The sequence below is a fragment of the Wolffia australiana genome, chromosome 11 (genome assembly GCF_029677425.1).
Source record: "Wolffia australiana isolate 7733 chromosome 11, ASM2967742v1".
Classification (NCBI taxonomy): Eukaryota; Viridiplantae; Streptophyta; class Magnoliopsida; order Alismatales; family Araceae; genus Wolffia; species Wolffia australiana.
Window position 1 is genome coordinate 12,874,310 of NC_135845.1, and position 72,089 is coordinate 12,946,398.

At 38.9% G+C, this 72,089-nt stretch overlaps 3 protein-coding genes and 1 long non-coding RNA gene across 4 annotated transcripts; 2 read left to right on the plus strand and 2 right to left on the minus strand.

Moving 5' to 3' along the window:
* Positions 1–20,896: 20,896 nt before the first annotated feature.
* On the minus strand, positions 20,897–43,540 carry EMB2737 (embryo defective 2737). The gene is made up of 12 exons (XM_078582659.1): positions 43,266–43,540; positions 43,089–43,153; positions 42,599–42,697; positions 37,460–37,592; positions 36,743–36,802; positions 35,668–35,727; positions 30,284–30,406; positions 29,418–29,489; positions 26,450–26,587; positions 22,369–22,524; positions 22,085–22,186; positions 20,897–21,091 (listed from the first exon to the last, which is right to left on the minus strand). The coding sequence occupies exons 1-12, from the start codon at positions 43,488–43,490 to the stop codon at positions 21,059–21,061; spliced, it is 1,266 nt and encodes a 421-aa protein (XP_078438785.1). The 5' UTR covers positions 43,491–43,540; the 3' UTR covers positions 20,897–21,058.
* A 4,335-nt stretch (positions 43,541–47,875) lies between these two features.
* On the plus strand, positions 47,876–48,667 carry LOC144709621 (VQ motif-containing protein 4-like). The gene has a single exon (XM_078583205.1). The coding sequence runs from the start codon at positions 48,096–48,098 to the stop codon at positions 48,591–48,593; it is 498 nt and encodes a 165-aa protein (XP_078439331.1). The 5' UTR covers positions 47,876–48,095; the 3' UTR covers positions 48,594–48,667.
* Positions 48,668–49,470: 803 nt separating this feature from the next.
* Positions 49,471–54,971, plus strand: LOC144709881 (mannan endo-1,4-beta-mannosidase 5-like). Its single transcript, XM_078583533.1, has 5 exons — positions 49,471–49,951; positions 50,650–50,847; positions 50,924–51,046; positions 51,543–51,760; positions 54,478–54,971. The coding sequence occupies exons 1-5, from the start codon at positions 49,568–49,570 to the stop codon at positions 54,881–54,883; spliced, it is 1,329 nt and encodes a 442-aa protein (XP_078439659.1). The 5' UTR covers positions 49,471–49,567; the 3' UTR covers positions 54,884–54,971.
* Positions 54,972–57,739: 2,768 nt separating this feature from the next.
* LOC144709508 (uncharacterized) lies at positions 57,740–58,490 on the minus strand. Its single transcript, XR_013583046.1, has 4 exons — positions 58,363–58,490; positions 58,244–58,291; positions 58,078–58,175; positions 57,740–57,991 (listed from the first exon to the last, which is right to left on the minus strand). It is a non-coding gene; the product is annotated as an uncharacterized LOC144709508 (long non-coding RNA).
* Between the last annotated feature and the right edge of the window lie 13,599 nt (positions 58,491–72,089).

Sequence of the window (72,089 nt, forward strand, 5' to 3'; positions counted from 1 at the left end):
CGGCACAGAGTATGATGGCTCGGTGTCGATAATGGATAATGGTATTGAACATCGACGGTGTCGTAGTTCGATGGGTAAAACTAATGGGTCGATGTAACTACGATGCGCAAAATGAGTGCCCTATGTGTCATCCGTGCAGACTCCGACTCGAGGGAGGCGCCGAGCTCCAAGCTTGGACGGGGGTCACCGGGTGACAGCAACGGTGGCCTCCCGAACCTTGTCGGAGCGACGAAGTCATACGGCCAAACCGAATCTATCCGTAGAGCTTGCACGTAGCGGTCATACTCGTCCGTACCAGTAAGACACTCAAAAGTTGTCGTTTTCTCTCAAAACCTCGCTGACCTACCTAGCCCGAGCGCGGTAGAGTCAAATCAAAATTATACTACTAAAGATAAGTAGACGAGCATCGAGAGAGGACGGCGTACCTCATCGGTGGGCTCGTTGTACAGAATTCGATGACAGTCGGCAGTGGTCGAAGCAGGTGCGGCGTAGAGGCGCCGGAGAGGTCACGGCGGCTTGACGAGTGATGAAAATTGCCGGAGCTCTGGTAGAGGTCGGAGGAGTCGAGGAGGGGAGGAGACAAACGGCACGGTCCTCACAGGGGTACAGACTCGCCTTGCTTGAGGAAGAGTGCTGGTATATCCCACCCTGTTCGTCCACAGTGACGGCGAGAAATTCCCAGAGGTGCACCACCGTGATCGTTTTCCCCTTGTGAGTCAAACCTGCCAAGGGACAATGCCTTGATCATTCACAAGGTGAGAATCAGGTTGAATGGATTGAGGAACTATATTCTATTCATATTCTCTCATCTCTCCTACCTCCCTCTTCTCAATTATTTTCCCTAATGATTTGTAAGGAACTACCCTTTTTTTAATGTAAAATCAATAGAGATCATCCCCATTTAATTTTGGAGATATGATCTCAACTGAAGATCATATATAATCAAGATTAAATCTACTAAATCCTTGAACTCCTTGAACTCTAACTCCCTGTGGATGACCCTCCTATTCATCATGTATATCTTAACATAGAGGTTTCATTATAAATATTATTCCATAAGACAATTACAAACAATGATAAAAATTAACCTAGTTAATTACAGTAAAATTGAGCATATCATGAAACTAATAGATAAAGAAAGAATAATTAGAGACCGATAGGGGATATTAGATAGAGCAAGAAGTAGATTATAGAGAGAGAAAGTGGTATAAATAGGAAGGCAGGTGAAAAAAAGAGGGAAATTAGGGTGAGCTGATATTTAACTAAAGGACAAAGAAGGGAATTTTGAGAATATAACCTAGAATTCATAATCAAGAACAACCTAAATATTTTTCATGGATTTTACATGGCTACTGAACTAGATTATGATGTTCTTGATAGCCATTTTTTAAATAAAGCATCTTATTTTACGATTCTAAGTATTTTGGAAACAAAAAAAATAAGTATTTCAATTAATCATGATGAAACTCACAAGTTTTGTCCAACATCACTACTAAATTTGACTCCAAGCTGCGTGTCATTTCAGCCAACCATTATTGGGTCAAGCTTGAAAGTCAATTTTCTGCTATAAATGGATGGAGGGATATATTAAAAAAATTCCCCTCCAAACTTGAGCTCAATTAGATATCTTGATGATTTCATATAGTGATTTTACTACCTACAATTATGGGACAATGATTTTTATTTTCTCTTATGTAGCCAGGTTTAACACGTACCCCTCCAGAGAGACAAAAATGAAATGACATAAATTAGAAATAAATGGATTGTGTACCACTCAAGGTTAAGAGGTTCACGTAACTGCATCATGCCTTCGAAATTTACATTCTGCCATTTGCATGCGTGTTAGACTTTTTCTTGTATTTACTAAGATGAAAGTCCCCTAAATATTTCATCTTGCATGTGCTCCTTCACATAGGACCTTACACTATTAGCTCCATGATTCGCTCTTTAGGATTCCACAAACCCCAATGTCATAATGGGCTTCAGTGCAATTTCTGTCACTTTCCTAAATTTAAAGGAGATACATTTTAAATCGAAGTGGCAGAGATCACAAAAGTCTTGTTGTCATTTCCCCTAGGGTGTGAGTGGTGCTTTTTTGCCAACAATTTACATCAAAATTGAACTTTATCTCCCAGAATCTTGTAAAACAAAATAAAGTACCAAAGAAATATGATGCAGTAGGATGCCCTATCTCTCAAATTCAGGTGTACTTATGGGGATTTGGTAGTTAAAATAACTTCAAATATGTATGGATAAAAACCCTTTATTTTATGTATATATTTCTATACTGTCAGTTTAAAGACTTCGGGTTAGTCCCACAATACTTGTGTTTATTTGAAAAAAAACTAAAAAACGGTTATAATCTGGATTGGACATCTTATTCAGGTCCGATCTGTAGCTTCAGTTCACCACTCAGGAAGGGCATTGCTTTTTTATTTACATAATAAAATTAACATTAATTTAAATAATTCATGTAAATCAATTAAAAAATCAAAATGTGAGAAATTTCCAGTTGACTCTAAGCATTCAACTGGGGATAGTCTTAGAAATCAATAAATTACACAAAATAGTAATAAATAATATAATGCAGTATTTTAAATTTTAATACTAAATAAACAATAACTAATGTCCAAAATGAAAAAATGTGTCAAAAAGTATAATATTTTAGCATATTTATTGATGTTATTTAATGTTATCAACCATTTATCCAAAAATGCTACTCTTACCTATCTAGCTATGTCGGAGCTTAAGGCACCCAAACATATAGGGATAATAAGAGGAACTCAAAAGGAAGCTATTTTAGGTGTCGTTTTGGGGGCTTTATATAGTTTTATACTCAAGGGTCCTTTTCATACAAACCCTTACACTTTCAATGTCAAATAAACCTTGTGTATGACCCTCTAGGATAATATGCCAACCTAGTTTATATTTCAATAAAATAAATATAATTAATTAACCATGAATAATTTTCACCCAATCAATAAATGGAACCATCAACTTAAGTGGTGCCAATTTACACTACATGCTCAAGAAGATGCAAAAAGAGCTCGACAACTCTTTCATGAATTTTTTGGTTCAGTTGTTATCATGCATGTATAAGCCCATATCCACCTATCACTCCTAGATTAATTTAGGGTGTGGCTCATTAAATTAGCAAGTCATCCTTGTTAGGGTTGGTGCACTGGGAAATCATCATATAACTCTTTATTTTACATTTTAGTTACATCAGCTCAGGCCTTCACCTCATCAAAATCCTTTGTGGACTTGTTTTTTCATCTAAATTAAGATTTTTTAGAATCCCATGATCATGAACTTGTATCTTATACTAAAAATAGAATTGTGCATCCGACATATATATTTGGTTTTTTATTGTTAAGGGCCACTAATAAACCATAAATAAAGATTAGAAATTTTGTTTACGACTTATGGTTTATAGAATATTATTTCCATTTTGTCCTTATGAGTGAAGTGTCGAATCCATAGGGAGCATGTATTGAACAAGTGAATTTTATCCTTAATCTATTTTTCTTATTTTAGTATTTATTTTAGGAATTAAATATAACTTAACAAAAACAAACTATTGAAAAATTAGTTCAAAATAAATCTAGGCTAAGACATTCAAATATTAGTACAGGAAATATGACTCCTATTTAAGCTAATTAATTTAACTATTATAAAAAATGATGAGAATTTAATATAATTTTTTTATGGGAAAAGCACTAATTAATCTTATTTTAAATGGCATAGCCTGCACTTTGAGAGCACAAAGTGATGGTTGACGGTGACGCACATGAGTGCAATGGAGCAGATGAAAGAGATGCCATCCCTTTTTCTGACAAAGATGAAAGAAAATATGGGCTGATGGGTGGCACTAAGGGCGAGTAATGATGATTTTACCAACATTGTTGCAAAAGATATGGAGGCAGATATGTGCAATGAGAGTCGGAGTTCAAGGTGGCTTGTCAGATGGTGAAATTTTAGCCTATTGGTGATAATAATGTAGGAAAAAACAATGTGGTTGTGAGCCAGAAAGAGGAAGATCACATAAACCTCATTGCATGTTACCCATCAAGTCGAGTGGTGTTTTTTCTTCACGTGTCTTGATCTGAATAACAATTCTTCAATCATTCTCTCCTGGAGTGCAATAGCAGACCAGAACAAGATTTTGGATGAACACATCACCCTGCTAATTGTAAATAGGGTTGAAATAATGGTGCATTTAAAAAACAAGAGAGGTTTTATTTATATATTCAATATGATGAATATATAAAGGAAGAAAAAGACATAACCACCCTTTAAAGTTCAGGCCAAAATCCTTTTGGATAATTAGATATCATCATTTAAATTTTCGCTCTCCTCTAATTTTCTCTGCCCTTCAATTTGTGTGGCACACACTTCTAGGAGAAAAACACCCAAAAAATCAGAATATAATTCTAAAAATATAATACAACCTTGAAAATTTTAGTCAAATCCCAATTTGTATTTTTTGAGTTACAAAAATATTTTTATGAATTTTCTATGAGAAAATCCTATCAAAATGCCAAAAAATACATTAAGTTTTGAACTTAATTCTAAGAGTCTATTAAACCAGTTTAAATAACAATAAACACAAAATTCATGAAACTAATACAAAAATTTAACATATTGTTTGTGATTCTCAGCCACATAGGCTAGAATGACATGAAATGACATAGTTATAATCATGTATAAAAACATTGACTGATTCATACAGATTAATTGAGTGAATTATTTGCCTAAAAAGTACCCATTATTTATTTGTAGTGTATTCAAAGATGGTTAGTCAATCAATCAGGATCATCATACATCCTAGCAATATTAATAGTGGTGACGACCACGACAATGCATTAGCACCGGACGTGCTTCCACCTTCAAACGAGACATCCCGCGTCATGACACGTCGTCAATGCCAGCTTCAGAACTGTCCTTTGGCGTGACAAGTCGACACGTCGCCCACATCATTTAAATATTAGATTTTTCAATTAAAAGTTATCCTATTTTCTCTTTCCTACGAGGCCTATACATAGGCCAATGTTGTAAGAAACACTTGGTGAATTTTCTTAAGAAATCAAGTTTCTTTCTTCTTGAGGAAATTTTGCCCTAGCCCTCTTCCCTTCCGAGCCACTGCCGCCACCGCTTCCTGCCGGCATCGCCTTCAAGGGAAGATTATCAACGCACGGTCGCCTCCCTGCGCTGCCGCGTGCAGGTTCATCCGCCCAGCCTGCCCACCTCTTGCGCCCGCGCACGCCCGGCTGCCGTTCACGCCCATGCATGGGCGACCGCCGCTCGCCCGCGCCCACCGCACGCGCAGCTGCCACCCGCCCGCACAGCTGCCTGCCCGTGCCACCATGCGCACGGCCTGCCACCTTCTGCCTTCTCCACTGCCGCTTGCAATTGCCTTCGTGTGCAGCTATCTACCCCAAATTGCTCACACAGCCACTCCTCACCGAGCATACCATTTAGGTTTCGTGGCGCTGGCCCAAACCCCGCAAGGGGGCGACTCCCCCCTTGACCCCCCGCTAACTGACCATGCAGTTCGATCCGCGACACCCATTTGAAGCGCACGTCACTCGCCCACGCCAACGACGTGTCGAGAATTCCCACACCGCCACGACGCACTACTCAAGTGATCAGGTACTTTCTGCACTCTTTGGTGTTAGTGTTCTTCGTCTAGCATTCTTCGATGGTTTGTCCACTGTCATCAGATTAGTTTTGGCATTTTGAATCTTCTAATGATTAGTTGATTAGGCCTTTGAATCTTCTAGAGATCACCCGTTCGAATTTATTAAATTGTGGCTTTGTTTTCACCGCACTGGTCGTAAGACAGTACTCCTGCCCTCGACGAGGAAAGGGGCTGCACCATCGGCATTTACACCGGACTTAAATCTTTGAATTTGATCGTTTGATTTGTGGTCTGTTTTATCCATCCCTAGTTGAGTTAGTCTACCCTACTCGTGTCAGTCCTATCATCCAGCATCAAATAGTTAGGGTATTCTTTTAAAAACTCCTATGAATATGAATATTTAGGATGTGTGTTCAAATATATGTAATGACGGTGTTATGATCTCATCATAATTCAAGTATCATTACACATATCGTGGAATTCATTATAATTTCAAAAAGTATGGCTAGATGTGTCATTCTCGGTTAAAAATTTTAATCAAAAAAAAATTATAAGAAAATACACAAATGCAAATTCTAGATAGTAAATGAGTACAGCTGGCATCCTTAGGGAACATTCCTTAGGGATTTAACACTATTCATAGAGTGATTTGAAAAGGATGAGAATGTATACGTACATGATAGGAGAGTGATGTAATGGAAAATAGAATGATAATATGGTGATAACTAGTAGGTTATAAGGATGAGCGAAAGAAGAATAAGAGGGAAGATGTAAATAGATCAAATGAAAGAAAGGAGTGGAGAAGAAAAGTCAAAGAAAGGAGTTGGGGAAGGAGAGAGAAAAAGAAACGTGCGAGAGAATAAAAGAAAAGAAAGAGAAGAAAAGAGAGAGGAAGAGAGAGAAGAAAGAGGGAACCGTTTCCCATCATTCTCCCCCGTGTTGGAAAAAACTCGTGTTCCACAAGTTTACAACTTCAAGGCTGGGTCTCCTGAATCTGCAATGTCTTCTAGGTTGAACATTTCTTTTTGAGGAGCAGTAGTCATCTCCATCTCTTTATAGATTTGTAGATCCATCATATCATCGTCCTGTACTTCTTTGGGGTCAAAGAAGTCGTCGAAGTATCCATTCGGTTCCTTGTTTTCATATGCAAGATCACTTGCTGCATCTTTAATTAAGTCGTCCTCATCTTCAATGTCTTCATTGTCGGGCATTTCTTCACGGTCTTCAAGGTCAGTGTCGTCTTCTTGATCTTCAAGTTCTGTTAGTTCTCCATCATCTTCGGCGTCACTAAAGTTACCTCATTGGGAGGAGGGTCAAATAAAATTAAGAAGAAAACTTGGCATTGTACGCACAACACTCATCCGAGCATTCCGTCGTGCTCTAGGTTGACATGGTATGGTTAACGGAGCTTCATGTTCCTCAACTTGTGGTTCCTCGTACAATTGTTGTTGATTTCCAATAGCGGCGATGATATCTTGGTTTCCGTCAATTCCTCGTGGATTGGAAGAATTTGAATCGAATGAAGGATTCATTGGATCTGCAGAAGAATTTTCCCACAAGTGGGGTGCAAGATCAAGTAACTTAGGCAATGAGATCCAAGAAGCATCTGAAATTGGTCTGTTAGTCCATTTCACAAGAAACCTATGTTGATCACCTTCTGGAGTAGACATAAATTGGTCAGTGATAATATAATCAATTTTCTCTTTTTCAATTGAACACACAATATTTGGGGATATGGGGTTCTGATCACTTTGAAGAAAAGGGGCAGGCTCAATCAACTCACTAGGAATATTGGGTAATCCTTTATACTCAATTAAATCAGAAATATTCTGATTTAATTGAGTATAAAGGATTACCCAATATTGAACGTGGAACTCATTCTCCAATCTTCTGGTAGATCAATAACATATGCATTTGTCCCCAGTTTCTTTAAAATTTTGAAGGGACCAGCTCCTCGGTAACGAAATTTAGAATATAACTTTGGCATCCAAGCTGGATTTAACCGTATCATTAAAAGATCACCCTCTTGGAATTCTTTAAAATGACGATGCGAATCAGCAATTTTTTTATAAATCTCATTCAATAAAGTTAACTTCTTTTCAATCTCAACATGGAAGGTATGAATATGTTGTATGAATGATTCAAAAGAAAACGATGTTTGATCATGAACACTATGTGGATGTAAATCTATTGGTTTGCAAGGATTAAAACCATTGGCAATTTCAAAAGGGGTTTTACCCGTGGACCGGTTTACAGAACTGTTATATGCAAATTCAATACGCGGAAGTAAAGAATCCCAAGTACCATGATGTTCATGTAAAAGACACCGAAGAAGATTTCCAAGACTTCGATTAACAATTTCAGTTTGACCATCGGATTGAGGGTGAAAAGCAGATGTAAAATTTAATTTGGTTCCCATGTGATGCCATAATGTTTTCCAAAAATAACTCATGAATTTAACATCACGGTCAGAAACAATAGTTTTAGGAATACCATGGAGACGGACAATTTCAGCAAAGAGAATATGAGCAATGTGTGTGGCAACAGAAGTTTTACGACATGCAAGGAAATGAGCCATTTTTGAAAAATGATCGACTCTAACAAAAATAGAATCAAGTTTTTTTGAAGTTTTAGGGAGTCCTAAAATAAAATCCATACTAATATCTTCCCATGGTTTTCTTGGAACAGGTAGAGGTGTATACAACCCGGTGTTCTGTTTAACAGCTTTCCCAAGAACACAAGTGTGACATTGAGATACAATCTTAGAAACATGGCGTTGAAGACTAGGCCAGTAAAATCGTTCTTCTACTTCACTAATAGTTTAATGTTTGCCAAAATGTCCAGAAAGGCCCCCTTGATGTATTTCCCAAATGTTGAAATCCCGCATGGATGTTTTTGGGATACACAACTTGTTCCCTTTAAAAAGATATCCATCAATAAGATGAAAGTCGGGGTAGGTAGCTGAAGGGTTGTCTATGACTTGAGCATATATTTCAGAAAAATCTTGACAATCTTTATAATGCTCTTTAACACTTTCAAAACCATGAACTTGACTACTAAGAAAAGATAGTAGATGAACATTTTGACTTAAAGCATCGGCAGCCTTGTTTTCTACCCCTGGTTTGTGTTTGATGACAAAATTGTATGATCGAATGTATTCTAACCATTTTCCATGCCTTGCATTCAATTTCTTTTGGGAATTTAAATATTCAAAAGCCTCATGGTCAGAGTATAAGACAAATTCTTGTGACAAAAGATAGTGACGCCAATGTTTAAGGACTTGAACTAGTGCATAGAGTTCTTTGTCATAAGTGGAGTACTTCAGTTTAGCATCGTTTAACTTCTCACAATGGAAGGCAATAAGATGACCCTCTTGACTTAAGACACCACCAATACCAATTCCAGATGCATCACAAGCAATTTCAAAAACTTTATAAAAATCATGTAATTTAAGGATTGGAGCTTGGGTCATCTTGATTTTGATAGTTTCAAAGAATCTTTGGGCATCTTCTGTCTAGACAAAATTTCCTTTCCGTAAAGAATTTGTAATTAGAGCCATAATGGAACTAAAATTCTTAATGAATCATCTATAAAAGGTGGCTAACCCATGAAAGCTTCTAATATCATGAATGTTGCGAGGAGTTTGCCATTCTACAGTGGATTTGATCTTTTCAGGATCAACAGAAAATCCTTGAGACGAAACAATGAATCCTAAGAAAGTAATATGATGCTGATAAAATGAACAGTTCTTAAGATTGGCATAGAACTGGTTTGATTTTAATATGTGACATACCATCCTCAAGTGAGAATCATGTTCCTCTCTATCCTTGCTATAAATTAAAATATCATCAAAGTAGACAACCACAAATTTTTCTTGATATTCTTTAAGGGTATGGGTCATGATTCTCATGAATGTACTAGGTGAATTTGACAAGCCAAATGGCATAACTAGTCATTCATAAAGACCATCCTTAGTTTTAAAAGCCGTCTTCCATTCATCTCCTTCATGAATCCTTACTTAGTGCTATCCACTTCTCAAATCAAACTTAGAAAATAATCTAGCACCAGAAAGCATATCAATCATATCATCTAGTCTAGGAATGGGAAATCTATATTTGATAGTGATCTTATTTATGGCTCTACTATCAATACACATTCTCCAAGTTCCATCTGTTTTTGGAACTAGTAATGTCGGGACGGCACAAGGGCTTAGACTCTCATGAATAAACCCTTTATCGATAAGTTCTTGTATTTGCCGTTGTAATTCTTTGTGTTCAGAAGGACTCATTCGATAATGGGGTAAATTTGGAAGGGATGAGCTTGGAATAAGATCAATGGCATGCTGGATATTGCGAAGTGGAGGAAGGGTGTTGGGTAGTTCATCCGAGAAAATTTCCTGAAATTCTTGGATGATGGGAAGCTGGGAATATTCTTCCTCACTAATAAGTTCTTGATGAGTGGATAATAATGGGAATAATAAAAAAATAGCTTCGTGATTTCTTGGTGATTTCTTGAGTTGTTAATAAAAAATAGTTTCTGCTTTCTCATTCCTGAGTTGTTCTTTTTTATAATATTCTTTTGTATAATGATGGGAAATGGTTAACCGTTCTTTTTCTCTCTCTTCTCTCTCTATTCTTTTACTTTTCTTCCCATTTCTCTCACGTTCTTTTCTCTCTCTCCTCACTCAACTTCTTTATTTGACTTTTCTTCTCCTCTCATTCTCTTTCTTCTATGCGTTCTCTCATCCTTTTTAACCACCTACAATTATTGACTATTCCACCTTTCTTTTTCTCTCTAATTTTCTCTATTTCTCTTTTCTCTCATAACTTCCAATTTGACTTTTCTCATAACCTCTCCCCCTCACCTTTCTCCACTACTTTCTCTACGTGGAACCACCCTTCTCTATACCATTTCTCTTCAACCACCATTCCGAATTTGACTGTTTATTTTCCTTGTAACTGCCATGATCCTGCTTGTATGGACATCTTTTGTTGAAGAATTATTGTGAAGTTATTTTGTGAGAAAAGAGTGATTCTTGGTGATTTCCTTTGGCGATAACGGCAACGCGCAACGGATCGGCAACGGAACGAGCTCGTAGCTTGTCTACTTCAACATTGTCAACTCCTCTTGGGTTTCTTCTTCCTCTTTCTCCATGCTTCCCTATCCATAACTTACCTATTCACTTATCCCCACCATTCCCCATCATTGAACACTTTCCTTCAAATTAACCCACCATCTTCACCTAGTTCAATCATCCTTCTTCTTCATTTCACCAATTCCCACACCGTGTCCCATCCAACTCCTCCAACCTCACACTTCACCTCCACTCCTTGCATCTTACCCATCAACCTTCTCTTGTGCCGATCAATTCTCACATTTCCTTTTTATCCATATTCCCTCACCTTCCCCTTCTCTCCGTTTGCATCATTCGTGGAGCTGCAGTTCAGCGTAACTCAAGGCCATTCAACATCAAGATGCTCAAGCTATTGGCTCCCATCTCTCAGGTACCTTGAGACACCTTAACTTTTGAGATATATATGGTTCATGATAATTATTAATTTTCTCAAGTGAGAGTTGCTTAGAATTTCTGTGTTACGCTTTAGACGACCATTTCAAATACTATATTCCCATTAGTTATCACGTTATTGTATTACCAAAGTGCCTTGTAGAGCCCCGCTCCATTTACATAATCCATTTATACCGACTTCGGATCACCCTTAAGGAATCATAATTACCTACATATTTGTGTTATTTTATTAAATTCACGAAGCTATTGTTTTTGTCCCGCATCACGTTCTTTGACGTTTTCTCTCTCTCCTCACTCAACAATCATAATTACCTACAAATCATCACTCAACATTTATCAAGAATATTATACAAAAGAACAACTCAGCCCTTAGGGAAAGTAACACCAATGATTGTTGTTTAAATTTTGTCACATTTTCTCTAGGTAAATACTATACTGGATATCCTCTACAGCAAGATCTCCAGTGCATGAAAACCACACTTAAAACTCTTCATTTGGCAAGCTTTACAGCATTCTTTTCCACGACACACCCTTGTAAAAATTTTCTACCAGAAAATTCTGCTCTGGCCCATGCAAAGGTCTAAACTTTTCTGTTGGAGCTCAAACCAAGGATATTTGAATTTATTTACACTTATTCTCTGTTATAAAATATAATTCAAATTCCTAATATTAAAAAATCAGATAGTATATTTAAATAGTAAATATATTTTATTTATTTAAAATATTTTTGAATTATTTTCATTTATTTTAATAAAGTTTCTTCCTAGAAAATACCTAAATCCGTAAAAACTTAATATATCAGTAGAGTATATTTTAACCTAAAGTTCCTCTCTCGTTACCTTCTCCTTGTGGATTTTACCCTTACCATGTACTATGGAAATTTTATAAATATTTTAACCATATACTATGGAGGTTTTATAAATTTTTTGCATAAATTAGAGCCTTCAAACAATAGACATGCATCCATTTCTGGTTTATCAAAACATGCATCACATCAACATTCTTAATGAAACTATAATATTTTATCACTTCATCAGATATCAAATTTATATTCAAGGAAGTTTTAACAGTCTAAAAACTTTTTGCAACTAGACTGCAAATTTTCATATGTAAATATCATCTTTCTTAAACGAGATGATCTTCACATTCGTTTTATAGAATGTCAAGAGTTTATTTTATATTGGTATTTTTTAATTTTAATAATGTATATGACACTGGTATTAGGTCCAATATGAAGTGGTGATGTTGAGGAAGGAGATGGGCAATATAAGAGCTGGCACCTAGGCCTAATGGGCCTAGGAGGAACCTGAGCCCAGAGCCATATTTTGGGCAAGTTATGAGTGGGAAATTCATGTTTTCACTTGTTAGGGTGAAAATCAAACTTGGATATTTTCTTCTCTCTTCTTACTTTTGGAGAGCATCTAAAAATAAATTGGTAATTGCATAGCTATTCAATGAGTTTTCTTCTTCATAGTTAGTTTTTCTACTTCAACATTGGAAAATGCAGTGTCTCAAAAAAATGAACAAATCTATATAAGTGATGTATCACCTAGATCACTGTGAAATTCATCTTGAACTTCCTTCCTCCTAGTGTGGGCTGATTGAAAGATACTGAGTTTTGAGTTCCATCAAGTGTGTTCTTGGTGTCCTGAGTGTGTGGGAAGAAGGATTAGAGAAGAGGGGGAGCTCACCAACACTCGCAAATTACCGTGATCCTGGCAAAACAAAAGGATCTCCGGTAAGTGTCTTCGCCTTATGTTGCTCTTTTCCCGACATCGTTGTTAGCTTAATAAGGATTTATTATTACCTTTTCACCATCATTTCACTCCCTTACGTACCCATTATCTCGTCACTCACTTCACCATCACATTTTTCACACATTTGGTCATCATCCTATATGTCACGTCCTCTACCTTATTTCCGTAACAAGTCTCATAATTCTACTTTTACTTCCTCTTTTCTTTGCTAATTTTAAGTTTGAATTATAACTATTACAACCTTTTACCCTATTTCACTATAATGTTAATTATATTATCATCTTTATATTTTCTGTTATCGTTAATCAAAATAGTAAGAAAATTTAATCCTTAATCATCATTCCCTGTGGAGATGATCCGTACTCATCACTAGGTAAATATTCTTAATTAGTATTAAATATATTTTTCATTGAATAACCTTAATTACCGATAAAAATTAAGACCCTAAATCTGATATTATTAGTGTCTCAGGTCTAAAGGCCACTTACACAACCATGACGTTAATCAAGCTGATTGCCGAATTTTTTTACTGCCATTTAGGGATTCATATGGATCATTTTAATAAACTCTTTCCACCAAAGAGCATCCATTCTCTATTCTCAATGTATCCACACTAATGGCTACGAGATCCGCCATACTTATCATGGGATTGGGACAAGATAATGTTCTTTTATCGACATATTTCAACGTCATTATTGAGTATCCTTCGAATAAGAATGGTTAGACGCATGTTTAAACACTAATTATCTTTGTTTTTTTATCTCATCCAAATTTGCATAGTCATTGCATGTATTCATGGGATTCAATCATCCATTACAATGAATATATCTTATTTCCATGAATATGGAACGGGACATGGAATGTGAAAATGGTTTGTGGGTCATATATACCCAACACATTGGGGTTGAAATTTCTACTTTGAGCTATAAGGTAAGCATTTCTCCAAGTCCTCAATGCGCAAAGTTCTTTTTTTTTGTCCCTTGAAAAATATTCCCTAGCTTAATTCACTATTGACCAATCAAGTAACATGCTCATACATACATCCTTATCATCTAACATTTTTTTAACAACCTATTGGATGGTGAAATAATTAACAAGGGGGATGTTAATTAGTTATTTTTCTCCTTTAAATTTATGTTATCTACTTCCTTTTACATTCTCATTGTTTATTCATGTAATTCCTCATGTCAATTGTACATCATATTTCCTTATATTGGATAGGGTATCTGTTGGGTTCTAGAGGCCTAGATCTAGATGAACAAATGGAAACGATCTGCAGCAAAAGACTTGTGAATCGAACGGCATCATTAAAATCATGAACAAAATAACTTTACACAGATTGCATGTGTGATTTCTTGGATCTTGGAGTGAGCCGAGTTGAGCTACTCAAATGTGCAGCCTCTAGATGTATCCACATGATCCTCGGCACGTCGGATCTCCCCCTTCTCATTGACGAGCCCCGTTCAACCTCCGCCGTCGTCGTTACGCCATTCCAATCGATCGGGTGTGGAGAGGGGGTGTAGGGACAATGGAGAAGAAGAGGAAGGCCCTGAACAATTCTGGCCTGGGTGAATTTCTACACCTGGATAATTCTGCCCTGAACAATTCTGGCTCAGGGAGTTAGTTTATTTCTACACGCGCGCGCAAGGCTCCCTCCCTCTAGGCCTCCTCCCGGATGGGTATGGGAAACCCAAAAATGAAATTGCTGAAACCAAAACCGAGAGGACTTACCAGGTTCAGATTTGCGAAATCACTTTTGGATCCCTCATACCCTCAGGGTTCCCTTCTGGTATGGAGTATGTCGGTCGGTCGCCGACTGCAAGGGCGGCTAACACCTGTTTATACAAAATGGATATTTTTCATAAAAAACTCCCAAAACTTAAGTATATCTTCTGATGTCTAAAACACTATTTGCATGTGACCCTCTAGGCCCATGTATCAGTCTAGTTAACGACTTCAGTGGCCCAATAACCTTTAGTGGCCTAACAAATTAATTAACTATATCATCATACAGATTAATTAATGTCGGATCGATTTCACCCAATCAATAGGTCGAGCCTCCAACACGTGGGGTGCCAAGATACACATCTTGTTCTAGAAGATACAAAGGAGTGTGTATTGAATCACTTCATGAAACATGTTCGATATCAGTTACCGTGTATGTATAGTCCCTCATCCACTTGTCGCTCCTTGGATGACTTAGGGAATGGTCAACTGTTGATAACATGCATTTTTAGTGCCTTATATTATTATATTTATGCGTCTTTATGCATTAAATTACTCATATTCGCATGTTATCAAGCTTAAAATGATTAAATCTATTTTTAGAACAAATTTCTGAATTTTCTATATTTTAGGATTTTTCTAATAGTATATTCTAAAAGAATATAACTTTTTGAGAAAGAATATGATTTTTCTGGAATTTTTGGATATTAAATTTGGAAAGATATGATTTTTCTGATTCAAAAAATATATTTATACATATTTTTTGGGCTTTTATTTGATTTAATATGAAATTTTAAGTATTTTGGTTTTTTTATGGCATAGTGTGACGTGGCGTGCGGATGCGCCGCCACATCAGCATTGAGAAAGAGATTTTTTCTTTGTTTTTTGTCCTTTTGACATGTACATGTGGCATGGAATATGAAAAGTTACGGAATACGAAAAGCCACGGAATACGAAAAGCCACGGAATACGAAAAGCCATGGAATATGAAAAGCCACGGAATACAAAAAGGCATGGAATATGAAAAGCCACGGAATACGAAAAGCCACAGAATACCAAGTGCTTTGACTTCTTAACATGCACAAACTGATGACATTGATGAGGAGAGAGAAGAAATTAAAGGCTAGGATTGCTTCAACTTCCAACGGCCATAACTTTTCATCTTCCCCTCCTCTTTCTATCCATACCCTCTAATCTATAAATAGAGGCCTGGATCATTGTAAAAACCATCTTGAACTTGCTTCCCACTTTTGTGGGCTGATTGAAAGAGAGTGAGTTTTGAGATCCATCAAGAGTGTTCTTGGTGTCTTGGGTGTGTGGAAGAGACAAAAGAGAAGAGGGGAGCTTACCGGCACTCGCAAATCGCCGTGATCCTGGCGGAACGTAAGGATCTAAGGTAAGTGTCTTCGCCTTACGTTGTTTCTCTCCCAACATCATCGTTATCATAGTTATAGTTTTTTTTTATCAACGTTTCATTTATCACTTCACTTACTTACGTCCCCACTCTCTCATCTCTCCATCCTTGCCATCGTACCATTCCATATCCAACCACTATCCTCGTTCATACCATAGTTCATTATCGTGTCCGTCACAATCACTTACTCTTTTATTTAAGTTAAATTAACATATAAATTAAGTACTTCTTAATCGATACCACTCGCTCATATCCTTGAATTGTGTTTTTGTCGATCGCTCATTGATCATCACTAGTTTAAGAAAGTAATTCCTTAATCATCGTTCCCTGTGGAGACGATCCGTACTCATCACTAACTACGTATTTTCAAGTACGGTCAAATATATTTTATTGAATAATCTCAATCACCAACGACGAATTTTAACCCTAAAATTGAGATTATCAACTGTCAAACCCTAATATTTCATCGAAAATCATCGAAGAACTCTTCTCTCAATATTTCACTGCCTTTGCCAAGGACTTCATTGCATCATCTTCCTTGAGTTTTCACCTCTTATACCGAAGGTAGATGATCCCATCTTGACCACTCAATTGTCTTCGTGAACTTCTTGATGTACCCAAACTAAGAGCATTTAGAATCCCACGATTAGAGACTCGTTGGCCATAGTCAAAGTACAACCGCCCGTCCACAAGACGTCTTTGGTGTCTCAGATCCAAGGACCACTTACACAATAGTGATGTGAATCAACCTGATTGACAGTTTGGTATAATAACATTCAGGGATTCATACGGATCAATTCAGTGAACTCTTTCCACTAAAGAGCACCCACTATCTATCCTTAGTGTCTCCACACTAATGGCTACAAGATCGGCCATACACATTATATGTGTGAGGCTCAATAGTGTTATTCTATCTGGCTACTTCAATGTGGCCTTCTCAAGTATCCTTCGAATAGGAATATTTAGAACACATGCTTAAATAATAGTGATTTCTGTAATACAATCTCATCATAATTCACAAATTCCGATCATGTATTCATGGACTTCATTATAAGCATCACACATGCACTAGAATCAATATTTTCTATTTATGAACATGGAAGGAGATACGGAATGTGTGATTGGCTTGCCGACCACACATATTTCCATGAATACCTTACAAATTTCATTCTACCAAATGATCTCAATAGAAACCTCTTTTTTATGAGAAATTATCATACTAAATGAGATTAATTTATATTGATATTTACTATAAAAAATTATATTTGTATGGTATTAAAATGCAGACTGAAACATTCAATTTATTAACTCATAATCAGAATTTTGAAAATTTGAAATTGAAAATTTAAGAATCGAGAAAGATCTTTGAATCCAGAGTTTTAATTCATAAATTCAAAATCATTCAATGTGTGCCTGAAATTCAGAAAGATTAAAGCTGAGATTCATAACTAGGGGGAACATAATTAAGAAATGAAATTATAAATAAAATTTAGGAAATCCCAGATACTGAAATCTAAGGTTTGATATCAAAAATAGAATCTGATGGAAAAATAGGATTCAAAACCAGAAATCATTTTGACATAGATATAATCTCAAAATAAAAAATAGAGGCTGCAAATGACAGAATTTCTAAATCATAATTAGAATAAAATGTTGAAAAATGAAAGAATATTGAGAATGAACCATATTGAATTCAGATCTTTAGTTTTAAGGATGAAGAATACAAAAAAAAGAATAACACCTAGAGAATGATTTTTAAATCATGGATATTTAAAGATGAAAGAATATGGAAACTACACAAAGATTTAAGAAGAGCATTTTTTAAACCAGAAATTGAAATTTTAAGATGAAAGAATATAAAAACCAAAATGAATATTTTAGTGAATTATATTCAAATCAGAGACGGTGATTTCAAGATGAAAGAATATGAACCCAAACGGAGATTTAGAAAGAAAATTTTGAAATGAGAAAAACAAGATTTCGAGATGAAAGAATAGGAAAACCGAAAGAAGATTTAGAGATAACAATTTTGAGATCAAGGATGGAGATTTAAAGATGAAAGATTATGAAAACTGAATGAATATTTAGAGAGAACATTTTTGAAAGAAAATAAACAAGATTGGAAGATAGAAAAAAGAAAGAACCTGTATTATTTTCCTTTGATGTGTGGGCTGGAACAATCAGACTGTGAAGGAAGAAACAAGATCTCATGAACAGAAGATCGCCCAAAAATTTTCTTCACCTGGGAGAATTTTTTCAACTGATTTCTGTTTTCGCAATCACCAAGAAACTTGTCTCACCAATCAAGAAAAAATATAAATTAATTAAGAAAAAATATAAACTGGAAGAGGATTGAAATATTATTCAAGATGATCTGGCTCTGACATCAATGTAAGTCTGCATAATCTGCTATTGACTTTGCATATGACAAAAACACTCACAAAGTCACACCTTTATCATGTGACTTTGCATATGATATTTCATAAATATCAATGCCCAAATTGTAAAATTATCAAACTTTTTTAACTCTCACCTTAGGAACCCTTCTTTAACTCAGTATCATGTTTCTGATTGAAGAAATCTCCCAAGTTCATCTATCTCCCTTTCTATGATATTGTTTTGATATCCATTTGTTGTCACCTTGTCTGCCAATTTTCAATTTTCATCTTATTTACTGTATTCTTATCTCTTACTAATTTCCTGACTAGATAAGGTAATCACCCTGTTTTAGATGACATTGTTATTTAACTTAGCATAAAACGATGAACATAGTCTACTTTTTTTCACATTATCATTAGTTTTTTTCTGTAATAAAAGGAACCATCAAAGTGTTCAATGAGTCTTGTGAGGACCTCTATACTTGATTTTCATCCTCCGTCCTTCTATATCCCTTAATTTAATCCCTTAATTTAGCAAGAAAGGCAAGGAAGAGGGATAAAAACACCCAGTCCCAACCCTAGCTGGCCAGAAAATACAAATCTCTTTTGGGAGTAAAAATTTCCAACTTCTTGGATTAAAATTGCAAGTTTCTTCTTAATCTTTTGATTTCCTTCTTGAACATCTCCAAAAAGCCAAGAGATGGGGCATGTACATACTCTTGGAGGAATTTATGGAATAGGATCATGCACTTCATTCGAGATCGATAAAAATTGATTAAAATATGTTATTATGTTGCGTTAAGCAAGAGCACATAATAATGATGATGTTGTTATTATGGGGATAGGTCATCCCTATGTTTTTGATATATTTCATAGATAGGGAGAAATATCTGGAGGTATCTAGTTAAATATAGGTAAATATGGATAGCGTAATTTTTTACTAAGAACACTGTATAATATTTTGAATTTTATAAGAAATGGAAACAGTAGAGAATTAAAAATGGGAAACTGATTGGAGTTTCTATGAACATTTTAAGTTTTATGCTTTGCCGCCCAAAGTCTGAAATGCAGTGATCCAACATTGGCCACCATAGTATAAGCTAAGCACATACCATGTTGAACCATGGATATATGTGCATAAAATCTCAGACATCGTCTGCAAATAAAGATGTCGATTTTCGTTCATATAATAAGTTAAATACGTAGTAGCTTCCTCTTTTCCTCAGATACTATCACTAAGAATGAAATCGGTTTGACAGTAGGAAGCTTTAATAACCTAGAGAAGTATGGCTAAGTATCTGAAAAGATTCACTAGAGAAATCATAAGAGATATCCTTGGATACAAAATTGAAGATAGAGATTTTCAAAAGAAGACAGTTGAGATGGTCTTTAAAATTCAGAAACAGATATGAACTCCATAGATATGTGAAATTGGGGTTTGGAAAGTAGCCTGATGTGTGGTTAGATTATAGAGAAGTATTTGCTTGTATTGAAATAACTTTTTTTCTAAATTGAGAATAGATTGAACTCTTTGATATCCGGCATTGAGTTGAGCAAAATTAACTTTGCATTGTTTTTATTCGGATTCACCAACATTTCTCACCAAAATTTGAACATTTTTGGTTGAATATGAATGTCACTGTTCCTGAGATAAGGGAAAAAATACTTCTAAAACGTTCTGGCCGGTGAAGTATTCATCACCTGAAACATCCAAGTTAGGATGTTTTGAAGAAATCTAAATTAATACCCAATGGAAATGATCTATAATAAATTGGCTGGTGTTAAGAGTCCTGATAAGAACACATCATAGAAGGCCTGTCATTAAATAACCGATTGTTGGGAATCTTAGGGTTATGTATACCCCTTGTAAAGCCATTAGTAGGGAAACTTTTGACGAATGATCACTTTGTAGTTTATGGAACAAGTAGCGGTATCCGGCTGTCATGAGGGTAAGAACTGCTGATTGGGAACTTGTAAAGGGTTTGTTCACCTATCGTTCTCTCTTCTTCTCTCTTACCTCATCTTATTTCTTGATTTCATAAGAAATCACTGAATAAACAACAAATGTTGATAACACAGTATGATTCATTTGATAATCATACTAGAAGTCAACTAAAGTTCATATTCACACACTGATCAACTAGTTATGTGTCATGCCCTCAGAGAGAGATTCACTATCTGCATGTGAAGAATTACAACCAAGGTCCACCTTATCGACAGAAACATTGAAAGAATATGTAACTACTCCAACCAAAGCCTAAAATCTACCACATGCACAGACAAGAAAATAAAAAATAATGCATCCACCATTTCCTTTTTTATTTGGGTTTTTAATCTCCCAAACGAACCAATAATTTATTCAGGGAGGATCAAGTATCGATGACTGAGAATTTCCTCATTAAAAAAATTTGATCAAGTCAGTAAAATATTCCCATTGTGTTCTAGTGAATGCAATGGAATAAAAAAATTGCCATCGAACTTGAATGATTTGCTCCAAGATTGATAGATGTCTGACAAACAAGATGGGGAAAGGAATAGAAGAATACATAGTTAAGATGACGTGAGAACAGACAAAATTTACCAGAATTGCGCAATTCTGCAGACAAAGCTCGCTCATCAAAAAAACCACCATCTTCTCCTCGCCTTTTTCTGAATAAAAAATGTTATTTATAGCTTTCTCAAAAACTCTACAAAACTAAAATTTCCTATTGTAAATCTGATATCTAACAAAATAAAGCTTTTCATTTTATGCTAGAGTCAATAAAATCAAAAGGCGAAAATAGGAAAATAATGATACTTGATTTCCTGTCATATATTCGATGTTTTGGTAAAAGTGGTTTTTTTTCTTTATTATGCCAATAACAAGAAAATCAAAGAGCTAAATAGGAGAAGAAATTTTTTTTTTTCCTCTTTTATATTCGATGTTATACAGAACTAAAACTTTCGTTTATGATAAAATCAAGGAAATCAAAAGGGCTGAATGGGAAAATAGAAAATTTTGATTTCCTGTTGTAATTCGAGGTTATACAAAAGTAAAGCTTCCCTTTTTATGAAACCAAATCAAAAGGGCTGAATGGGAGAATACCAAGTCTTGATTTCTTGCAGTAAGTTCCAGGTTTCACAAAAGTAAGGCTTTTCTTTTTATAATAACATCAAGAAAATAAGAAGGGCGGAACAGGAAATATTAAAATTTGATTTCCTAAGGTAAATCCAATGTTTTCCAAAATTAAAGGTTTTCGGTTTTTAGCTAAAATCAAGGAAATCAAAAGGGCCGAATGGGAAAACACCAAAATTTGAATTCCTATGATAAATCCTATGCTTTAAAAAGTAAGGGTTTTCATTTTCTATCCAAAACTCAAGGAAATCCAAAGGGCTGACTAGGAAAAAATATCACATTTTGATTTCATATCGTAAATTTGATGTTTTACAGAAGTAATGGGTTATTTTTTATGCAAAAGTCAGAAATCAAAAAAGGGCTGAATGGAAAAATACCATATTTTTATTTCCCATTGTAAATTCAAGGTTCTACAAACTAAAGGTTTTCTTTTTTATGCAAAACTCAAAGCAATCAAATAAAGGGCTGAATAGGAAAAATACCAAAACTGAACAAGAAAATAAAGATGGTCAAGTTTGAAGAGGAACCTTGAGTTCTGCGTTGTTGGACTTTCTAATCACAGAATCAGGAAGTGTGTTGCCCATGTTCTGCATGTATGGCCGCACCTTCTCTTCAAGCATTTCATTCAGCTGAAATCGCGTAACAAAAAATCATTCTCCCAAACAATTAGATATGCATATTTTGCACTTTTCAAGAACCCAAAGAAAACAGTTAAAAAGTTAGGTTATAATGGCTACGAGAAATAAATCATTACTTTGAACGTAAAGATATAAAAAAATATGTCAATTTGTTTTGAGTATAAAATACGAACTTTGTCTTGGCGCCACTTAGCCTCCCACTGGGCATCTAAGATCCTATCTGCCATTTCTTTCTGAGCGCTTAGAAGAGTCGTCATTTCCAAAAGCTTTTTTGGATCCTCTAGTTCCTCCTTGGTCCATGAAGATGTGCTAACAGGAAGGTCCAGTTCCTGCAGAGCAAATTTTGGAATTTCCAAGATATCAATCAAAAAGAACATGTCTTGAAGAAATTCAAACGTGTTCGTAAATTATTGGGTCAACAACAACTTATTAGCATTTTGTTTCTTTCGAATAGAAAATTTTAGTCAAATTAATGAAGCACCAAAATTGCTATTGAAGACAAGAAGAAAGAACAATTCTTGATACCCAAACAAAGAGATTACAAGGGGTTTTATAGGGAGCCCGAATGGGCTAATAATAGAAAGGGCCCTTAATGGGCTAATAATAGAAAGGAGCTAATAATAGAAAGAAGAAAAGAAAAAAGGAAAGGAGACAATAATGTCAACACTCCCCCTCAAGCTGGAGCGTGGATGTTTTCCACACCCAGCTTGGAACAGAGCTCCTCAAACCGAGGGGCATGAAGCCCTTTGGTGAAGATGTCTGCAAGCTGTTCAGCTGACGGAACATATGGCGTGCAGAAATTTCCCGACTCAAGCTTCTCTTTAATGAAATGTCGATCGATCTCAATGTGTTTTGTACGATCATGCTGGACGGGATCATGAGCAATGCTGATAGCCGATTTGTTGTCACAGAACAGCTGAACAGGGGAAGAAACCGGACACCTTAGTTCACGAAGCAGTTGGGTAATCCAAAGTGCTTCACAAAGGCCATGCGCAAGGGCACGGAACTCCGCTTCAGCACTTGATCGAGAGACCACTTTCTGTTTCTTACTCCTCCAAGTAATAAGATTGCCTACCAAGAAGGTGCAGTACCTAGAGGTCGACCGACGATCAACCACAGATCCTGTATAATCGGCATCAGTGTAAACTTCTAGACGCAGACCACTGTGACGACGAAACATTAATCCACGGCCAATGGTGCCCTTCAAGAAACGGAGGAGGCGATGGGCAGCATGAAGATGACTCATTCGAGGGTTCTGCATAAACTGACTTAGAACACCCACTGTATATGCAATGTCGGGACGGGTGTGGGTGAGATAGAGCAGTTTGCCCACAAGTCTTCGATATTGTCCGGGCTCAGCCGGATCTTCATTCTCATCCGCACCAAGTCGATGACTCACATCAATCGGTGTCGAAATAGGCTTGGAGTCTTCCTTTCCCAGCTCGCAAAGAAGATCCACTGTATATTTCCGCTGACAGATGAAAATCCCACTCGAAGAATAAGCCACCTCAATACCAAGAAAATATCGTAATGGGCCAAGATGACGTATGGCAAAGTCCGACGACAGATACATAGCCAGCTGAGTAATGGACTCCGTATCATCACCCGTGATGATAATGTCATCCACGTACACGAGAAGAATAGCCACTCCCCCGGACGTGGAATGACGGTAGAAAAGCGTGTGATCTCCATTACACTGACGGTATCCCCGGTTCTTCATGGCCATGGTGAAACGGCCAAACCAAGCACGAGGAGATTGCTTCAAACCGTACAGCGCTTTCTTCAGGCGACAAACAACTGAACTCGGAGTAGATGGCACTAAGGAGGCATATCCAGGAGGTAAGGCCATATAGATCTCCTCAGTCAAATCACCATGAAGAAAAGCATTCTTGACATCAAATGGGAAGAAGAAATAGGATACGTAGTACGATGATGTTTAGCAATTCGACAAGCATCACAAACAAAGCGGTCCACAGAGTGGCCTTGGAAAAGTTTTGGAAATAAACGATAAAGAGTAGCAAAGGATGGATGGCCGAGGCGTCGATGGAGAAGCCACAAACGCTCATGAGACGCCGAAAGGGGAACTGCAGCGGCAGCAACAGCGAGGGGAGACAAGGGAGATCGAACAAGATAGAGACCCTCATGCTCCTCAGCAATGGAAATCGTCCTCCCCGACACCTTATAACGATAAAAACAGGTATTTGGAGTGAATGTAAGATCTTGGTTCAGATCACGAACAAGGCGGCATAAAGAAAGAAGATGATGAGCAAGCCGTGGAACATGAAGGACTTTAGTGAGGTTCATCGAAGGAGAGAGAGACACACGACCAATCCCAGCCACAGTGAGAAGATCACCGGAAGCTGTTTTAACTTTGGAGGAGCCGGAAACGGGTTCATAGGTCACAAAAGCTCTAGGATTGGGTGTCATGTGGGCAGTGGCACCAGAGTCAAGAAGCCAAGTGGATGATGATGATGACGGAGATGGTGAAGGAGGAGGAGAAGGAATGGTGGACATACCCGCGTTAGCTAGAGAGCACGAGCCCACGACTGGAGGGTCAAGCAATCGCCGAAGACGTTCCACTTCTTGAGGTGTAAAGCCGGGAAGAGAAGCACTCGCCGAAGACGCTCCACTTGGAAGAAGACCATAGGACAGAGGCACTTGACCAGGCATCGGTACTTGGTTGACAGAAGGTGCAACCGTAGCGAGATTGCTCTGTTGTGTTCGCTTCCGTTGAAGCTTAAAGCACGTCTCCTTGGAGTGACCCCGCTTTTTGCAGTAATTGCAGAAAAGGGAAGGATCACCTTTGGAGGATTCCTCAGTCCGAGTAGATGGACCACGAGACGAAGCTCCTGCTCCAGTCGATGTGGTCGTCACCAAGGAGCGCGTGGAGGAAGACGAATGTGCTACAAGTGCAGAAGCCGGGGTCTGGGACTGCTGAAAGCGAGATTCTTCAATTCTCACGCTGCGAAGCGCATCCTTGAAGGAAAGCTCTTTCTCCCGGTGTATAAGCTGAGCCCGTACTGCTTCATATTCAGGGTTAAGTCCTATAAGGAACTGAAAAACCCGAAGTTGAAGAGTGTACTTGCGATCCACCGAGTGAGGGTCCGGAGGCATGTAGTGATCAATCTCATTCCACAGAGAAATGAGTTCTGTGCTGTACTCCATGATCGTCCTGTCTCCTTGACGCAGATTGGCGGCCCGATGCACTAGCTCATACAGTGTGGCAATATTTTTTTTCTTGGAGTGGCTGTCAAGGGCCGCTTCCCACACGGCCCGGGCAGACTCAAGAGACAGAAATTCACCCTTGATACTCGGTGAAATACTATCCAAAAACCATCGATGGACCACCCCTTCAACGTCTAGCCAGTCATAGTACTTGGAGTCTGTCTTGGAAGGCCCTTCTTCAAGTAAATGACGCATCAGTCGTCCCTTGAGAGTAATCTGGACATATTGCTGCCACTGAAGAAGGTTAAAGCCGGTGAACATCCCATCTGGAGGCATCCGAGGCAGAGAAAACGGTCCAGGTGAAGCCAACCAATTCCCCGACTCAAGAGGTGCCTCCGAAGCATTTGACGTTTGACCCGCACTGGGTGGCGTCGATGCTGGCGTCACACCAGAAACCGATACAGGCTCCGTCATCTTGATCACAGAATGAAGTGTCGCACGAGGAGCACACGGCTGCAGGAACGCCCGCGGCTATTGGCTGTGTGCGCGGCTGAAGAGTCGAGGAGGGAGCGCGGCCGTGACCGAGAGGAGAGCGCGCGGTCGAGAGGGAAGCGTACGCTGCCGAGAGAGAAGCACAGCCGAGGAGGGAGCGCGGTGCGGGAAGCCGGAAATGTGGCCGGAAAGAAGCTGCGCCGCCAGGAGCAGGTAGCCAACCGGAAGGAGAAGGAGCTCAAGATCGTGGCGAATGTAGAAACGCCAGAGATCGGAGCTACGGTCGAGCCCAGGAACCCGGATTAGGGTTAGGGTTAAGGCTCTGATACCATGAAGACAAGAAGAAAGAACAATTCTTGATACCCAAACAAAGAGATTACAAGGGGTTTTATAGGGAGCCCTAATGGGCTAATAATAGAAAGGGCCCTTAATGGGCTAATAATAGAAAGGAGCTAATAATAGAAAGAAGAAAAGAAAAAAGGAAAGGAGACAATAATGTAAACAGCTATCATAGGGTTTAGAAAAAGAAATTCACAAAACCCATTAAAAATCTATAATTCTCATAAAAAGAAAGAGATAACAACATTGAATTCTTACCCCCCAATTCAGAGGTCGCCGTGGAACCTCTAGCTTCATGACTTCTGCCTCCAATGATTTCTTGGCCCTATAATGCGGCACGTTTTTAATAATAACTGGATCGTCCCTAGCACGGACAGGATCTATGGAACTGAGTACCTGTAAAAACGAAAAATTATCAGTATAACATATTTCTGTTAATGTTATGTCATTACCAAAGCAATAGTAGCCAATGGGTCCAAAATATGGTTTTCCCACGGATCGGGCAAATAGGGTAACAGTCACAAGGGCACCATGATGGTAGAACCGGCCCAGACCGGACCAGTACAAGCATAAAAAAGGGAGAGGGGGGCTGCAACGCCGAAATAGGCATTGCAACAACTGAGACAGCATCAAGGATTGATCAGGAGAGTGGGGTCCCTCATCAACTTAACAGCAGCATCTCCGCAGAGTGCCTGAGGACAGCCCTCACACGTATCTCTCTCATCCCTTCCTCTCTACCTCATCTAGTCTTCATTATCCCTCTCTCTCCCTGCCTAACCAACATCTCTCTTTGGCTCAAGTGGACTTCGTGTCATTTTGGATGTCTATTTTGGTGTACGAATCCTCCATTGTATTTTGATTCTTGTCACACACAAATACAGGGAAAAATCAACATTAGGTTCCGGAGGTTGGGTCAGCTAGGCCAACCCAGCCCAGCCAATCGGGCCTGCTAGTACCAATGGTTGGGTTACCCAACCTGGTTGGCACAGGAAGCCCATTTATTCATTTGGGTCAGCTGCATTGGCGGTTGGAGTTAGGTTATTCATACAATCCTAATACTTGAACCAAGAATCAATGAATAACCGAGTTGATCCGTCCACAATAGATTCCACAAACAGTAGTTCTCCAAGAAAATCCCTTTCTCGAGAGTATCAAGAAGGGAAGGTGAGAAAGCGACAGGTTGAGATGCAGAATGCGACCAAGAGTACAGAACGAGAGTACAGAAGATAGAGATAGTGAGAGGAAACCGAATCAGTCTCCTCACAGTAGATGCCAAGGTCATGTCAAATCAGATCTCGCTCGTCCAGGGTTGGGAGTATCTCTTCGCCTCACCAGGAGTCAGCTACGCCTATCTTGAAGATTGAATTGATCCTTTTGAATAGCTCCAGATGTTATTTATATAAGGCACTTCTTGCTTCCAGTCTTTATTTAAAGTAGGCATATGCCAGTCAGGATGAGCGAGTGTGATGTCATCACCTTCTCTTTGAACTATGATAGGTCCATAAGGAACCTTATCAGTTACCCACCCACTCATGCAATAAAAAATGTATAAGTAGTTACATTACAAAACTACTTGATCTCACCCTACCCAGAGGACAGGTAGGCCATTCAGACAACCTTAGGTAGGGTTGGCCTACCTAACCAGAACTGACCTCATCAAGTGGCCAGGTCAAGGATCAGGTGAATTAAGGGTCCACTTGACTTTGGGTTGAGTCAACTGGCCAACCCAAACCCTACCACCCAACCCCAACCCTGGACGTGAAAAACCCTAACCAATACAAAAGATCTGGATAGATGGAACATTTTTTTTACTTCCAAGCCATCATTTTTCGTCTTGTTAAACCCGCATTGCATACTATCGTGGATCAGAAGGTACTTGGAAGTCACACGTTTTCATTATTATTTTTATTATAACGACTTTAACATTCCCAAGCAGCTAAACATCGCAGCATAAATCTTAAAAAGAGCTAAGACAAATAAATGGATAAGAAATCTAAATAAATGGACTGATATTTAATTCTGTCTCTTGTGAGATCCACTTAAAGTCAGGCTTACATGTAAGGACTACCATTGTAATCTCAGAGGTACAAACGAAGTTTGTAATGGTCCTGAACGCCGATGGGCCATTATTGACATTTAGATTAGAGACTTTATAGACCATAACAACAGAGCTTAAATCTACTGGGAAAGAGAGATGAGTTTTCCAATTAAAAATTCCAGGTACCTCTTCAATCTTCCTGAATCTATCTCATTTAACCCCCTTTTTTCTCTCTTTTCCCTTTCATACATCTTTTAAAATCCAAAACGGACCATAAAAGATTATCTGCAAGTAATTTTAATTATGACTATAATCATTACACCTCATCAGCATGAACAATATCAATCAGTAACCAGGCTTCCTACGTGCTTTCACACAAGAGAATATTAGGCATTAAATCTGATACGGTCCCGACTAAGGACATATTGCCTCCGATGTTATTTGAGGATAAGGAGAGTTCCCAGGGTGAAGAAGAGAACAGGAATGGTCGGGGAGGGGCCAAGTTGAAGGGATCGACCGAGGACGAGCCGCCTGAAGATGCAGAGAGGTAGAGACGATCACGAGAATGGGGATCATAGAGCGGGAGAGAGGACCCAGACTTGGAGAGGGGAGACAAGAGACCTTACTTCATACTTCTTGGCTACCCTCCTAAAGGGAGGGCATCAGTATTTAAAGGAATTACACACTAGCGAAAATGACTAAAATGCCCTTATGGGCTAATACGACGAGACTACCCCTAGATGGGTTGAAGATCCTATCGTTTCCCTAATGAGAATCGAGAATTCCAGAAGAATATGCGTGGACACCTATAATTTTTTTCATAAAAAAAAACAGTGAGCTAACGAAACAAAATATCAAACCCATGATGACTTGTGGCAGTGTAATCAGAAATTGAATTGCTACTAGTAGGTAAGCTTTAGCTTGAAGGACAAGAGCAATACAGAAACATGTAATTTACTAAAGAAATTCCTCCAAGGAATCAAAATCTAAACAAGAAAAAACAGTAATATATCTTAATATCTCAGTTCGCAGAAACAATATGATGATCAACATTTCAATTCATGCCGTTGCCAACATTGACATTAGGCTTCAAAATATAAGATGTTATAGCTGTCCAGTTTGCTCTCATGGCTCTAAAAAGTAGGTCTAGAAAAATAATTTGTACAATGATGATATATCGATACTTACAGACTGTAGGTGCTCCCAACCAGGTTTCCGCTGGGCTACCACGTCCCGAAGTTGGTCATAACGCATTGATTCCTTGATAACAGAAAGAAGGTCAACAGCTGTGCTTCAAAATAAACATATTGAATGGCAACAAACACTAAGGTCATGATAATCATTAGAAAATCAGCCCAAGCCATATGCTGAGTTACATAAATAAATGTTTCAACATTTAACTTTCATAAAACTTTTTCCTGACAGATTTTCATAGCCGTAAGTGTCAGAATCAAGTGTCTTTTCTACAGTATTATTGATCTTGTTCTCCAAAAAGACCTCCTTGCCAGAACCGACTATTTTAAAAGATTATCAGTCCAGACAATACGCAAAATAAGTCTTAATAAAACTACGAAAGAGGACAAGATAGACAAGATCGCCAGAAAATAACAATCGAATTCACTGTATTTATTCCATCTGGGTACCACTGCGTTCAATATCTAAGGCGGTGATTTCAGAATGAAACGTTTTTCGCCAAATATATCACATTAACCCGACCTTACAATCCCATCGAATTCATCACCGTGATTCCAACTCCAGCCAATCTATACCCGCTCAATTGGGTTTCACCCTAGCAAACTATAATATCACTAGACTAGGTGACATAAATATCTTTGATTAATTCACTAATTAATAATTCAACCACCTATTATAAATGTATCAAATATGGCTGAAACCATAAGTAAACTAACTGGTTCAGGCATGATCGCAAATGATTATTGCTATAAGTTGATAGGTATTTAATTGAATGAAAGATACAACCTTGACATCAAAATTTTGAAATCGAAAACCAGCCAACGGCACAACAGACGAGTGTAGAAGCAAGACCCTCAAACCTTATAAGCCCACCATATTTTCTGCTTAACTTCTTCATCATAATTAAAGCCACCCACAACTTGGGGCATCGTAAGCAACCAAAATGCAGCGATTTTTGGGTCCCTCATGCTATTTGTAATATTCTGCAGGAATAAAATGTCCAAGTCAAATCGGCCCTTTCATATAAAAGCAGTCTTACCTAGATGAACTACAAAAGGCTAAAAAGTTAGTTTTTTACAGCCAATGAGCAAGGATATAGAACACTATGGCAACTTTGCTTTTACAGTGTGTTATTAAGTACTTGATTGATTATGAAATGACACCCCAAGAGATGCCCACGTGATAACTATCTCGATGAATAGAGCCTTCAGTACCACATGTTTGAAGTCAGATACTTGTTTTATATTTTGTTATGTTTTTACTCCCCACCCCAATTCTTGTATTTCGTCTATATCCTCTTTGTAAAGTCTGTTTCATTTTTTAACCATTGTAAGTAACAGGGTATTGGATCTTAAGATCCGAACCCGATATGTAAGCTATAAAAGGGAGACTCTCCCTCCTCAAGAGTGAACGGGGAAAATATTGTTGATACCAAAGCTCTCTTTCCTCCGTATTTTCTCTTGCCTACTCTCTCATTCATCTTCTGATGCCTTAACCTGCGCTCACCAAGAATCGATGGTGCTTCCAACACCATAAAATGGAGGTCAGGGCTTCCAACACCATAAAAGGGCTTAAATTCGCAAATAATTTTCACAATGCATACGATTGTCTAGAAGTAATATAAGTAATCTTCGTTGAAGGTGTCATGCATATAAAATGGAAATAATTTATATTTCAGAAAAATATATATAAAACGCAAATGAAATTACAATAAAAGCAATGTAAACGAAGGTGTCATGCATATAAAAATGGATCTGAAAATACTCGGCAAACATAGAAACAAAATCTTATCTGAGCTCACACACAAAGGAGAAAAAAAAGTATTCATGAACAGAAGATTAGAAAGGAAGAGAGCCAAAAAAATGAGAGGAAACCTATGTCCGCATAAGGGAGGGAAAGACATCAACAGCTGAAAGCAAACACAAAGTCACAAACCAATCTCTTCTATTGAAAATGAAGACAACACTCAAAAACCAATTCAGGTTTCGTAAGGAAGTTAAAAATAACGTGACATGACCTACTAAGTGTGCAGAGTTTTGAGAAATAAAATCCTAACTATTCTGAAGAGCAGAGAACATGTACGATTCATAATAATCTGCCGTTCAATTCATATTTAAAGCCAATATGGATGGGTCGTGCCATTTTTAATAATTAAAATATCCATAATAGGGATTTGTTATCCTTCCTGTTCCTCTTGTTTCCCGTTGGACCACCTGCTGTAACCCTTTTCCGCCAAAAAGAAGAGACAAAGCAAAAAGAGTACCTCGTCACCATTCAACTAGGGTTGCCGTTACGATTCTCAATGTTTATTTGGATGAAACAGGAGGGGAGAAGAATTTTTCCAAAAAGAAGAGAAAAAGCAAAAAGACTAGCAATGGATCGAAATTAGAAAGTATTGTACGAAATAGCAACCCAGTGCCTTGGTTTTTTTTTTTAATTAATCCAATACCTTGTTTACAGTGGGCAGAAGAAGGAACTCGAAACTGAGACAAAAACACACTCAAAAAGAAGAACAAGAGGAAACCAGGTCGGTCATTGCTTCCCAAAGATGATAACTGAGCTGGATCGGCATGATTCAACCAACAGGTTGACAGATAGGCCTGATTGGCTTCTCCTTCTACCGGCAGATCAATGGATAAGCCTCATCAGCTTCTCCTTCTATATGCAGATCAATGGATATGACCGATTGGCTTCATCCTCTACCGGCAGATCAATGGACAAACCTCATCCGATTCTCCTTCTATATGCAGATCAATGGATATGACCGATTGTCTTCTTCCTCTACCGGCAGATCAATGGACAAGCCTCATCAGCTTCTCCTTCTATAGGCAGATCAATGGATAGGACGGATTGGCTTTTCCCTCTACCGGCGGATCAATGGATAGGCCAGATTGGCTTCTCCTATCTTCCTCAGGGGGCAAGAGAATCTCCCGTCCCCAACTGAATTTCAAGAAAGTACCATAGGCCATCCTTCCTAATGCGAACCCTTAAATTATAGCTTCTATCTTTTCCACCTTCAAGCAATTGAATTCTCCAATGCATGTCCCCTACGTGAGCCGCCATTTCTTCTACATATCTTATAATGATAAGCCCTCGTTAGGACCTTATCAGTTGCCCAGTATTTATACTTGGTTACATAGGGTAGGGTCTTGGAGGCCCTGGTATGATGGATCTGATCTCCACAGACTCATAAGGGCATTCATACAATAAGTGGAATACAAGCTTTATTAAAAGAAATAAACTAAGGACAGCGCCTCCTGGTATCCCTCTTCAAGCTGGGAGATATTCTTCATGCCCCGGCTGCTTGTCAGCCAGTGGATTGTTATTCTTCGTAGTCCTGTAGAGAGGGGATAACTGACACCAGATAAGTTTGTTGAACATACTCACCTAGATAATGCCTTAATCAATTTTCTTCTTGATATGCTTTGTATGATTATCTTGTATGGGACTGTGCAATATTGATTTCCAATTTGCCGTCAAAATACAGCATAGCTGACCTTTCTTGCAAAAGCTTTAACATCCTCAAGGGCCCCTTTAATCCACAGAGCATCCCATATGCCCTTAGCCAGTGCTCTGAACTTGTCTTCAGCACTCAATCTTGAAAATACATCATGCTTTTTGCTTCTCTAAGTAACAAGGCTTCCCCCAAAGGAGAAATACCCCATGTCAACCTCCTGCCATAATTGATCCTCCATTATCGGCATTAAGTGAACAACTCACCCTGAGGTAGAAAGCTTAAAGAATAAGGTATGGTCCCAGTCGCTATGTCTGTATCCCATCTCCTTCATAGAGAGAATCTCCCAAACCATGCTCGACATGATAGCTTCAATACAATAAGGTCTTTGTTAAAAGGCATACCTTCTTTTTCCCCTTTTTAACTCCATATCCGGGTGTAAATCCATAAATATCTCCACATAATCACCACAGAGAAATGCCTTTTTTACATCGAACTGATGTATCCGCAATCTCAATTTTTCAGCCACGGCCATCAGTATACATACAGTATTTGACTTGGCCACATGGGCAAATGTCACTTTATAATCTATCGCATATGATTGCCTATACTCTTTGGCTACAGGTATAGCATTACATCTCTTGCCTGACCCATTGGAGTTATATCTGATGGTGTATACACACCTACAACCCGTTTTGATCCAGCCACATGGAGCTGGTACCACCTCCCATGTGTTATTATTCGTCAGTGCTTCCATCTCCTTCTTCCATCTGGGGTCTTTCATTGCTTCTTCCCTGGTGTTTGGTATAACTTCATTGTTTATTTTGGAAAGGAGGCCGAGACATCCTAGAGAAATCATAATTAACGACATACAATACAGGGTACCTCCCTCCTTGGGTAAATGTCATCCTGTAGATCATCTTCTACTTGTCTCTCTTTTTAAATAACAGGGGCTTCTGCTTCTGCGTCAGATTCAGGAAAGTTTGCAGAGGGTCCTCTGAATTTTCATTTCTTCCATGAGCATTGATAGGCTCTTCCAATGATACCTGAGATTCCTTTGACATCAGACTCTCCTCAACCGAGTCACGTACTGGTTGACTTTCATCTTTTTCATGAAGTTTGGATACTTCTTCCCCTTCACCACTTCTTGCCAGCATAATCTCCAGGATTCCTTGGATGGACTTCGACTTCTCTTCCCTAGCTTCACTTAGTGAGGAGTAATACATCTGCTCTTCATGAAAAGTCACATCTGCTGAAATAAAGAACGTCTTCATACTCAGATTGTAACACTAGTGACCCTTCCGGGTAGCAGAACACCCTAGAAAGATATACTAGACTGATCTTGGATTGAGCTTGCCCCCAGGATTTTGAATGGGTACGAAGCCCATACATCCAGAGACCCTCAATCGAATCGAAAACTCACCTTCACCTCTGGAAAGTGCTTTGACATCAGCTCAATAGGACTCTGACATTCTAACTTCTTGAAAGGAAGCTGATTGATTAAAAATACACAGTCGACAAGAGTGCACCAGCCCAGAATTGACTGGGAACCCGACCCTAGAAGAGCAATGTCCCAGTAGTGTCCACAACATACCAAGTCTTTTTATCCCAAACCACATTTTGTTGGGGAGTTTTTCCACATGATGCCTCATGGAGAATACCTTGATCCCAGAAAAACATGCCCAATGTATTGTCGAAACAATATTTTGTATTCTCAGATCTCAATTTCTTGATGGTGACACTATACAAATTCTTTATCATAAAACACAAGTCCTGAATGATTTTGGATGCCTCTGACTGATGCTTATCTAAGTGGACCCATGCAATCTTGCACAGTTGTCAATATGGATTAAGGATCATTCCTTGCCAGAAACAGAAGGGGTTCTACAAGGCCCCCAAAAAATCACAATGGACCAGGTCAAATAGTGGATGACTTTGCTCGCTGATACCTGAAAAAGAAGCTCATTTGTGTTTTCCAAACTGACATGCATGACAGACAAGCTTGATACCCCACTTTTTTTACCAAAAAATGGGAACAGTGTTCCCAAAGTGATCAAAAGACGGGCGCCCAATTCTGGAATGCAGAATTATAATCTGCTTCAGCTTCTCAGGTTCATCTCCTACTGTCTATTTCTTAATCTGTTTTGTAGGCTCAGGCCTTCCAACTATCATAGCATCTCCAGGATCATCTTCAATTTGGAGAAGCCCAGACTTCCTCTTAATAGATTCAATCCTGAAATCATCTTCATTAAACAGGTTCTTGTTTTTGGGTCCCCAACCATTCTCCCTTGGTAAAGCCTACACTGCCATGATACTGGCTGCGTGGAACAAGACAAAGACGATTTGTAGAGATTCTGATAGATGACATAGGTTTGCAGAGCACATCTGACGTCACACCTCAAGTGTCTCTGATACCATGTTATCTTTCTTGTTCCTCCTACTTCCCCTTGGGCTACCTGTCATAACCCTAACTGCCAACAAGAATAGACAAAACAAAAAGAAGTCCTTGCCACCATTCACATTGAGTTGCCCAGTGTTTATACAAGGTTACATTGGTTTGGGTCCTGAAGGCCCCTGTATGATGGTTCCAATGTAAATGGATCTCATTAGGGACTTTATACAGTAAGTGGGTACACAGCCTAAGTAAAAGAAATCAACTAAGGAAAGCGTCTGGTGACAACTTCAGTCACAAGATGATGGGAAAGGGAAAATATAGTTAAAAAAAAGTAAAAGATAAACAAAATGATATAAATCATAAGGTAAGATGAATGCTATGTATGATTCTATCACCTCGTAAGGATAATCCATCTTCTTTAGGACATTGTAGGCTTTCCATGGCGGCTCCATAATCTGTATACATCAACGTGAATTTGCATAGATCAAAGGATTTGTAGAGAAATCAACAGAACTATTTGTTAAATGATGCTTAAGGATGGTATTTCCTTCACTCCAGCAGACGAATTTACAGGCAACTGAACTAATTTTACAGGAAAGGGAACGAATTTACAGGCAAGGGAACGAATGTTATGCCAAGGGAACTAATTTACAGACAAACACTGGCAACTCAGACAAGATGACTCACTATCCACGTAATTTAAAAAATAGTCCAAATTAAACTAGAAAGTTTTAGTGCACCGATACTCTCCAGTTAAAATGAAGAACATGGAATTAACCCCTCGCATGTTTCCTTCAACAGTTCCAAAAAATCTTGGTTCACCATGAGAATTTGTCTAAACATCTATCCTAAGATTTTCTCAGTTCTGAACAAATGAACAACCATCAAGAATTTGGATCGATCACCATGAACGCTGCTATCACAAAAGAAAAACTAATAAGCGCACTCCAATGATAGAAGTACTAATTAAACAAGGAGCGTAATCGCTCTATGAGAGGATTCAGTTTAGAGAGCCCAGTTTCGCACTGACATGGTTCCATCAGGATCCCCAACTACTGTCAAGGGTAGTTTGGTATTTCCCCTAATAATTGTTCGATTTAAATAAAATGTAGCCCATCCCCAATGACTTGCCGATGATTGGGTGGGAGATCCTTGGAAGGAGCACAGCCACTGATCTGGGCCGGTTGCATCAGGTTTGTTCCATCTTCCTTCCAAGATCCATTCCCCTAAAGAGACCGACAAAACGGTCTCTCTCAGGTAGTTTCTTGACCTTCAATGGATTTTACCACTAAATTTCCACACATTTTCCAAGAGTTAGGAAACTACTGGTTCCAGCAAGACAATAATACAGACTAATACAAAAAAGGTAAAAACAAGATGAGTATGAGAAAGTAAAAAGACATGGCGGTCATCATCTTAGTTAACTACTGAGGTGAATCTCATTAACCCTCCCACAGTTAGCGAACTCACATCATCTGCAGAAATACGAACTTGCAATTGATGCTTGCAGGTTGGACAACTCATCACACCCTGAAATTGGAGAAAAAGCTCGTTTGTCAACCAAATGATAAGATATATAAATCATATTAAAGTAACCGATGAATTTGGGGAAAGAAAACTCACTAATTTTTGCATTGATTTCTTATACATCAAGTGAATTTCCTCATAATCACAAGACATTCAGAAACATAGAACGAGATTGCACGTACATGACATTGTATAAACCCTCTCTTTTGGAGATCCTTTTCAAAGCGTGATAAACTATTTCTGACGAGACTAGTTTATTAGATTTCACTGAAATTTTCAGCGTCTCCTTTGGTGAATGTATCTTCATATGCAGTTCTATGAAAAGATGACATCTAATTGACAAGGAATTCAGAATGGTGGTTTATATAGAATAAGAAGAAAACAGATAGCGAACCACTAAATGGATCCAGTCACTAGAAAAATACTCTTTCAGACACATCTCCCAAAAGAAAATGATAAGATAACATAAAATTTCACAATTGCAACAAAAGTAAAGTCGACTCGACGAGTGGGGAGACACAAATCATAGCGTCTTATGTTTCTATGAGCGAATGGTCTAACGTAATCAAAAATAGAATAAAGAAGAAAAGAACGTGCCGGGAAGAAGTTCCTCGAGAAACTCAGGGAAATAAATAAAACTCAAGAGTAAAATTTGCATACCGATCCATCGCATTTAGGACAGTCTTTAGATGGTAAAGGTTGTGAAGGATCTAGAGAAGAAGGAAGGTGCATTAATTCAGCTCTGTTTTCAGCAATGGCCTCTGCAACGTGATCAATTGTCGGTTTCTGGCCACTATAAAATGAAGCAAGCCTTTCGTCAATAAAAATCAAAGAAACAATTCATATTTGTGTTGGAAGAAATATTGATTTGGCACGAGAAATACAAACCATGAGTAATACTCCCAGTTAAGTATGGGACAAATTACACGACCAATTAAAATTCAAATTTCCGGACGCCTTTTTTATCTTTTGGCTATCCTTTAAAGCAAAGCATTTGAAAAAAAAATATGACTGCCATCAGAAATCCATATAATCCAACCAAACGAACATAAGAGATTATGCATGTGAGCATCATCATCACACTAAGTTACATGAGGTTGATCCATGCTAGTGCACAGATGGAGAAGAAGTTACAGGGAGTAAAAGAATAAGAACGAACTAGGAGGATGGAGTAATTAAAAATAAGACGAGCTAGGATGATAGAGTAGGTTATAATAAGAATCAGCTAAGAGGACAAAGTAATACCCTCCAATAGCCCCCCAGTTACTGAAAAAACAATGAATTCTACACTTTTTAAATTGGTTGTGCTTCTTCTCTGCTGTGGGAGATCACAAAGATTGCAGAAGATGCCGATAAAGGAGACGCCAGACACTGTCAAGATTTTATCAAGGACATAGCAGCAGCTCAAGGCCATGAAGCTTAAACTTGGGTAATTCTCTGACTGCTTCAAAACCACCTCTGAGGAAGTGCCTCAGTATGTGATACAGTTGTCAGTATCCACATCCAAAAATTAGGAAGCTTGGAGTAAGGTCAGATGAAAAACCAAAGGTCTGAAGCAATATCACGAAAATACTCAAAACAGATCGAGTCTGAGGAAGCACAAGAAGTTCCAGAGGAAGAACGAATTGAAGAGTGAAAAGAATTGAGAAGAACTGGAGAGAGAGCCGAGTCATATCCCTCCGCTCTGGTCGCAGATTGCTCCCGCATCCCAGCCAGCCAAGTACAGCTCTCCTCTAGATCCGGAACTGAGGAATTTAAATCTTGCTTTGTGAACTCCCACCCTCACAATTCATAATGCCCTTCCTATGTGTCACGCACATGGTGAATTTCGGGTATCACACACATGCTTCTTTAAGGTGAATGGCCTTCTATTTCTGTCGTTGGTAAGTTCTATTAAAAAACTTATCAGTATGCAAGGGTTCAAGTCAATCAAAATCATCGCCAGATAATAATTCAATAATCCGTAGGGGAGATTTACCTTGCTTTCATGGTGAGCATGCTCAAACGTGGCTTAATTGTGTCCAACGAATTTATAAAAACAATCTGATACAAATTTGGAGAAATTGCATCTTGTTTCTTTACAAAAGGGGTGCTTTGGGCACAAGTGGCGAAGAAGACAGTGGCCACCTATTCTTCAAGGCTCGTTTGCCCAAGCTGTGTCGACCCATTAGCCAATCCCAGGGTTGGATGTCTCCTCTGTGGGGCTTTTCTAGACTTTATACATGGCGCCGCACACAGGGGGCAAGAGGGGAATGGACGACCCATCAGTGTTCTGGGTATTATGGTTACACAGGAATGAAGTCATCTTCAACGGACGGAAATTATCAAGAGCCCTTGTTGTACAAGCAGTGGCGTGTTTACCTCTACATGGTTTAAAGGTCTATTGCCAGGTGTCACACGGTCAAATCCCAAGCTAGGTCTCTTGCTCGAATCTGACATGTGCCGGCCTCAGTGCTCGGAGCAAAACATTGAGCAGCCTTGATCTCTTGCAGCAGAAGTCTTTGCGATTGCGTAAGATGCATAAAATGCGTTAGAGGAGATGGTGGGGACGCAGCCCCGTCTGGGAATAGGGTCATTGCATTATTATCATAGAAAGGTTACATCGTAGTCGGGACGATTACAAGGAGGAAGACGAGGGGTAATCCGTCGAACGAGGCGAGGTGCATCGCGCCAAGGTAGTGTCGCCTCTCCACCTTGAGGCCATCGCTCTGTGCGCGCACAGCCGCTCTTCTGCTACACATGTGCCCCCGGGCCAGGTGCCGCACGCCCGCGGGCGTGGCGATCACACACGCCACCCCTGGCTTGGCTATCACACACGCCACCAGCATCCGCACTGACACCTTCACACGCAGTCTGCGCGACGCAACATTCGGTGCCTCAAGCTGGGCTCTGCGCCCAGCACTACCCGCAGGGACGCCGCACGCCCCATGCCGCCTCGGCGCTCTCAGTGTGCCACTTGCCTTAGTCTCCTGGTGGGATGTCTCCCAACCGCGCCCCACACACGCAATGCGCGCGCTACCCGCGCGGCCGCTGGCGCGGCACCATGCACAACTCCGTGCGCTGCATCCGCGGCACACCGCCCGGCCTGCGCATCCCACGCGGCACTTGGCGCTCACGCGTAGCGTTGGCGCCTCCGCGTGGCGTTTGGCGCTGGCACGCAGCGCTTGACGTGCGCGCGCTCACACCTGTCGGCCCGCGCGCCCAGCACACGCGGACTTCACCTCATCCGTTCCTCCTTGGGCGTGAACGGGCACGCACACCGTCTGTAGTGTATCACCACATACAGGGGTGATGGCGTGAAAGATCAGGTTTGGGCATCGCTACCCATAGATGACTCAGTCATTAAATATCGTGAGTCTCAAGCACGGACACGCCCTCCTAATAAGCACGCAGGCCTCTGGGCAGGGAATGCCGCCTAGTTAGGGGCCTAACACCAGGGCACAGGGTGGCCGTATGGGCCATTTATGTACTTAATGATTTTGTGTGATCCCTCCTATCTTTCTTTAAAGGAAAAATTATATTGGCATAGCAGCCAAACTATTTATTGACATCATCGACGCTCACTCTAGCAGGACTACTTCAGCCTTTACCCATTCATTCCAAATCAAATTTGGGATGAAAAAACAATGGACTTTATTGAAGGTTTACATATGTCCAAAGGTTTTGATACCATCATGGTTATCCTTAACAGTCCAAGCAAGAATCCCCATTATTTTAATTGCCTTCAAGGAACTCCATTAAAATTCAGTTCATCTCATCACCCTGAAACAGATGGTTAAACTGAAGTAACAAGTAGAGGGTAAGATATGTTACACCCCGTTATACAAATTAACAGAGGGGGACACGGAGGAAGATCAGGCATTTTTTTCAAAATTCCGGTAACAGAAGCAGACGAAGGGACTGGAGGCCAGAACAGCAGTAAGCTTCTGATTATCTCAAAGTCTTTCTGTCTTTCCCAATCTTATTCCTGGATTGGCTTCGATTTGGAGTTTGGTTTGACCACAGTTGAAAATTCTTTCCTGGATTCATCTGAATGTGCTTATTGATAGAGATCTGCATATCATGTGTCCACCTAATCAAGGAGCATGGCTAATATTTCCAAAATTTTAAAGAGGATAGGTAATACCATTTTGGTAGACCATACAGATGTCCTCAGAACACATTGTAAGTTCCAAGTCATTCACTCAGTACCATACCAGTTATGTTTCCCTTTCATTGTCGCCCTGCGTCCTTCTATTATAAAAACAAGCATCAGGTTACCTGGATATCTCAAGAAGTTTGTCACTTTATTTCAGATTGAAAGCCAAACCAGGCGTCTTATTATTTGGGAACCCAACCAGATTGCAGAGGTGGAAGGAGATCTTAATATTCAAGACCAAAGGTAACGAAAATACTGTCAAGCGGGGCACTTTTTTCTCTCCCCCCTCTGAATATTTTCAGCCAGAAAACGTTTAAAGGAATCTATTAATCAAAGTTGAATGGATTAATTAATCAGCAAACAGAACCATCAGATTAGCTTTTTCTCCCAGGTAAGAACTATTAAAAATTTCAGATAACATACAATACCAGTCAGCTAAGATTCTCCAGAGCCCAGGAAGGACAGGTGATACCATATCATTAAGAAATTTTTATTTCGTGAAAGTTATGCATCTAGTGAAAGACAACACATCATATGGATTCTAATTCCTGCCCATGTCTTCCCAGGAACTCTTGTCAAGTGCTGAAGTAGTCAAGAATAGGCCATGAGGCCCAAAGGATCCCTCCGTGCCAAATGGCAGGGGAAGAAGTCATTCCTATCTTTACTAAGTTGTTTCACGTAAAATTGTAACCCTCCTATCTAGCTATTTCAGACAGATATATGTAATGAAAGCTATGGTGCTTTAAGCCCCAGTATCGTGTCCTGAGGCAGTGCGGGAGACTCCCTTCAATCCTTCCACCTCTTTCCCTCCACAATTTCACAAAATTTCGACAATGTTCTTACTTAATACCTTAATTGAACAGGATAAGCAGCAAAGATCCTGAAGCTGCCGCTACATGATTAAATTGACTTAGACCTGTAATTTGCTCTCAGAAGAGGTATCAAAACATGCATTACAACATAACCCTATTCTAGTAGAGTCATAGCAGCAGTGGCCAACATTTGAGTCATGAAGTCACATGAGTAATGTAAAATCTAACAAGTAGGCCTTCGCGCAGATATCATTAATTACAGCCGGCACAGCGAAGCATTGGAGTTGATGAGAATACTTGTTATTTTTTTGGGAAGTTTATCAACCAATCAACCACGGAAACATATCAGTCGTGTGTTGATCTTCCCAGTTACAGGGGGGTATGCTTCCCGAATGTGCGGATCCCAAATACTTCTTAATTCATTACGTTGATCCCATACATGGATGTTCTGATAATGCTGCAATGAATCTTGATAGAACCTCCACGCCAAGAGAGAGATAAGTGGAGAAATCCAAAACCGATGGAACAAGACATGGGACTCACCGAAACCACATGATTGCTGTACCACAAGGAGAACGCGCATAGTCAAGAGACAACTCTCACAATTTGTTTACTCTTTTCTTTTCATCAAGAGAAATCTACCCCTGAATCATCATTAACTTTTTTGTTGCCGTCCATGATGACATGCCGGATATGTCCAACGAATTGGATGTTACCATTATTTGGAGTTGAAAATGAACTCATCTAAAGCCACAATTCGATTAATTAACGTAAACCAAGACATCGCATACTATTGCATTTCTAACATTTAAACCTACATAATACATTAACTTCAATCGTCAGGAGTACCTTTTCAAGCCGTAGCTTTTCAATCGATAGTGGACTTTCCCCGAACCTTTGCACATAGAACACCGCAGTGCTTGCCATCCATTGCACGTCCGACAGTTCCTGCTTTCAGAAAAGATGACCAAAATTACTGGAAGAATCATCCAATCGGGCAATTTAAAAAAGAAAAACAAATCATTGGTTCGTTTGGGGAACGTGAACAATACTTTATTCGATCCATTGGCATAATTCCACATAGAAATGGTGGCGCATGGTAGAACGAGCGTAAGGCCAAAAGACTTTACGAAAAATAAAACGTCGAGAAGACTGGAATATAATGCCCAAAAACTTTTAAATTTCAGAAAAAATGTACCAATTGAGAATAAACGACTCAGTGGAACACAAAAATAGGGAGAACAGAAAAAGAAACCACCCGAATGATACCATACAGCCACTCATCGCATACAACATCGAGAAATTTAAAAAATAATTAATTAATTAATGCAAATATCACCTCTGGCAAAGTACTTTTCTTCCCAATTCTAGCGCGATATCATAAGTGCCGATAGTCGCCACCGCCTAAAACCATCCAAAGCGGGAAAAAAAAAACTTAACATCAGGTAAATGCCATTTGCCAAGCCGCCGCAAAGCAGACACCCAAGAACAATATATAGAAGAAAAACAGACTTACAAAGATAGCGCCGAACGAGAGGTCGGAGACAAGCTTAGGAATGCCGAAGCCTCGAGGTGCGGATCCAGCAATGTCGAAGGGGAGAGTAAACGGTGACAGAATTACCTTGATCGGCAACTCGAGCAAATCAAGAGCGACATGACCATACCGCGATTGCAAGACCTTGATTCTCACATCGACGAACTGCTTAACCTGCTGCGCGAATCGATCCGTCCCCTTCGTCATCGCCTTCTCAACTGCCGCCCTCGCGCTCGAGCTTCGAGCAGCAGAAGATAAAGCAGTAGCGCGAGAAGAAGATTATTCAGGCCAGTTATTGTACTATTGGGCTTTTACTGGGCTCATAGCCCGTCCAGTAGCTGAAATTCTCTTTTGGGCCGGCATTAATATATAAGCCTACTCCCCTTCTAAATTTTAGATTATCAGCACTCCAAATTAATATCCCTGTTCCCCTTTTGAATTTGGATTATCACCAGCCCAGATATATAACCTAATGGCACTTTTGAATTTTGGATTATCGCCAGCCTAAATCTATAACCTTGTTGCCCTTCTAAATTTTGAATTATCACCATCCCAGGTATATAACCCAGTTGCCCTTTTGAATTTTGGATTATCACCAGCCTAAATCTATAACCTTATTGCCCTTCTCAATTTTGGATTATCACCTTCCCAGATATATAACTCAGTTTCCCCTTTTTGAATTTTCGATTATGGCCAGCCTAAATCTATAACCTTGTTGCCCTTCTCAATTTTGGATTGTCACCTTCCCAGATATATAACCCAGTTTCCCCTTTTTGAATTTTCGATTATGGCCAGCCTAAATCTATAACCTTGTTGCCCTTCTCAATTTTGGATTATCGCCTTCCCAGATATATAACCCAGTTGCCCTTTTTGAATTTTCAATTATCGCCAGCCTAAATCTATAACCTTATTGCCCTTCTAAATTTTGGATTATCACCAGCCCAGATATATAACCCAATTGACCTTTTGAATTTTCGATTATCACCAGCCTAAATCTATAACCTTGTTGCCCTTCTCAATTTTGGATTATCACCTTCCCAGATATATAACCCAGTTGCCCTTTTTGAATTTTCAATTATCGCCAGCCTAAATCTATAACCTTGTTGCCCTTCTAAATTTTGGATTATCACCAGCCCAGATATATAACCTAATGGCCCTTTTGAATTTTGGATTATCGCCAGCCTAAATCTATAAGCTTGTTGCACTTCTAAATTTTGGATTATCACCAGCCCAGATATATAACCTAATGGCCTTTTTGAATTTTGGATTATGACCAGCCAAAATCTATAACCTTGTTGCCCTTCTAAATTTTTTATTACCATCATCCCAGATATATAACCCAGTTGCCCTTTTGAATTTTGGATTAAGACCAGACCAAATTAATAACCTTGTTCCCCTTTTGAATTTCGGATTATCGCCAGCCCAAATATATAACCCAGTTCCCCTTTTGAATTTTGTATTATTACCAGAACCTGCATTATGCATTAAGATGTCCGAATAGGACAGACGGGACAGGAGGGAACGGAATGACATTTAGGTCAGTCATGCATCAGAGAGTGCTCCTCCGAGGGTCGAAGACCGAATGGATGACGGAATGATTAAATGATGGTTGTAAACTTAGAGTAAATCACCTGCACTAGACTACATAGTGGGACAGAACAGAAAAGGATATGCAAAGGCTTTCCCCTTCTGAGTTACAGACATATGACTGATGATAATAAGGGATTTAACTATTCATTGACATCATATCCAAAGTTTAAACCCTAATGGAAAGTGATGAATAGATGTATATGGATGAAAGTTTTGATATTCAATCACCCAACAAGCATATGGTCATGAATATGGATGAACTTCTTTGGCATTAATCTTTGATATTAACTAAGATTTTTACTTAATCCAAAACCATAACTGTCGGTCGATGGATGGTTAAATAGATACATGGACGAATGGATCAATGGTCAATTACCAAATAGCATACCATTAATCACTGTCGGTGTATTTACGTTTGACTTCTACTTAGTCATCCCAAGTATTCACATATTTTCCAAACTATTCTCAGCTGAAGCTCAACTGTGCCAGAATTTAAGGGCTTTTTCTTAAAAATCAAGAAGAAAAACCAGAGACAAGGTGAACCCACTATGAGCCATGACGTTGACCTGTTGACCTGGATCAGTCGAACTGGACGACAAAACCCCAAGTCCGCTTCAGGAAAAAGGTACCGACCTTCTTTGAACCTTATCCAAATTAATGATCGACTTACGAAAGTAAAAAACGATATTTAATATTTACCACTGGTTTCTTAATTGCTTGCCGAAATCGACGCATAGTTATTTTATTGCCCTCTCATTTATGACTCTGCTCTACAGTCTTCCATTCACCTGTCTTTTTCCAAAACTCCAAGATGCGGTCTTCCGGATATCGAGCATCCAAGGTTAACACGAGAAAGCTCACTTGGTTCGTGTGCAAATTATAAGTTTGAGGTATAAGAATGCATTTACTGAAGAAGACAAGAGTTTTAATGTTAAATTTAAAAAAATAATTCAATGCGAAGCCAAAATACCCTCTAAAAGTCAAACCCATCCGCATAATCTCCAACATCTAGTTGCAAGTAGTATGTTGACGTCTCATCAAACTACTTTAAAATACATTTAAATATTATATCATCTACGCATGCTTCCCAAAAGTTGTCCGGATGAGTCCCTCTAATATTGTGTATTTTAAATATTAATGTACCTATTTTTTAATGCACTTTCCTACTCTCCTTAATATGTATCCAGTAGACTATTCCCATGTGTTTTTGCTGGTCTCCAGTCTGTGACCCCCTGTCCACTAAAACATTACGGCTAATCCGTATATTTTAATATAAGACGGAATATAATCCATCAATTGTATCTTATTAACGTCCAGAGATACTATACTGTATGATTAAAGGGATTATCAACTTGATGTATACTAAAAAATGTCATTTATATTTATTGTTTGAAACGTAACTTAGCTCTCCTTCGTAATCAACACCTCTAGCTCTCACTCTCCTTGGTGAAAAGTTGATCTGAGACAGTCTGTGAGGGCCATAACATTAGTATTCTCAAACAAGGGTGAAAAAAACATTATAACGCATTTGACCATCTTGCAATAACTCAAGTGTCAATGAATCTGATTTTTAGAGAAAGCAAATTTCATGTTTTATTAACACTATTTACAGTAATCCGATTTTAAATATGGAACTCCTTACATCTCTCTAACTTGCTGAAACACACTTGAAAAACTCAAAGAAGAGCGAGAACCTAGTATGAGTGAAAGACTGCTCAGGGACGTCTAGTCAATATTCTATTATCAAGCAAAAGTGGAAAAAACAAAGACTGCACTAATTCAACAGAAACTAGACTTCCTCTTATACAGGCAAAAGTCTGGTCAAGCAAGAGTAAAAAATCAAAGACTAGACAAATTCTTCGGAAAGCTGAATTCCTAATAGCCCAAGCAAAAGTCTAAACAGGGGCCTATAGAAAAGTTTTGCCAAACAAAAGTAAAAAAACAAAGACATCACAAATTCAATATAAACTAGACTTCTAATTAACCCAAGCAAAAGTCTTGGCAGGGGCATAACAGAAAATATTCTCAAGCAAGAGTAAAGAAACAAAGACTGCACACATTCAACAGAAACTAGACTTTCTATTGACCCAAATGAAAGTCTGCCTGGGAGTATGTAGAAAATATAATCAAAGAAAGGTAGAAAACACAAGGACTGCAGAAGTTTAACAGACAGAAGACAGCCTCTTAACCCAAGCAAGAGTCTGGCCTGGGGGCATACTGTAAATAATTTCAAACAAGATTAAAATTAAACAAAAACTACACTTTCTATTAACCCAAATGAAAGTCTGGTCAGGGGCATATAGAAAATCTTCTCAAGCAAGATTAAAAAAAACGACTTCCAATTAACCGAAGCAAAATTCTGGCCAGGGGCATATGGTAAATATTCTCAAACAATAGTACAAAAACAAATTAAACAAAAACTACACTCTCTATTAACCCAAATGAAAGTCTGGTCAGGGGCACATGAAAATCTTCTCTAGCAAGAGTAAAAAATTAAAGACTTCGAATTAACCCAAACAAAAGTCTGGCCAGGGGCATATTGTAAATATTCTCAAACAAGAGTACATAAACAAATTAAACAGAAACTACACTCTCTATTAACCCAAAAGAAAGTCTTGTCAGGGGACATAGAAAATCTCCTCAAGCAAGAGTTAAAAAAAAAAAAAAAAAAACCAAAACTTCCAATGAATGCAAGCAAAAGTCTGGCCAGGGGTATATCGTAAATATTCTCAAACAAGAGTACAAAAACTAATTAAACAAAAACTACACTTTCTATTTACCCAAACTAAAGTCTGGTCAGGGGGGTTATAGAAAATCTTCTCCAGCAAGAGCAAAAAAAAAACAAAGACTTCCAATAATTGCAAGCAAAAGTCTGGCCAGGGGCATATTTTAAATATTCTCAAACAAGAGTACAAAAATAAATTAAACAGAAACTACACTCCATATTAACCCAAATGAAAGTCTAGTCAAACAACAGTAAAAAAAAAAACAAAAGACTTCCACGGATGCAAGCAAAAGTCTGGTCAGGGGGCCACACAGAAAATCTCCACAACCAAGGGCGAAAAGACAAATACGCGAGAAAATCGGACAATTCCGCAAAAGCTCCACAGCGAGTGGACTTCGTGGGAAAGACGGACAAAAACAAGGCCTGGTCAGAGCCAGTCTTCTACTTCATTCCCAAATCTCTCTCGCTCGCTCGCTCGCTTGCTTGCTCGAAGGGGGATGGCGAACGGGGGAAGATCGAAGGAGGCGGCGGAGATGGGGACGAGCGGGGCGGACGGCAGCCCGTTCCCGACCACGTTCGTGCAGGCCGACGCGACGTCGTTCAAGCAGGTGGTGCAGATGCTGACCGGCGCGGCCGAGCCGGCGGGGAAGCCGGTCGCGCCGGTGGCGTGCCGGACCGGACCGAAGCGGTCCGCCTTCAAGCTCGCCGACCGTCGCCACAACAGCTTCAAGAACCTCCGCATCAACCCTCTCATGGCGGCCGATTTCTCGGGCAAGAAGCCGCCCTCGGACAAGCTCTCGCCCAGCGTTCTTGATTTCCCCTCTTTGAAGCTCAGCCCGGTCACGCCGCTGATCCCCGATCCCTTCTGCCGCGGCGACTCCCCCGGCGACCGGCACGCGGCGGAGAGAGGCTTCTACCTCCTTCCTTCTCCGCGCGAGGGCGAGCCGCCGCGGCTGCTTCCTCTCTTCCCCGGTTCGTCCTCCTCTTCCCCTTGATCTCCCCGATTTGGAGTCGATGTCCAGATCCGGATTCCCAAACCCTGACGATTTTCCCCCTTCTTCTTCTTCGAGCCTCGATCCCCGATCTTGATTGATCGCCATTAGAGAGCGCCTCGCGATCGATCTCCGCCTCTGATTCTCCCTCGATCGAAAGAATTTCTCTTCCGTGGAATCGGGAAGAACTCGCATTCGAAAAAATTTCTCTCGCGGAAAAGAGCGCCGCTTTCTGATGAAGACGACGCGTTCTTGGCCGGCTTAACGGACCAGATCCGTATTCCGGATCCGTATCCGTGGTACGTTTCGATTTCCACGCGCGCCGTACGCGACGACAAAGTAGCCAGCCTATTAAGATTCTAACATTTACAGCTGGGGGTAGCGTGATTGGTTTTGTTTGATTATCAAGCAGATCTGATTAAGCCAGACCCAGATAAGTAAACTAATCAAGAATCGTTCTTTTTGGATTTCCCAGGTGAACCCAGTTCCTCGAGAAGCTAAAATTTTTCTTAAAATCGCAAGATAATCATTCACGAGCAGTAGCCAGCCTATTAAGATTCGAACAAGTACAGCTGGGGTAGCGTGATTGGTCTTGTTTGATTATCAAGCAGATCTGATTAAGCCAGACCGAGATAATTAAACTAATCAAGAATCGTTCTTCTTGGATTTCCCAGGTGAACCCAGTTCCTCGAGAAGCTAAATTTTTCTTAAAATCGCAAGATAATCATTCAAGAACAGTAGGACAGGTAGCGGCAGCATGCAATCTGCAGCTTTACCACGTCGTCGCTTTAATGGCGGAATAATAATCATGAATCTATATTCTAATAGTTCCTAAGTCGCCAACGAGTACCTGCCATTATCAATTTAATAAGGCCCTACACCACACTCCACGACACAGCTCTCTCTTCTCCCTTCTTCTTTTCTCGGCGATCTGCGGCCATGAGAGAACGATTAAACCGCATTTTCCTAAGTTGAGCATGGCTTCATCTAATCGGCCAAGAAAGCTGCGGGCGTTCAATAATCTGACTTGCCCTGTATTCGGGCTCGCTGCCATCGCTGCTGGTTTCATTTTCTTAATATTTCGGGACGTAGGTTTTGGCGAAATGGCGGAGGAGATGAGCTTTGTTGGGAGAAATGGGACGAATTTTGTTCTTGATGGTAGTCCGTTCTATGTGAATGGATGGAATTCTTATTGGTTGATGGACCGGGCGGTGGAGGAATTTAGTTTGAACAAGGTACGAGAGATTTTTAGAGTTGGCAATGAGATCGGTCTCACCGTTTGCAGGACTTGGGCGTTCAACGACGGCGCTTACAATGCACTCCAGGTCTCTCTCGGTCGGTTTGATGAGCGCGTTTTTAGGGTAATTAATGCGATGATTTCTGCTTTCTCGGGCTTTAATTACCTTGTCCTCTCAGATCGTATGAATGCGCATTGATTACTTGTTTTTTTTTGTCTCTTCCGCCTAGTTTTTCCCCCCCTGTTCAATTAGTTATTTAGTTCATGATAATGTCTCTGTAGGAACTGAGCTACCCACATGTTTGAAATTTTCTGTGGCGAAATCCTCTTTTATTATGGAGAGAGGGGAATTTTTATTTGTTTCATTTAAGTTTCTCCAAAATTCTCGGTTGTAGCCATCCGAATTCCACTTCTTCTTTGCACTATTTCCTATCGGATAGAAGTCCCTAGTTGAATTTCTTGAGCTCATTTTCAATATGTTCGTTATCTTCACTTCCCTCTTTGTTTTTCTATAGTTACTCCGAAATTCTTGGCTGTAGCCATCCGAATTCCACTTCTTCTTCGCACTATTTCCTATCGGATAGAAGTCCCTTGTTGAAGTTCTTGAGCTCATTTTCAACAAGTTTCGTTATCTTCACTTTTCTCTTTGTTTTTCTATAGTTTCTCCGAAATTATTGGCTGTAGCAATCCGAATTCTTCTACTTCTTTGCACTATTTCCTATCAGATGGACGTCTCTTGTTAAATTTCTTGAGCTCATTTTCATTAATCCATTGCACGAAGTTAAAAATTATGAGTGGTGACTTATATGTAAGGTGATATAGGCACTGGATAGAGTTCTTGTCGAGGCTCGAAAATACAAGATTAGACTTCTTCTCAGTCTGGCAAACAACATGGAAGACTATGGAGGGAAGATCCAATACGTGAAATGGGCATGGGAAGAGGGTATCGGCTTGAGCTCTTCCAACGATTCCTTCTTCGTTGATCCTTCGATTCGTAATTATTTTAAACTTTACTTGAAGGTATGTCTTTGGTATTTAATATCTTATTTTTATGTGTTCTTGCTCCTGCATAAATTGATTTTGGCCTATTTTTTAGACACTTTTAACGAGAAAAAATCATCTGACTGGGGTAGAGTATAGAGATGATCCGATAATCTTCGGGTGGGAGCTGATGAACGAACCGCGGTGCTCAAGCGATGCTTCCGGCGATACTCTTCAGGTCAGTCATGGGTCTCAATCAATTTATTTTTTTAGAGAAAGGAAGTGGAGTAAAATTTCATCAATTTCATATACTTCATCAATTATTCTTTCATGATGAGCTGCATCCGCTCTGGCAGTATATAGTTATTTTTTTCACTCTAACTTATGTTATTTCGACTGAGACGTGTGTTTATGGTATCAAATTTGAATTACTGCTGGTGAATATAATTTCCTTTGAAAATCATAATTTTCACCTTAATTTAATCATGTTCTTGGATTCGAACCCGTGTTTATGGTACTAATTTTAAAATCAAATTCCTGATTTCATTATTGCTGGTGAACATGATTTCAATTGAGAAACATACTTTGAGGGAGATTTAGTAACTAGTTTTTTTTCACCGTAACTTATGTTTTTGACTGAGACGCTTGTTGATGGTATTTAATTTGAATTACTGCGGGTGATCAAGATTGGAATTTAGAATCATAGTTTGAGAGAGATTTGGGATGGATTGCAGAGATGGATCGAGGAAATGTCTGATTATGTGAAGGCGCTGGATGAGAAGCATCTTCTGACGGTGGGTGTGGAAGGATTCTACGGGCCGAAGAGTTCTTCGGAGAAATTAAGAACAAATCCGCCTGGAGAATGGGCGGAGCAGCTCGGCGCAGATTTCATCCGCAACGCGAACATCTCCGCTATTGATTTCGCCTCCGTACACATCTACCCTGATAATTGGTAAGATCTCTTTCTACACGCCTATCTCTATTCCCACCATTTCCTCTCTCTCTCTCTCTCTCTCTCTCTCTCTCTCCTTCTGTGGCTTTCTCTCTCTTCTCTCCCCTATCTCTCTGTGGCTTTATCTCTCTCCTCTCTCTGTGGCTTTCTCTCTCTTCTCTCTCCTCTCTCTGTGGCTTTCTCGCTCTTCTCTCTCCTCTCTCTGTGGCTTTCTCTCTCTTCTCTCTCCTCTCTCTGTGGCTTTCTCTCTCTCTTCTCTCTCCTCTCTCTGTGGCTTTCTCTCTCTTCTCTCTCCTCTCTCTGTGGCTTTCTCTCTCTTATCTCTCCTCTCTCTGTGGCTTTCTCTCTCTTCTCTCTCACTCTGTTGCTTCTCTCTTTCTCTCTCTTCTCTCTCCTCTCTCTGTGGCTTTCTCTCTTTCTCTCTCTTCTCTCTCCTCTCTCTGTGGCTTTCTCTCTTTCTCTCTCTTCTCTCCCGCTCTGTTGCTTTCTCTCTTTCTCTCTCTTCTCTCCCACTCTGTTGCTTTCTCTCTTTCTCTCTCCTTTCTCTTTGTCTTTCTCTCTCTTCTCTCCCACTCTGTTGCTTTCTCTCTTTCTCTCTCCTTTCTCTTTGTCTTTCTCTCTCTTCTCTCCCACTCTGTTGCTTTCTCTCTTTCTCTCTCCTTTCTCTTTGTCTTTCTCTCTCTTCTCTCCCACTCTGTTGCTTTCTCTCTTTCTCTCTCCTTTCTCTTTGTCTTTCTCTCTCTTCTCTCCCACTCTGTTGCTTTCTCTCTTTCTCTCTCCTTTCTCTTTGTCTTTCTCTCTCTTCTCTCCCACTCTGTTGCTTTTTCTCTTTCTCTCTCCTTTCTCTTTGTCTTTCTCTCTCTTCTCTCCCACTCTGTCGCTTTCTCTCTTTCTCTCTCCTCTGTCCTTGACTTTCTCTCTCTTCTCTCCCACTCTGTCGCTTTCTCTCTTTCTCTCTCCTCTCTCTTTGACTTTCTCTCGTTCTCTCTCTGCGTGTGGCTTTCTCTCTTCCTCTCTCCTCTTTAGCTCTCTGCTTGCAACTTTCCTCTTCTTTTTTCTCTGTGTAGCTTTCCCTCTTTCTCTTTCCCCTTTCTCCCTCTCTTCGTGGCTCTCTTTCTCTCTCTCCCCTTTCTCTTTCAATGACGCTGTCTGTGGCTCTCTATTTCTCTCCTCTCTCTCTCGGTTTCTTTCTCTCTTCTCTCTCTTTGGCTTTATCTCATCTCAGTGGATCTCTCTCTCTCATCTCTTTCTCTCTGCTGCTTTTTTTCTCTTTCTCTAACTCTATGTATCTCTCTCTTCTTTCTATCTGTTGATCTCTCTTTTTCTTTCTCCTCTCTCTTACTCTATGTATCTCTCTAACTCTATCTATCTCTCTCTGTTGATTTCTCTCTTTCTTTCTCTTCTCTCTAACTCTCTCTATCTCTCTAACTCTTTCTCTCTCTCTCTGTTGATTTCTTTCTTTCTCTCTCCTGTCGCTAACTCAATCTATCTCTCTCTCTGGTGATTTCTCTCTTCTCTCTCCTCTCTCTAACTCTATCTCTTTCTCTGTTGATTTCTCTCTTTCTCTCTCCTCTCTCTAACTCTATCTATCTCTCTCTCTCTGTGTTGATTTCTATCTTTCCCTCTCCTCTCTCTAACTCTATCTATCTCTCTCTCTGTTGATTTCTCTCTTTCTCTCTCCTCTCTCTAACTCTATCAATCTCTCTCTGTTGATTTCTATCTTTCCCTCTCCTTTCTCTAACTCCATCTATCTCTCTCTCTGTTGATTTCTATCTTTCCCTCTCCTCTCTCTAACTCTATCTATCTCTCACTCTGTTGATTTCTCTCTGTCTCTCTCCTTCCCCTTACTCTATCTATCTCTCACTCTCTTCATTTCTCTTTCCTCTTTTTCTCTGCGACTCTCTCTTTCTCTGGATTTTTTTCTCTCTCTCTCTCTCTGTCTGTGACTTTCCCTTTCCTCTCTGTCTTTCTCTCGTTGTGGCTTTCTCTCGCTCTCTCGATCTCTCTCTGTCTGTGGCTTTCCCTTTCCTCGCTGTCTCTCTCTGTTCTGTTTAATTTTCGCTTCCTCTCTCTCTCTCTCGTTCTCTTTATTTTTCTCTCTCTTCTGTCTCTCTCTGTTCTGTTTATTTCTCTATCCTATCTCTGTCTCTCTCTGTTCTGTTTATTTCTCTATCCTATCTCTGTCTCTCTCTGTTCTGTTTATTTCTCTATCCTATCTCTGTCTCTCTCTGTTCTGTTTATTTCTCTATCCTATCTCTGTCTCTCTCTGTTCTGTTTATTTCTCTATCCTATCTCTGTCGCTCGTCGTTCTATTTATTTCTCTACCCTCTCTGTTTCTCTGTGCTGTTCATATCTCTCTTCCCTTTCTCTCTCTCTTCTCTGTCTCTCTCTGATCTGTTTATATATCTCTCTCTCTCTCCTCTCTCTGTCTCTCTCTTTTCCCTTTTTTTTCTTCTCTCTCTCTCTCTCTCTCTCTCTCTCTCTCTCTCTCTCTCTCTGTCGTTGCCGTTGTCTCTATTCTCTCGTGTCGTGATTTCTTCCAAAAAGTTACCCATCATGCAAAAAAAAAGGAGAATCATACGAAGAACAACACCGCGTTGAATCGATCAATAAAAACTCCCGAAACTCGCGTCGCAATCACAGACTGACTATCAAATTCCATGCAGGAAAATCTCAATTTCACGTAACTGATTAAAAATCTCATCTTCGGAGCGCAGGCTCGCAGGCAGGGAAGTGGAGATTGAAGAAAAAATCAGGTACGCAGTCAGATGGGCAGAATCTCACATCGAGGACGGAGACAGAGCGTTGAGGAAGCCGGTCTTCTTCACCGAGTTCGGCGTGTCCGATCGTGCGAAAGGATTCAAGCATGAACACCGCGTTCTGTTCTTGAAGGCTGTTCTAGACGTGGTGTTTAAGTCTGCTCTCCACGGCGGCGCCGGCGCGGGCGCCGCCGTGTGGCAGCTGATGGCCGCCGGGTTGGATGATATAAACGACGGATTTGGGATGAATCCGCTGGCGGCGCCGCCCGTTTATGAGTTGCTCAAGGAGCAGTCGTGTAGGCTTGCTTCTATTGGCCGGAGGAGGGCTGAGAATCTCTCGCAGAGCAGTTTTTGCGGTCCTTGACTGTTTTTAAAATTCTTTCTGTTCCGTCCTCGTTTCTGTAACGGGTTCACCGATTTTTTGTTCTCTCTCACTCTCTTCACCATGGAAAGCAGGAAGCTTTGTAATGTAGAGAGAGAATGGTTAAGAGAGACAGAGATGCATAGGTAGGTAGATGGATAGATAGATAGATAGATAGATAGAGATGGATAGGTAGGTAGATAGATATATAGATAGATAGATAGAGATGGATAGGTAGGTAGATAGATAGATAGATAGATAGATAGATAGATAGAGATGGATAGGTAGGTAGATAGATAGATAGATAGAGGTGGATAGGTAGGTAGATAGATAGATAGAGATGGATAGGTAGGTAGATAGATAGATAGATAGATAGATAGAGATGGATAGGTGGATAGATAGATAGATAGATAGATAGATAGATAGATAGATAGATAGAGATGGATAGGTGGATAGATAGATAGATAGATAGATAGATAGATAGATAGATAGATAGATAGATAGATAGATAGATAGATAGATAGATAGATAGAGATGGATAGGTAGGTAGATAGATAGATAGAGATAGATAGAGATGGATAGGTAGATAGATAGAAAGATAGATAGAGATGGGTAGGTAGATAGATAGATAGAGATGGATAGGTAGGTAGATAGATAGAGATGGATAGGTAGGTAGATAGATAGAGATGGATAGGTAGGTAGATAGATAGATAGAGATGGGTAGGTAGATAGATAGATAGAGATGGATAGGTAGGTAGATAGATAGAGATGGATAGGTAGGTAGATAGATAGATAGAGATGGATAGGTAGATAGATAGATAGATTGATAGATAGAGATGGGTAGGTAGATAGATAGAGAGAGAGAGATGGACAGATAGATGGATAGTAGAGAGAGATAGGTGGAAAGGTAGATAGAGAGAGATATGGACAGAGATAGACAGAGAGATAGGTGGATAGTGTTGAGAATCTTGAACCTTGAAGATGAAGAGAAGGGAGAGAGATTGAGAGTAGAGAGAAGAGAAGACAGAAGAAGAACAAGAAGAGTAGACAGGATTTTTGTATTCCCTCAAGAAATTGAATGTGACATTGGTTGAGTATTTATAATATGTATATAGTCTAAAGATAGTAAATTGCCGTTTGTTTTTTATATTCGCTGTAACGGTTTACAACAGATATATAACATTTAAAACCAGATTTAATCTAAGCCGTTATAACAAAAAGGGTGCACTGGTCACAGCCATTGATCGGTGCCGTGAACCTCTTGTATAACGTTCACTTCAGATCTAATCTGAGTCGTTATAATGAGGCGGGTGCACCGATCACAGCCGTTGATCGGTGTCGCAGACCCATTAGTTATAACGGTTATATGTGTGAATTAATCCTGACCATTATAACAATCTTATGTTGAATCCTAGTCATCTATGTTGAATCCTATGCTATATTTGAACTTACATTGAATCCTAACTTCCAAGTCTCTAGTGAGTATATATGTTCATTTTACTAACTATTCTTAATTAAGTCCTAACAGGAGATCCCCGCCGAGTTTGCCAAGTTTGAGACTCCTTCCTCAACAGATAGGTCGATAGATAGAGAGAGATAGATGAACCGATAGATAGATAGAGAGAGATAGATGGACAGATAGATAGAGAGATAGATGGACCAATAGATAGATAGAGAGAGATAGATGGACCGATAGATAGAGAGAGAGATAGATGGACCGATAGATAGATAGAGAGATAGATGGACCGATAGATAGATAGAGAGATAGATGGACCGATAGATATATAGAGATAGAGATGGAAAGATAGATAGATAGAGAGAGATAGGTGGATAAGTAGAGAGAGATAGATGGACAGATAAATAGATAGGTAGAGAGAGATAGCTGTATAGGTAGATAGATAGAGAGAGGTTGCTAGATAGGTAGATAGATAGATAGAGAGAGAGAGATACCTGCATAGGTATATAGAGAGATATAGTTGGATAGGTAGATAGATAGAGAGAGAGATGGACAGATAGATAGGTAAAGAGAGAGATGGACATATAGATGGATTGAGAGATAGATGGACAGATAGATAGAGGGAGATAGCTGGATAGGTAGATAGATAGAGAGAGAGATGGACAGATACATAGGTAAAGAGAGAGATGGACATATAGATGGATCGAGAGATAGATGGACAGATAGATAGAGGGAGATAGCTGGATAGGTAGATAGATAGAGAGAGAGAGATGGACAGATAAATCGATAGATAGAGAGAGATAGATGGATAGGTAGATAGATCGAGAGAGAGAGATTGATGGGCAGATAGATAGATGGATGGATAGATTCATAGACAGACAGGCAGATAGACAGATAGATAGGTAGAGTGCGTGTGTGCAGCTACATGAACGGTAACTATCATTGTGTGAATCTGGATGCTTGGCAAGAGGGAGAGATAGATAGATAGAGAGCAGCTGCAATAGGAAACGTTTGATTTCCACACTGATCTCGTGGGTTATAATTTTATACAGTGAAATAGATTAAGAGAGAGTTAGATAAAAAGATAATTTTGTATAGATAGAGAGAGTGATATATTTATGGATGGATAGATAGATAAAGAGTGATCGCGTGGGTGATTATTTTACATAGTTATCTATCTCGAGAGAGACCTTCATTCTCTTACTCTCTCAGAACTAGAGAGACAGAGGGAGAATGCAAGGGAACGGGAAATCACTGCTTTCTACTGTAATCATTGGGTAATAAACTTTTCTCTGCCTCCCCAGGAAGCGGCTACTCTCTATCTGTATCTCTATCTCTCTCTCCTCTTCCCGCCACGAAAACAAGAATCTTACGATGGAGAAACAGAGAGAGAGCTGGACATGTGGTGAAGAGACAATTGATTTGCTCTCGAAACGGGGTTAACGACGGACAAAACGGAAGAGAGAGAAACTAAAGAGGGAGAAAATGACAGAAACACTGCATGGGATTCCCACTCACTGCATGATAACAACACAAAAAACAGAGAAGAAGAGCCGCTGCAAGCCTGAAGAAACCGACTCCCTAGCAGCTTCACCAACACGTGGCAGCGACCCAGAACGCCGCGTCGCCGGATTATTCCACAGAAAACACCCGCCCTGCTCATCACAAAGCGCAATCTCAGCTCAAATTATTATTATTTTTGAATAAATAATCAACGATAAAAGTATTCAATTCTCCGAACATGATCAGTGTCCGCAGATGCACTTAGCACAAGAGCAGTTCGGTCCGCCGCGGCACTTTGAATCGTTCTCGGCGACATCCGCAGCGAAACAAGCGAAGCTATGATCATAAGAAAATCGTGTGAGAATAATAGAAGACGCTTCTTCATTTTTCAGCCGTATTATCACCTGTTACCAGCCTCGGTTATCGCCATGCCGAAGCTATCGCCCTTCTTCCTAAAAACATCATCCATCAAGTAAGAACGAGCACAAACAGCAGCTGAGATAGATAAAGAAGAGCCACTCACTCGGACTGGTTCTCATGGGCGCACTCGCAGCTACCGCAGCTCGACATAGCGATGATGAGAAAGAGATAGAAAGATAGAGAGATATAGAGAGAGAGAGAGATAAAAGTAAAGGGAGAACGAGTAGAGTGAGCGAGAAAGGAGGTCTTCCCTCGGTATTTATAGAGCCATACTCTGTGACAGGATGGGTGAGGGACGTATAATTGTGACTCTGTGAGATTTTGATGTATGTTTTGTCCGAACCCGTTTGAATAGTGGACCCATCTCAGTGTTTGGGCAGAGGACAAGGGACAATAATCTTAGCCAAATCTTGAGACTGTTCAGTGGACGATCAGGATGAGAGATTTTGAGACGGATGATGAGAGATAGATGTTTCTTGGCTTGATGGAAATGCACATGATGGCATGATGACGGCTGATGGATGGCAGATGACAACATGATGGCAGGCAATGAATGGCGGATGACAACATTATGAGGGCTGCTCTTGGACAGTTCTTGGAAGGCAGATGATAGAAAGTTGAGCAGAGTACGATGGGGAAATAAGAACTAGTTTTTAATATTTTTAAATTATTTGAAACAATGTTAAGCCTATCTATTAATTTTTTTCTAAAGTGTTTTAAAAAATAACGGCTTGTCTCTCCTCTTATCTATGTATCACTCTCTATCTCTATCAATATCTTTGACTCTCTCTCTCTCTCTATCCTAATATTCATTTTTCCACATTTAATTTTTTTATATCTGATAATGGTATAACTGAGGTAAAACAGCAATGATTGTATTTGCTTTTAAACCTTTACTTTCAAATTATAGCATGTTATTTATATTAAATCACAAATACCTTATGTTGTCTTCATGTCTACCAGTTAACATAAAAAACTGCTTTTTATTTAATGTATATGGTCATTCCTATATTATTTATGCTCTTGATTTTTTTATCAGCATAATCAAGGTGTCAGTAGCCAGTCCACTTGTTCCTCTAACTGCTGAAATGGGGAACTATTTTATAAGTTAACTTACTGTGCCATAATTGTATTGGGCATGGAGCAAATATGAGATGTCCTACTCCTTTGCATCGATGAGAACTGTCATGACACCATCTTTGAATATGACTCACAACCATCCTAGTGCAGGTCGAGCTAGCCAAAACCTTCTCATTGCAAAACTATAGTGTAATGAACATGAAAATTAAAATTTGTGAATTTATATGGCCTCCAAGACAGTCCCACATTTCCCATGTCATTCAACATTAACTGATACATGATACTCACCATAATGTGAGTGTGTTGATTATAAATGAAGTCAACAAATACACACAGTGAATAGGTGAATTATGATGAGATCAGAATATGATGATCACTATACATTTAACATAGTCTCTAAAATTCCTTTTCGAAGGATATTGAAGAAGTGCATGAAGATATTAAACAATAATAAGATTATATAGTCCCTTTCATCTGATGATTATGGTCGACCTCATAGCCATTAGTGTGGAGGCACTAGGACATGTATTATGTGCTCTATAGGGAAATCACTCACAAAATTTATTTGTATATATCCCTGAATGGTATTATCAATCACAGTTGTGTAAGTAGGCCTTGGACATGAGACATCAAAGACACCTTATGGATGGAAGTTTGTGTCTTGACTATGACATATGATTCTTTTACCACAAATTTTAATTTATCCTAGATCAGATCTATGAAGAATTTTATGAATATGCTTGTCTGGTAAAGATTGGGTCATCCAAAATTAGTCTAATATGACATTGACACAAGGAAGATGTAGTTAAATCCCTGTCCTGGGTAGTGGAAATATCAATGGTGTTCTCCGATGATTTTTGCCATTGACTATACCCTAAATAGACTGGTGAATTAGGGTTTGACCATTAACTAGGCCACATGAAGAACTATACATAAAAATAACTGAAGATGGCGAAGGTTATATTCTTGTGTTTATGTACTCTTGTGTTTTTTCCATAGCATGGTGTCTAGCTTGGCATCCCATGGGATATCAAATGAAACTATCAATATTCTTCATTAATTAGACTGATACATGGGCCTAAAAGGTAACGCACATAATATTTTTTAATGTTGGTGGATACTGTAATTTTAAAGATTTTCAATAAAATTTTCCTAGGTAGAGAGGCTTTTATGAAATTTTCTCATAGATATATGAATATAAGGGGCACCTATTTTTGATACCCTCTCTTCTCTTATTTTTCCCAAGCGCTGCTCCTAGTGAAAAGAGATGTTAAGAAAATTTTATTTTTGATAGAAAAGTTTAAGGGAATGATGAGGAGGTCCAATGCTTTTATGTTTAAGTAGACATGTCCATAGGCTGGAAATCTGAATGAATTGAGCTAATAAATCATGATTTTGATCCAAGGTTAAACAAGGTAACATGTCTAAGAGAATTGATAAAAAACTACGGTTTAATTATGATATTGGCACTTTTCAGTTTTAATAATAGATTTATTTCGAACCAATACTCACACAACTAAACTAAGCTAGACGTGGTGATTATGAGTCGTCTCCGTAGGGAACAAAGATTAGGGATTTATTATTCTTTAAATGGTAATTCAGAAGAGATGAGAGGGAATGCAAATCAAATGCTGGACTGTGAAGTGAGATAAACAATGGCTGAAAGGGTGATAAAACTATTGAATAATAAAAATAATATGAATATTACCACATGTGGTAGATGGTGAAATGTGAATGAAGCAAGTGAAAATGAGAGAGTGAGATGGAGGAGGTGACACAATGTGAAAACTATGGTTTAAGATCGAGAGAAGGTGATACTGTTATCTGGGATGACAATGATGGAGATGATGGGGTGATGCATACTGATGAAGGTGAAATCAAATGGTGAGAAGAATTGGGATCAATCTAACCTAATAAAGTTAAGGGAACAATAGTAACCATAAGTTCTTCCATAACCTTGATGACTATTAGATGCATGAAATCCTATCTTATTTTATGTTTATGTTCTCCAAGCACTCAAGGCACCAAATGAGAGAAATATAAAGCTTCCGTTAAGATTTCAGCTTGTTCTGTCTTATGGCTCGTTAAGAATTAAGACATTGGTTGAAATAAAAATTTCTCTCTCATTATTCCAACTTCTGCCATCACATCCTAACCAGTATTTCTTAGTATTTTCTAAGTTTTAGTGACGATTGGCCCGTATTTGTCATTTTCCTACCCGGTTGACTGCTCATGGCTTGCCATGCATCGCGATGCACAAAAAATATTTAATTCATATAAATTAATGCTAAGTATAAATATAAATATTTATACTTAGCAAAAATAAGAATTGGGATCAATCTAACCAAAAATATAAATATTTTTTGACTTAGAAAAAATAAAAAATATTTTTATACAAAATATTTTCTTTAAGAGTATATAAACCTCGTTGTCATTTTCCTCAAGTGCTGATAGTTCTTTTTTATAATATTCTTGACAAAAAATGAGTAGTGTTTTTTCTCACACACGATAGAAAAATAATGAATCAAATTAGTAAGATGAACTAGGCTGCAAACAAATGTTTGAGAGCATTAATCAAAGATCGAGTATAAAGAGAGGGCAGAAGAGTTTAAAGAGAAGTGTCCTAACTCTCCCTACTTTTGATTTCATTTGAGGGTCTTGGATGATGAAAATTACTTAATTTCCAGTGCGAATCCCTTCCTTCCCAATATTTGAAAATAGAAATTTAAATTTCTCACTGTGAGTTAGTTCCACAATTATTGCATTTGTTTGACCTAGTTCTCAAAATGGCTGAAATGGACCTTCCTTCCTTCCCAATTATGGTGTATTAGACTGTTATATGATCGGGGCCATCGTTTGGGTTTCTTCTTATGGTCTAGGATGTCTCTTGGACTTCTATTTTTCATCTTTTTGCATCCATAAGTCCACCTCAAGTTTACATGTCACTTAACCCCAAATTTACATGTCAGTTAGAAAAATAATGAACCTTTGGTGGATAATGAAAGCGAAAAACTAAACATAATTGGAAATAATTAAGTATAAAACATATCAGGTATACATAAAAAACTAGTGGCAGACTAATCCCATAACAATCCTAAATTTAACTGACTTGTAAATTTTGGAATGACATAGAAATGATGTGCTTGATATAGTAATGACTATCAAATAAAATATCTAGGAAGGATTTGGGAGAAGAAACATAGATATTATAAATGCATTTGAAAATAAATAGATCAAGGAGGTTTTAAATATTTTCAATATTACCAAAAGGTTTGGGATGGATAACTCTGATATGGAGATTATATATCTGGGCATTCATCAAATCCCTTGTGCCTAGGAAATTGGACATATAATTTTGGAATACTATGCACAAGGCCTAATGCCTCTTATTCAAAAACAACATTAGAAGGACGTGATAACGTATTATAAAGTACTTCATTAGGACTACAGATATATTCTGATTCATGGAGAAGAATAAATTCAATTCAAGGGTTCTACAAATTAGACCTTTAGAGTAGAAATTAATGATAAAAGTTTTGATCTAGGCTTGTATCACATTTCATTGAAGAATAAAATATTAGAAAGGCTACATGTCAGTTAACCTCAAATTTGATGATGAAGTCTCAGTATATCTGATGAAGGAAAATTGTGTATTAATTTTTAATGTCATTGCAATTTTAGTTTGCCTAAAACCGAATAAATTTGTTTCAGAATAGAAACTTACTTAGATGTATAGTAAGAGCAAGTCATTTCCACACGGACAGTCCTTTAGATGTGATTTTAATAACTGAGTTATAGTTAAGGAGGAGTAATAATACGAATAAATATAGTGAACAAGGATGAGAAAATTAGATATGAGTGAGAAAATATCAGATATCATTTATATATTTTCATAGATACAGGAAATAATGAAGGAGTAAGATATTTGAAATGGATTAATATTTATAGGTGATGTTCATATAGGTAATAGAAGATGTAAAGAAGATTAATAAGATAGATAGGATAGAAAAATACTGTTAATAGGAAATAGAGATAATAATAATGTGTATTAAGATTTTAGTTAGTTAGTGAATAAGTGTTATGGTAATAAGAAGTAAGTAGTTAGTAAATAGAAGTATATAGATTAGTAAGAGGTAAGAAGAATGAAATAGAGGCAATAATTATTATAAAGATATGAGAAATAATGAATTCTATTTTTTTTATCAAGATGCAGATTAATGCGATAGAGAGATACTTATTTATGTTAAGACTTTAAACTTTAAGGAATGAAGAAAGAGAATTGGGATTATCTAGTTTTTCATATAATAAATTAGCTTGATAGATATTAATGAGGTAAGGAAGAATCATACAAGATAATAGCTTAATACAGATAGATGAGACAACATATGTTATCTAATTTTCAAGAGTTCATTAAATTAGATATAGAGGAGGATGTAAGTAGATATTTTGACTATTAATGTTTATAGTTATCTTAGGATTATATAAATATATTTATAGGTCGTTATACTTAATAGGTATTTTAATACAGTTTTATAAGGTATAATCAGGAATAAAATTCATATGAGACACCCGATGCTCATAAGTTGTTCGTGGAAATGCGTCAATGAAGCTGATCGCAGAAATAAGAGAGAGAAAAAATTATGACATCAATTTGAATCAATTAAACATACATAGAAAGTGAAAGCACATATAATTATACCTTCTTGAGTTCAAGAACTCACCTAAATCGCCATGATTCAGACAATCAGATATTCGGGGCGCTGATTGCTGCCCCCTAACTTCGGTGTGCTTCTCCTCCTACCATCCTCTATGCTGGCACAAATCCAAGGAGTTCCAGTACTCCTGAGGCACCATCCAGGGTGCCTCAAGAAGTGGTAGAGGTGTTAGCCCTTACCCTCATTCATTTTGCCGCCAGATGGGTCTATTACTGTCGACAGAGCAACAGATCGGAAGATAGTGAAATTGGGGGTCATTATTCCCTTTTAAGGACTCTAGAGGACCACTCATTGCTGTAGATCACTTGATCTGCCCTTGGAAGTCCTCTAAGGGTCATTGGATGACTGATGGTCTCCTTTTTCTTGCCCGAATCTGCCGTCTGGTTGACGATATCGATGGCTAGGGGTGGAGATGGATGAATCTGCCCCTGGCTGTTCTATTTCCTTCTTATGGAGTCCAACAGCTGCAATTAAACCACAACAGTGAACCCCTTTTAGTCACGGTGCACCCATCAGCCATTGTGCTATCATTAGTCTTTTCTCCATTGTGGTTTGTTTTTCGAAGGGCCCTTCCATCCTCGTCAGTCGTTGAGGCCAATCAGAGGCCTAGAAAAGAAAAAGATAATAAGAATAAGAAGATCTCACCATCCGATCTTCATTAAGAAGATCGAATGGTCGAGATTATATCAATATACCTAAGTCGACCCGTTATGATAGGGGCTTTGGATCAGATTGGTTCGGAGCCCTGCCATAAATCTTTTTAGCTTTCTAAATATTGCGGCCCATCTGGCCGTGATCCCTGTTTTTGCTTTTGGGCTCGACCTGATGCGTAGCTGAAAGAAACCTGCAAATCTAATCCCATATAAGAAAATTTTAAAACACGTAGTGATATGTAAATCTTGTCTGATAATTTAAATCAAAATAAACAAAAGACTTCCCTCTTTAGTGCATGCATGGGTTCCTGTGGGCTCTTGTGTGTGGGCTCCTTGGCGGATTGTGTCGTGCGTGCCGCTTGCTGGCGCCGGGTGGGCTTGAGCGCCTTGTGTTTGCCTGCTTATGGCTGGCTTGGCTGCTGCATCCTGGCTCAGCCATAGCTACTTAAAACCAATATTTTTATTCTTTATACATATACACTTTTTTTCTCTATCTTTCTCTCCATTATTTCTTTCTTCAACTTTGATTCCCTCCATGCAAAAGCATAGATTGACAAACTAAAAGAGGTATTAATCTACTTAATATTAATAATGTTTGAAATACATTTTTATTTAGAAATACTTGGACTTGTAAAATATGTAAAAATTACAATAAAACACATTGTTTTATCAATTGCTCCATTTAGCGCATGAAATGAAAATTCTTATAAAGTTGAAGGTGATACAAATAAAATAATCCTAAACTGAGTTTACAATATTTAGAATTTCATGCACATTTTGGATTTATCAATGTCACTTCAACTGTTGCCTCCAAGAGAATGTGGGATTGGAAGAGTCTAAATAAATGAATGATATGTGACATGAATGATGTCATTGCATTAAAAAAGATCCTTAGTCCCATCGGAATTCTGAATGTTTTCACTTATATATGGGATCATTGGTAATAAAAATATAATAATAAAAAGCATTACATCTACTTACTATATAGTAGATTCGTAGACCAATAAGTAGCTCTTTATTCTTTGGTATCACTGGAAAAGCCACATGTTTCTCCTCTAAGGATGTGTCAATTTATTTGAAGAGGGATGCAATGGAATTATACATCGGATGGAACCCAATCACACTTCTCCATCAAAATTCTTTAATTGAGTCATATGCATGTTATGCCTGAACAATAAGGTGATAATGCACATATTTAGTAGATTAATATGACCATATATACATATTTATCTGCCTGAATTTGATTATATATGTGTGTCATCAACGCTAAAATTATTAAGTTTATTTTACAATTATATTTTGAATTTTTTGATTTTAGATATTTTTAGGATCTTCTGTATCATATTACTAAATAAATAAATTTTGGAGTCAAAATATGATTTTTCCTGAATCTTTCGATGGTAAATTTGTGAATATATAGTTTTACTAAGTCAAAAAACATATTTATTGAATTTGTGAAGTCATTCTTTGTGGTTTTATTAGTGCCATATGATGTTTCACCATTGGATTTTGTCGAATGGTGATTCATTAGTAATTTTATGCAATGATTTATGCCCCCATTCATTGCAAAAAGGTACTTTTAAAAGTCAAAAGGGTTGCAGTTAGAAGTGGCACACACATGACTAGAGAAAAGACACTACATGCTGAGGTGACGTGGAAAAAAAGCATCACCACATCATGTGTACCAAATGACACAACCATTTAACCATTTTTTCTCTATTTCACATTTGACAGGTGGCAGCCTATCATTTGAGGTATCAATAGACATGCATATGTGGCACCTAGTGATGTGACACCACCTATCACATATATGATTATTTAATAGCTTATACATTTGTTCTTTTCCTTGTAAGGGCACGTGGTATGCCGTGAGACGTCATTTGGGAGTGACATGTTAAAATCAAGGAAATAATTGAAGTATATTCCTAAAGATTATTGAATGAACCCTGTACAAGACATGAGAGCAGCGACCAGGATGAAGGGGGAGAAATCTTTAGATTATATCAGTTACCAATAATTTCTAACTTCAAGGCATGATATTGTACGATCCAAAATGGTGGATCAAGCTGATACTTTGTGGCCAGCTTCGTTTTTTCTTATCTATCCCCAATCTTGAATAAAACTTTGAAGTCACTTCTTTCTAATGGGGCTGTTCGAAAGAGAGTGGGGTTTCTACAGATCCATGAAGGTTTTCTTGGTGCATGAGTGTTCGGAGAATGCCAAGAGAGAAAGGAGAGATTTTTCTGCATCAGAAAGTTGCCTTGGACTTTTCAGAACACATGCATCTTAGATTAGTCACTTATTTTACATTGATTAGTATCTTGTACATCAATTTATATTGGTCCATATTATATCCCCTTTTCCATATGACTGTATCATCATATCTCAGTCATATCCTGCTATTTCCATTCTAGATCTCCATCTCACATTCATTAAACCATAAACCATAACTCACTCGCTTCACCACCTTTATCACTTATCCATTATCTCCTCTTATTATCAGCTCCTCACATTCCTTGTTCTATTTGCTCTCTCTGAATTGCATTGGATCTATTTATCTATTCCCTCTTCTTCTTCTCGTCCTTACACCTAGTCATAATCACCATATACTCTCAGCCGTTTTCATCACATTCTATCAACTATCCTATAGGTATACATTCTCATTCTTTTCAAATCACTATATGAGTAGTGTTGAATCCCTAAGATCCATTCCCTATGGAGGCCACCCGCAGTCATCCACTATCAAGAATTCTTATGAGTGTATCATTTTATAAATTTTATTGATTAAAACTAAAAATCAACAATGACATATCTAGTCCTATGTTTTGAGTTTATCATGAAGTCCAAGGATACGTGCGATTACATGTGAATTATGATTGGATCATTCCACGGTGACTACTTAAACTTCAACACACATCCTAAATGTCCATATTCGTGCGGTTTTTGCTAATAACATTAAATTGTCGTGACCTTATGGTGATGATGATTGATTTAGTAACGGTTTCTATGGATACACTAATCATTGACAAGTGGTGCCTAGAGAGAAGAAATCCACTGAATTATTCTGTATGAATCAATAGATGTTTTTGCACATAATTTTAACCACGCCAACTCCTGTCACTCTTGTATACATGGTTGATAATCATAATTAAAATGGTAATTTTCTTAATAATTTCATTATTTTATGTGTTTATTATCATTGAAATGATCATAAACCTATGTTATTAAGGCTCAAACTGATTAATTACATTATAAGAATGAAGTTCAAGTTTTTCTCTACTGAATGGTGTTTGAACCAAATTTTGTGACACAAATTTCATAAAGAAAATATTTTTGGAAGTCAGAATATATAAATTCAGATTTAGTTAAAATTTTATTAGGATTTATTATACCTTTAGAATGATATTCTGAGTTTTTGGATTTTGTGGTATTTTAAAGGAGTTCTCTTGTTAAATTTATAGATAATATAAATTTAATTGTCAAAAAGTATACGTTTGAATTTATTTAAATATTTGAAATGAAGCTGTTGACTTTTTTGCTATGAGAAGTCTGTGCCAGGCTGGAAATCTGCACAAAACTAAAAGGAGAGAGAAAGTGAGGGGGGACTATGATGGCGCACGCCATCAAGGATCACCGACGACGTCGTCCGCGCCACCGGCCAACGTAATCGAAAGCCAAGTGAAGAGATGCTCGATTGTCCCGTTTTGATTTTTGTCATTTTTCTAGTCGTGTCTCGTATTTTCTTCGCATTCGTCCTGTTTTCATTGCATGGCGACGAGCCCATGTCCGTATTTTGTCATCTTCGGGAAGGGGTCCTTAGTCATTTCGGACCCCGTCCCCATGTGCCCCCTTGTTTTCCTTCTTCTTTTCTTTTCATTTTAATTTCCCCTTTTATTTTGTAATGAGGGGGCCCATTTAGATAAGGGCCCCCTAATGGACCCATTTTCCCCCCTTGTTGACCCACCTAAGGGGGCCCAATTGACCTCTTCCCCCTTTACAAGGGAAAAGGGGACGCCCAAGTTCATCAGACCAGGAAGAACAAAGAAAAAAAGAAATCGTATTGTTTTTTTTAATGGTCTCCCTTTCTCATTCAAGAGAAGAGAACAGATGAAGGAGGAAGAGGGAATGGGATGGAAGAAGGGAGAATTGGGGAGGGGAATCAAATTCCCTTTCCCCTAATTTTTTCTACTCGATCGGAGCTTATTGTTCCTCCCCCTTGGGGTGACCAAATCTCACTGTCGAGAAGCCATTCTTGCCCCAGGCACTCCACCGCATAGCAAAATGTCCCCGTCAACCACGGCCTCTTGGCGTAGCACGAACCTCCAGCGAACAAGATTGACACTCCCCAGCGACCCACGGTGCAGTGGCGACCGACCGCGCCAAGCACAAGCTACCCCGGCGTGCTAATTCTTCCGGCAGCCGTCGCTTATGAGAGTTGCCGGATTCCTAAGTTGAGCGGTCATATCCACCGCGCTGTCCACAAATCTGGTGACCAGTTGATTCGTGGATTTCCCGATGGATTCTTGCTGTTCCATCGGACTCCTACCGATCAGGCTGGACTTCTCCTGACGGATGTCTGTCGTACAGTTGGATGGGTCGTTTGGATGGGGTTCTGCTGGCGCTGACCGAGCCGGATGTGAGAAGTGTTGAACCACCATTTGAGGGGGATTCCTAGGACCAGAACAACGACCCCACATCCGTGGGAGGGAGCTCTTGACTACAATTCCGGCTGTGAGCACCTAGCATTACGACCCTGATCGGTGGTGCCGCCTTGCTGATATCTGGGTATTTTCTCCGATCAGTCAATGCTCCTCTCGACACTCAAAACGAACCAAGAAATGTCATTGTTGATATCTGGGGTCAAGCCGCAGCTCGTGTCGCCTGCCTGAATTCGCCCGTGCCAATCCCCCATCATTGTTACGCCCGGGATTCAGCATTATGCTTGAGCCGGTTCATCTCGGCCCCATCCGCGATCCCTCTCTCTCCGACCTTTACAAGTAGTTCCGTCATTATACTGCTCATCGAGCCGCCGTCCGCTCTCTGGTGCCTCTCCGGCCAACCCGTTTTGTCCGCCATCGACCGTCGATGAACTCTGCACCATGAGCCACGTTGACGCGGTACACCTTCCTCTCTCGTCGCTCATTTAATTATCTCTTGCAGTAAATTTTTTTCTTGACTCCACCGCACTCGGGCTAGGTAGGTGAGAGAGGCTTTGAGAGAAACTACGACTAAATTGGGTGTCTTACCGGTACGATCGAGACCACCCGTTACGCGCGAGCCCTACGGATTGATTCCTTTCAGCCGTAGACGCCTTTGTTGCTCCGACAAGGTTCGAGAGGCCACCGTCGTCGTCACTGCCGACCCCGTCCAAGTTTGGAGCTCGGCGCCTCCCTCGAGTCAGAGCCTGCACGTACGATATGTAGGACATTCATTCATTGCATCATAGTCATATCAACCCATTAAGGTTCATCCGTCGAATGACAACACCGTCGACGTTCGAGACCACTACCTCTTATCGGTACCGAGCCATCATACTCGGTGTCGACCAGACGACATCCTAGATGACGTCCGACATCAGACTATCTAGCTTCGAAGATCCTATATTGACCAGTTCGTCGAGTGAGGGCTGATGCACGAGATCTGGCCTCTAAAGTACATAGCCTAGTCAACAAGCCCCAGAGGTCTGATGTTATCATTTGCTTATTTTTCCTTGCCTTGTGGGTCTTGTATGTGGGCCACGTATGTTTTTGTGTGTGCCAAACCTACATGTTTGTGCATGTGTGAGCTCCTATGTGGGCCTGCTTGTGGGCCTCTCTCCTATTAGGAGCCCCTAGGAGCCTTTATTTGGGCCTTCTCCCCTTTATCTCTAGGGGAAAAGGCCCATATTTACTCACTATAAGAGGGAGAGGGGGAGTATTTTTATGAGAAAAACATTATTTTTAAAAATTAATTTTATGAAAAAATATAAAATTAACTGTTAAATTAAAAAGAGAATCGATAGAATTCGTTAAAATTCTAGAAAAAAGTCTTAGTTAATTTTAAAAATCATTTATTATCCCCAAAATAATAAAGAATTAACCATTAAATTCAAAAGATAATCGATCGAATTTGTTAAAATTCTAGAAAAAGTATTAATTAATTTTCAAAATTATTTCTAAAGCAAAAAATAATATAAAATTAACTGTTGAATTCAAAAGATAATCGATTGAATTTGTTAAAATTCTATAAAATTCTTAATTAATTTTAAAAATCATTTCTTATGCAAAAAAATATAGAAAATTAACCATTAAATTCAAAAGATAATCGATAAAATTTGCTAAAATTCTAGAAAATTATTAATTTTACTTCCATATTAATTCTTATTATTATTATTATTACAAGTATTTAAACCTTCCAAGTTCTTCTAAACAGTGAATATAATATTAGAATAAGCTTTTCAGTAAGGAAGAAAAGATAATATTGCAAGTTAAATCCATTAATTTGAAATTCACGTTTTTTCTGAAGATAGTCTTAATAAAAAGGTCTATTCTTTATTATTTTTTAATAAATTTTTTTTGTCGTGACGGACATGTCAAAAGAATACACGTGCTGCATATCGGAAGAAATGGTTTTGCCAAAATAGTTGTTCTTCGAATGTTAAGTTTATGAATTTTCTCCTTTTCTAAGTATGGAATAATGATGGTATCAGTTTCGATCAAGATCAGAGTAAAATTATGCTAATGATGCAAATTAAGTTTCAACATTTCATCAAAATTCGAGGATATGAATTCATCTACATGTTAAAATGCATGAACTATACCTGTGAAAAATGATATATATTTATGAAAAGTTTGGAAGTTGGTAGATATTTGTTCTGGAGCGGAGGGTGTGACACCGGAAAGTATCAAGAGGGCGTTTCTGCAAGCTGGAGAAGGATATAAGAGGAATATGGATTAATAATATTTCAAAAATGAAAATGAACATTTCAAAATTTAGTCAGACCGAAAACTTGAGATCCTAATGCCAATTTTTTTTTTATCTTGGGGGTCACATTCAAACCAAAAAAGGGAGAAGTTGAAAGTTTCATAGCATCCTCCGGCATCTCAACCAGGGACATCTTCAGCCTCATTTTGGTAATTACCATACTGTAAGGACCCTTCACTTTCACTATGAAGCACACATCTCAATGAGTTGGACAGCAAAAGTTAAAAGAAGGTAAAACTATATGGAGAAGATGAAAACCAGAATGAAAACCAGAATAAAGAAGAAGAAGACGAGGAAAAATAAGATGAGAAGAAGATGAGAAAAAAATGAGAAGAACGAGATTGAGGAGAAGATTGAGAAGGAAAGTCTTAGAAGAGAAGACAAAGAAAGAAGGAAAGAAAGAGGAAGAATAGAGGAAA

Coding starts and splice junctions, on each gene's coding strand:
- LOC144709881 (XM_078583533.1), top strand. CDS start 49,568: ATGGCTTCATCTAATCGGCCAAGAAAGCTGCGGGCGTTCAATAATCTG. Junction 49,952..50,649: donor TTGATGAGCGCGTTTTTAGG/GTAATTAATGCG, acceptor AAGGTGATATAG/GCACTGGATAGAGTTCTTGT. Junction 51,047..51,542: donor CTTCCGGCGATACTCTTCAG/GTCAGTCATGGG, acceptor GATGGATTGCAG/AGATGGATCGAGGAAATGTC.
- EMB2737 (XM_078582659.1), bottom strand. CDS start 43,490: ATGACGAAGGGGACGGATCGATTCGCGCAGCAGGTTAAGCAGTTCGTC. Junction 42,698..43,088: donor AGAAAAGTACTTTGCCAGAG/GTGATATTTGCA, acceptor TTCTGAAAGCAG/GAACTGTCGGACGTGCAATG. Junction 36,803..37,459: donor GTCCTAAATGCGATGGATCG/GTATGCAAATTT, acceptor CTCCAATTTCAG/GGTGTGATGAGTTGTCCAAC.
- LOC144709621 (XM_078583205.1), top strand. CDS start 48,096: ATGGCGAACGGGGGAAGATCGAAGGAGGCGGCGGAGATGGGGACGAGC.